The 72,089-nt window shown below is 41.7% G+C and overlaps 4 protein-coding genes, 1 long non-coding RNA gene and 1 pseudogene across 5 annotated transcripts; 4 read left to right on the forward strand and 2 right to left on the reverse strand.

Annotated features, from left to right (window-relative positions):
- Nucleotides 1–8,157: 8,157 nt before the first annotated feature.
- Nucleotides 8,158–8,781, forward strand: LOC139821397 (uncharacterized). Its single transcript, XM_071792400.1, has one exon. The coding sequence runs from the start codon at nt 8,158–8,160 to the stop codon at nt 8,779–8,781; it is 624 nt and encodes a 207-aa protein (XP_071648501.1).
- A 6,892-nt stretch (nt 8,782–15,673) lies between these two features.
- Nucleotides 15,674–18,420, forward strand: LOC139821398 (uncharacterized). The gene is made up of 3 exons (XM_071792401.1): nt 15,674–15,714; nt 15,852–16,523; nt 16,812–18,420. Exons 1-3 carry the CDS (start codon nt 15,674–15,676, stop codon nt 18,418–18,420), a joined length of 2,322 nt encoding a protein of 773 aa, XP_071648502.1.
- Nucleotides 18,421–24,981: 6,561 nt separating this feature from the next.
- LOC139821399 (uncharacterized) lies at nt 24,982–25,590 on the forward strand. Its single transcript, XM_071792403.1, has one exon. It carries the CDS (start codon nt 24,982–24,984, stop codon nt 25,588–25,590), a length of 609 nt encoding a protein of 202 aa, XP_071648504.1.
- A 1,276-nt stretch (nt 25,591–26,866) lies between these two features.
- Nucleotides 26,867–30,007, forward strand: LOC139821802 (uncharacterized). Its single transcript, XR_011734338.1, has 6 exons — nt 26,867–28,686; nt 28,796–28,891; nt 28,995–29,072; nt 29,163–29,377; nt 29,457–29,593; nt 29,757–30,007. It is a non-coding gene; the product is annotated as an uncharacterized lncRNA (long non-coding RNA).
- Nucleotides 30,008–30,552: 545 nt separating this feature from the next.
- Nucleotides 30,553–45,503, reverse strand: LOC139821801 (putative nuclease HARBI1; annotated as a pseudogene).
- Nucleotides 45,504–52,135: 6,632 nt separating this feature from the next.
- Nucleotides 52,136–70,826, reverse strand: LOC139821935 (very long chain fatty acid elongase 1-like). Its single transcript, XM_071793381.1, has 5 exons — nt 70,619–70,826; nt 54,504–54,686; nt 53,640–53,728; nt 52,942–53,244; nt 52,136–52,689 (listed from the first exon to the last, which is right to left on the reverse strand). Exons 1-5 carry the CDS (start codon nt 70,815–70,817, stop codon nt 52,519–52,521), a joined length of 945 nt encoding a protein of 314 aa, XP_071649482.1. The 5' UTR covers nt 70,818–70,826; the 3' UTR covers nt 52,136–52,518.
- Between the last annotated feature and the right edge of the window lie 1,263 nt (nt 70,827–72,089).

A 72,089-nucleotide genomic window follows, 5' to 3' on the forward strand; every position in this document is an offset into this window, starting at 1 on the left:
ACGTATGCTCCGAGACACCGCCCACTCAAAGTTCGGGCTAGACGTTGCCAGTGTATCTTCCCACTAGCAGGATATGAGGAAATAGTGATCAGCTAATCCTCCACACATGCGCCCGGGGGGGCCGACTTCAACTCCCGAATAGGCTCTGCCCGGACACGGACAGCGGTTCTCCCACATTAAACATGCGGTTTCACATGGACTTTACTGACGCTAGGCCAGAACTTACCATTTATTACGCCGCAGAGGTCAGGTACTAACATGACCGCATCCTACGGTCGTGGGTCTACTACTCCCCACTTGGTTAGTCTTCGAGAAATATCCATCGACACCCGACCGCATCTCTGGCTCCCGACGGTTACAACTACGGACACGCAAACACTCACACACCCCCCAGAACCCCCGCACCCCCTCCGGAATGAGCCGGTAGCAGCCCGAGGGCCCGCGGGCCGGGAGAAGCCCGCGTATCGCCTTAACTCCGTTAGCCTACGACGGCCAAGGCCAAGACTAGGCCAAGCCCGAGCCAAATCATAGTTTACGGTGGGAACCACGATGGAGGTGGAGTTCGGCTTGACTGTGATAGGCTAAGTGCTGCGGCACAGCATGTATTGCACTTCAACAGTCCTGTAGATCATGACTTTGTACGACCCAAAAAAGATCGCCGGCCTCAGAAGATCGGCGCCGCGTGTTGCTTTAGATGGTGTTCAGCAACCAAACTTAAAGTTTCCCGCGGCGTGTTGCCTCCGGCGACGAGTAGCTCAGCCGCGTATTGCTTTGTGGGCACTCACGCGGCGTGTTGCTTCCGCCGACGGCGTGTCGCTCAACGGCGTGTTGCTTTGCGAGCACTCACGCGGCGTGTTGCTTCCGCCGACGGCAGAGACGCCGCCGACGGCAACACCCACGAGAAAACCAAGCTCGCTTGAAACGCGTCACTCCGAGTCCGACGACTCACGTTGCCAAGTTCGAGACTCATACTAAGTTTCCCGCGGCGTGTTGCTTTTAAAAAACCCATCGGGGGTTTTCACCCACCGTTTAATTAACACCTAAAAGTGTTATGACGCCCTACTCCCCCGCCGTGCGTGGCACAACACAGCAGGAGAGCAGAACGCTCTTGGACCGCCTCTCACTCGCAACACTGTCGGGACGGGCCAGCTAGCTCTCCGGGTGTGCCACGTCTCAAAGAGAGACACCCAGAGGCTCCACTGAGCCCTTTTACCCCATTTCGGGATCACCAGACAGATATGCGAGCGCGCCTAGAGGACGGCCCGTGAATCACGAGCTGACCGGCATGATCGAATCACAGGCGAGTGACTCCGACCATAAACCGTCGCCCGAGAGTTATCCCTGTACTTAGCAGCAACACGCCGCATTTCTCTACTCCGCTCAGCACGTGAGCGCCGAAGCGCTTTGCCACTGTGAGCACTGTTCCCTGTAAGTGCTATTACCGTAAGTCATGTCTACTCCCACCAGTAGATAGGGACAGTGGGAATCTCGTTAATCCATTCATGCGCGTCACTAATTAGATGACGAGGCATTTGGCTACTATAAGGAGAGTCATAGTTACGACCTCACCGGGGGGTCTGGGGGGGCGGTTAGCCCCCCCAGAATCCTCCCCGTGGTCGGAGTGCGATCAACGTCAGCAGTACTTCCCTTCACGCTAGAATCAGAGCCGACACCGGGGATTTCCCCCTTACAGAGCCCATACCTGACGATTACGTTCTCCCGGACAAGCCGACCTTTCAAACGTAGGGGCACGGTTTCCCGTAACGCACTCATGACTCACTATTGTACCTGTGGTGTTCCCCAGGTAGCAGGGTTCCTGCAGCGGGCGTGATCCACTCGGATTAGATCAGCCCAACTGACAGGGTTGGGGTGCCATAACACCCCCATTATAGGTAATGCGCAACATAAGCTTCATAGCGTGACCCACACTAGGCCCCCTATGCCGCTCACTCGGCTATGCGAATCCTCTGCCCCTACGAGTCCGACACCATCTGGTAGGGCACCGGTAGCCTCCCGGCGGGGCTCCTTACCCCCGTAGTACTTGTGTCGAGCGATCTTAGCTCACGTTTGACGAGTCGCCGTCGCTGGTGCCATACCCCCAGCTACCACGTAATCGCACAAGTCGCCCTGTACTATTAACGCGTCGCTCATCGGTTGCCCGGAGATCCGGGATTCGGCAGCAGTCGACGCGCCTTAGGAATATACGGCACGTGGTGCGCCATATACCCCGCTCGTATTGGGTACCTCCCACGCACGAGCACGCCGCGCTCGCCTCGCAAAACGCTACCCTGTTCAGTACTACCGGCTGCATCCGTTACCCAGCTGATAGGACCTGGGATTGGGCAGCAGCCCAGCAGTTTTATGGGTAAAGGGCACAGGGTGCACCGTTTACCCGCGCTTGCTTGAATTTCTTCACGTTGACATTCAGAGCACTGGGCAGAAATCACATTGCGTCAACACCCGCGAGGGCCATCGCATTGTGAACGTGTCTAGTTTGGCCGCCAAAATGTGCACGAGCAAATCATCCCAATGGGACGTGGGACGCCTCAGTGCCTGATGAGCCTGTATGTGCCTAATGTCCCCGTCCGCGATTTTCTGTAACTCACACGAGTTTTCCTTGGCCATGGTTGGTAATTCTATGATTGTCTTGATATGCGTATTTACGATAACGCGCTTGTTTTCATAACGCTCTTTTAGGAGATTCCATGCAACTTCGTAATTTAGATCAGATATTTCTAAGAAGCTGATTATATTATTCGCATCGCCGGTCACGGAAGCTCTCAAATACTGAAGCTTCTGTATATTGCTAATTGACGTGTTTGAATGTATGACGGAATTAAACGAATCGAAGAACGGGAATTACTCGTCGTATTTCCCGGAGAAGGTCGGCAAATTTAACTTAGGCAGTCGCACGCGAAGCTGAGCTTCCGATTGGTCGGACGCGTTCGAGGTAGACGAAGGCCGTGCCGTTGCACCGCGCACGAAAAGCGTAGGGTTCAATAATTCACGTATCTTGGCCGACAACGCGTAATGTTTCTTCAAAATTCGCGCCATCATTTATCGTCGCGCAATTGCGATTACACTTTGTTATACTGAGACCAGTATTCCTCTAATCTACATTTACGCTCCTCGATTTGAGCCGCGATGGACAGTGTGACGGACAAAACTGATTCTACGAACGTATTTACTCGCGTGCACGATGCCTTAATGGCCGTGCGCCTTTTCTTGAGAGCAAGAATCTCTTGTTCGCACGCCATATTGAATAACCCTACGCGGAATATACACGGATTGGTTGGGCACTACTATGTCACTTTCACCTGACTGTACAATGCGTATTGAAGGTTTCTGATATCGCTGATGCAGTCGCCGAACTGCTTTTCTTTTCTCAATGTTGAAATACACCGGAGGAAGTCCTCTGTATGCGCTGCGGGAGCCCCTCTGTCGTCGCGCTCGAAGGCGCGCTGCTGGTTGCGAGATCCTCTGCCGTCGCGCTTGAAAGCGCGCTGCTGGTTGCGAGTGTTATATATGTATTCAAGTCTTTATTATATGTCCTTTATTATAAGCTTAGTACACGAGGCGTCTTTACTTGTCGACCATCTTGGCTACTCTCCCTACCACACGTATCTCTCCGCGCCCCCTATTCCCTAGTTCGCACGACAACAAGCCCGAAAATCCCTAACTAGACTATTATTACACAACATCCCCCTTTCTTTAAATAGACCGTTTATTTAGTCGTGCTTTTCTCTTTATAACTACTAAATCTGGGGTCAGAGTGGAAAAATTCGGGAGGTTTCCGATTCCGAGTTCCGCGACGCGGTGTTGCTTCCTGGTGAAGATTGGCATCTGATGTTGTCTTCAATGATTCTGGAATTACTTCCGCTGCTTCCTCTGAATCTTCCTTGATGACTAGAGGCTTTTCTTCTTCGGCCTCGCTGTCGTCGTTTTGTTCCTTACTTTCACAGGGTGACAGTTTAATCAGATGTGAGCGAGTACGACGGAAATCACCCTTGGCACAGTTCACTATAAACGAACGCGGCTCTGGGCATACTTCTTTTATGACTCCCTACATTCTAATGTCTTTAATCCAAACTTCATCCCCTACTCTGAGATGAACTGACTCTGTCGCATAGTGTTTTCTATCATGGTTGACTTTTTGCCGCTTGATTCGGGCACTTTCCCGTTGTAACAGCAACTCGCGGTCGATCAAAGCAGGTTTTAAGTTGTCCGGATGAATTGGCAATAGTGAACGAATCTTCCGTCCCATCAACAGTTCACTAGGGGTAAATCCGCATTCCAAAGGTGTCGACCGATACTCCATCAAAAATAACCACATGTCTCCCGTTTTTGCAAGACCAAGTTTTACTGTCTTTACCATAATCTCAATAAAGCCGTTGCTTTTCGGATAATGCGGAGACGAGGTGACGTGATTGAAACCAAATTTGTTCTTGAACTCAATAAATTCTCGAGTCTTCAAGGGGTCAAACTGCAGTCCGTTATCGCTGCGAAGCACCGATGAAATTCCACGCCTGGCAAAACAATCAGTCAAACATTGCACCACAGTTCTGGCAGTCATCGTTCGCACCTTATAAAGTTCCGGGTACCGAGAATAATAATCAGCTATTAAGAAGTATAAAGTACCAACAATCTTTAAATTTAAAAAAATTCCTGGCAACAACTTCCCACGGCCGGTCAGGAAACTTTGAAGACAACAACGGTTCGGGACGATTCTGTCTATGCTCGGCGCAAATACGGCATTGTTCGATTTTTTGCTTAATGTCACTTGAAATGCCTGGCCACCACAAGCTAGATTTCGCGCGTTCGCGGCACTTGACAATACCTTGGTGGCCCAAATAAAGCGCTTCCAAAGCCTCCTTTCTTAGATTAACCGGCACTAGCACTCGAGGTCCGAACATATTTAATCCCTCATTAATGGATAGATTATCTTGATACTGAAAATACGGTTTGATATTTGCCTCCAATTTCTCCTTAGTAGTTAGTATAAGCCGATTCCACCCTGGGGGCTCTGAGGGGGGGGGGGTGGGGGGGGGGATATCGGATTTCGCGGGGGGTAAGGGGGAGGGAAGTATTGGATTTTCAAGAATATCGGATTTCGCGGGGGGGTGAGGGGAAGGGGAGTATAGGATTTTCAAGAATATCGGATTTCGCGGGGGGAGGGAAAGGGGGGGATGAATTACCTGTTGAACAAAGTTAACGTATACATTCAAATTTATACTTATCTCAGGTTTACAGTTATAATAGCTTCACACAAAGTTACTAGGGTAAAGGTTTATTTCTATTGGTAGATTATCGACTCTGTTATTTTACTATGTTTCCGCTCTAGTGATATTATATATTCATAGATACTTTAGTTACTGAGACTCACCGCGCTACATTTTTCGCTTATCGCTTCTTGATAAAACACGTGTGTACTAGCGATCACAGTTGTAATAAAGATACAGTTTCATTTAATCTCATCGAGTTTGTCTTCGACTCATTGTATCAATCCAGCACATTCTGAAAGGTCATGGGCCCAGACCCATCGATAATATTGTTTCGAAGACTGAAGGAGTTTAAGTGAACATAACGTGAACTGTCTTAACCTCCAAAACGTACGCGATCGCATAAAGACAATGAGTTCGGAATCGAAGTACATCATAACAAAACTGAACAACGGAAATTACTTCAACTGGCGATATAAGATGAAAATGTTATTGATTGAAAAGGGCGTTTGGACAGCAGTTACGATGGATCCGCCAAATCCGATTACAGACGACTGGACACAAAAGGACGAAAAGGCACACACTGCAATTGCATTAAATATAGAAGACGACCAGATTCAACACATTAGGCATTGTGAGACAGCGAAAAGTGCATGGAATAACTTGAAAGATTTCCATGAAAAAGACACGCCAAACAACAAAGTGAGCATTTTGCGACAGCTCATGACAACACGATTAGAAGATGGCGGTAATGTCGAAGCGCACGTAACCAAAATGACGGAATTATTTCAACGTTTTATAGCTTATGGAGATGATTTAAAGCCGAAATTTATTTTATGTGTCACAATTCTCAGTTCACTACCTGAAAGCTATGACGTATTGGTTACAACGTTGGAGAATCGCAAAGATGAATTAACATCGAGTGTTGTTTGCTCGGCTGTGATTGCGGAATATCGAAAACGTCTCGAACGAAGTCGCGATAATACTGAAGCCGTATTAAGAATTAGCTCGTCAGCCAAAAGCGGGTCATCAAATGCAAAAGGAGAAGCAGTTGACATGAGTAAATCAAAATGTCTTTTCTGTAAGCGTAAAGGGCATTGGAAAAAGGATTGTCGTAAGTTACTTGCGCATAAAGAGAAGAAGAATCAAGATCAACAAGGTAAGACTCAACAGCAGGTAAATTCGGCTGAAGCTAGCGGTGCTGTTCAACATTTATTCGCTGCAATGATGCTAAATAACGACGGTTGGTTAGTCGATAGTGGAGCAACTAATCACATGGTGAGTAAGCGTGAGATTTTCACCGACATGAAGAAGCATATTGAAAGTATCTATGTAGCAAACGGTCATAAAGTAACTGCAATCGGTAAAGGAACAGTTAATGCGAAATTCATAAATAAATTAGGTGACATTACAGCAGTTTCGATTGCAAATGTTCTGTACGTGCCACAAATACAAGGAAATTTTATTTCTGTACGACGTTTGACCAAAATGGGATATACTGTGACTTTCGACAATGAAGAATGCAATATCGTTCGTGCATATGATGGAATGCAAGTTGCATTAAGCGAACCCTTTGGAAATCTGTACAAACTTAAGACACCAAATATGATATGTGCAATAGGAAATCCAGATCCGGAACCAATGAAGAATTGCGTTCATAAATGGCATAGTATTCTTGGCCATAGAGACATCCAGGTAGTGAAGACATTGCCATCAAGCGATCTCGTCGATGGTGTTCATTTTGAAGATTGCAGCAAGGATTGCAACAACATCTTAAACTGCGAAATATGTCTTCAAGGTAAGATGAGCAGGATGAAGTTTCCAAATTCGAATAATCGAGCAAAAGAAAAGCTGGACTTGATCCATTCGGATGTCTGCGGTCCGATGCAAACAGCGACACCATCTGGTAAAAGGTACGTTCTCACCTTTATAGATGACCACTCTAAGTTTACTGCCATTTACCTGATTAAAGAGAAATTAGAAGTTTTTGGTAAATTTAGAGAATTCGTGGAGATGTGCAAGACGATGTTCAATCGTAAACCGAAGATGATCCGCACAGATAGAGGAGGAGAATACATGAGTGTCGAATTCATCAAGTTTTTGGATCGAGAAGGCATTCGATATCAACGGACGGCGCCATATAGCCCACAACAAAATGGCGTTGCTGAGCGTAAAAATCGGACGCTCATCGAGATGGCAAGGTGCATGATATTGGAAGCTAAGCTGGAAAACAAGTTTTGGGGCGAAGCGGTCGTAATGGCGAACTATATACAAAACCGTTCGCCAGCTAAAGATATTGTACGAACACCGTTTGAAAATTGGTATGGCACCAAACCTAATTTAGATTTTTTCAAACGATTTGGATCAAAGTGTTACGTACACATACCTGACGAAAAGCGGAAGAAACTTGATTCGAAGGCAACTGAGGCAATTTTTGTTGGCTATGATGCAATCTCAAAAGCGTATAGGTGCTATGTTCCATCGAATGGAAAGGTAATTATAAGTCGAGATGCTAAATTTGTCTACAAGGACAGCGATTGGAAGATTCATCAAGATGAGTTTAAGGAGGAGAGCGAAGTCACAATTACGCATCTACCTGAAGATGAATTCTACAGCGCTGATGAAAAAAATTGGACAGAAGAAGACGATCCTGCAATGGATGAAGCATCAAGAAATAATCAGCAATCACCCATAGCTCAACGTGAAATAAATGAAGATGCTCCCGTTAACGATAAAGATAATATTCGTCGATCCACAAGATCGAATTTTGGCGTACCACCACTTCGTTACACTGAAGAAATCAACGTCATCAAGGAAGAATTAGTCGAGCCAAAGACATACAATCAAGCAATCCATTCCGAATACAAAAATGAATGGATTCAAGCAAATTAAACGCGATCTCAACGGAAACTTTGCACTTAACCAGAAACAGTACATCATGAAGATTATCAAGGATTTTGGTATGATGGAAGCGAAAACCTCGAATGTTCCAATCAACATGTCATATGGCAAAGGAAATTCCGAGTTGTTAATGGATAACGAAAACTATCGTAAATTAGTTGGTTGCTTACTTTACATCGCTGTGAATACAAGACCAGACATCTCAGCAAGTGTAACAATCTTGGCACAGAAGGTAACAAAACCAACACAAGAAGACTGGAATGAACTAAAACGTATCCTTCGATATCTCAAGGGCACAGCAGATCTGTCACTAATGCTTGGCGGCATCAACGGTAAAACTGGTCTCATCGGTTATGCTGATGCAAATTGGGCAGAAGACATCGCATTACATCAACGCAAGTCAACTACCGGCTACGTTTTTAAATATTTTGATAGTATAATCAGCTGGTGTAGCAAGAGGCAAACTTGCGTTGCTAAATCGTCTATGGAAGCTGAGTACATAGCACTATCTGAAGCAAGCAGTGAAGCACTATGGATTCGTCGTCTACTGAGGGACTTCAAACAGCCGGAAAAAGGACCCAACTACGATCTACGAGGACAATCAGAGCTGCTTGAAATTGATCAAAGAAGAGAAGTTGTCAAATCGTTCAAAGCACATTGATGTGCATGCTTATTTCGTTAAAAACCACGTTGACAAGGGGACGGTTAAATGTATCTATTGTCCAACAGAAGAAATGGTTGCTGATTTATTAACGAAACCATTACCAGCTAGTCGAATCATAAAATTACGAAAGTATTGCAATTTAATGGAAATTTGAATGAGGAGGAGTGTTGAACATTACCGGGGATGACTTACCCGCGCCGCGGATCCGCGGGTGGGGAAGTCCGCGTTCGCGGTCGCGGTTGCGGTCGCGCAGCGGAATTCGCGCGGGGGGGGGGTCCACGGGGGCCGCGCGAGGGTCCGCGGGGGCCGCGGGAGCCGCGCGAGGGTCCGCGGGGGCCGCGGGAGCCGCGTGGGGGTCCGCGGGAGCCGCGTCGCGCCGCGGGGTCCGCGCGGGGGGTCTGCGGGGGCTAGACGGCGCATCGAACCTGTCGGAACAGGTAGATTAAATGCGATTGGAAAGACAATTTATCCATAGCGGTGGTGATTATGCGAACGCCGGTACCAGTGGTGACACGCGCACGGCAGAACTCGTATGGCGAGAGATCGACGCCGCGTTCAAAAAGCGTATAATGACCGGTGCGGTAATTAATATAGACCATGTAAAACCGCGACAGTTTTTGGAAGACGCCTGCAGCGTAGTGTGCAAGCAAGTGCGAGACATTATAAAAACACATAACTGTGTCAAAGTGAACACCTTGTTCAATGGGGAGTTTGTGGCGGGTGATAAACGTGACAATAAGAGTTTTAATACAAATAACATAGAACTCTGTGGTACATCGCACTTGCGCGAGTGGTACGAGCTACATGTTATCGAGCCCACATTAGCAAAACTCGAGGAGTTCCAGGAACGCGACAGTGGGTGGGCGTTGACTCGAATCCTCAATTTGACGGTGAGCGTCAACAAGTACAATCCTTTGCGCGCGGGATGTCACATGAAATTGCCTGAATACATTAAATTGAAGAACGCCGTGATCAATGTGCTGTCTATGGACAATGCGTGTTTTGTATGGTCAGTGGTAGCCGCCTTGCATCCAACTGAAAGACATTCAGAACGGGAATCTTCATACCCGCATTATTCAACGGTACTGAATGTACGAGACATTGAGTTCCCAATGACGTTGAGTCAAATTAAAAAATTCGAACGACTCAACAATATATCCGTCAATGTCTATACCATCGAGGGAAAGAAGACTTCAAACGTTCTTCCAATACGGCTTACCGACCACACGAATGATAACCACGTGAATCTGCTGAACTCGGAGGGGAGGTTGATAAGAAAGAGTCATGTAAAGGATTTGAAGCCCTATTTCCCTCCCGAGTCGAAGTAACCTGGTATGATGACGTATTGGTTGAGTGGGTATAATGAGCGCGAGGGTGTTGAGTCAGGGAAAAGCGGAACCCATATAAGTGTCGGGATTGTGGGCCGTAGGTCGGTAAGACCGGTTCGGTCCTTCCCGGGAAGGGGGGAGTTGTGACGTTGCACCGGGTGCCCGTCACTTGGACCGGACGCGTACCCCCCTCGAACCTTTATACGGCGCGCGTACCTGCTTGTCGTCGAGTTATCATGTTTTTCGTCTAGCTATTAGTTACAGGAGAAACCGGTCGGGCGGCCCGATTAGGCCGGGTGGCGCCATCCGCCGGCGCGGCGAAGCGCCTCAAAATTGTAAGAGGCCGCGAAGCGGGCCCGCCACGATCGTCACTGTTGGGCCGATCTCTAGCGTGCGTGGACGTCCGGCGAGGAGTCCTGAGGGTGTATTAAGCGAGGGCGGCAGCCCTACAAGCCCGCCCATCAAGGAGGAAGGATCGAGGACCACGAGAGGGTTGTAAACGACCTGCAATCCCGAAAGTAAGGTAACGGGGGCCAGCGGGGCGGAACGTCGAGTACCGTTTCGCGTATCGTATTTCATATTTGGAGATGTGCGTAGGATCGCTTCCCGACCTACGCACTAATGTCGTGAATCCCTCGGGATTAGTTCTTCGGTCATTTTTACGGGTCTGACATATCCCGCCCGTTGCTACCCCGTGAATAGAGTAAAAGGGGGTCCTTTTCCGCCCGACTCGACAATCCGGTGTATGATTGCGTGTGATAACGTGTCGCGTACGACGTGGCGGCCTTGCCACGCGTTACGATCCTTGCGAGTGTTATGCGATTATGCGGAGCGGCTCAACAGTTACTCTAATATTCGTTTTCGCGCTTCCGTTAATCCGAGTGTTCGTTTTCGTGTTTCCGGTAGTCTTAGTGTTTCGTTAATCGTAAGTCTCGCGTCCACGGTGGCGTTAATCTCGTCCGTGCGTTCATTCTGGGGCGTATCGGCACATAGACCCGTTAATTACCGCGCCCGGTGCTTCGAGAGTGAGGCGGCGGAGTAACGAGTTGGGGGTGTGCAGTTCAGATTACTATTTTCGGTGTCGCGTTTCCGTTAGTCTTAGGATTGCGTTCCTCCGGGTGGAGATATCACGCGCCCCGGAGTGTATCGTGCGGGAGTATCACGCGCTTGCGGAGTGGGCCGAGGAGCGAGAAGAATCGTACCCATTATACTGCGTGTACTCTTTCGTTAGTTGCGATTGCGTGTATCCTTTCGTTTGCGTGTATTATTTCGTTCGTTGGCCTATATTATCGCAATCGTGTATGACTTAATATTATTTTGCGCTTCCGTTACGCTTGTTACCGCGTTTTGCGTAGTTTATTGCGTGTACTATTTTGTTCGTTGGCCTATATTATTGCATTTCGTGTATGATTTAATATTAGTTTTGGCGCTTCCGTTAAGCTTTATTACTGCGTTCTGCGTAGTTTATCGCGTGTATTATTTCGTCATCCCCTAGAGTGGATTATTGTGATTGCGTGTATTATTTCGTCCGCGTATCTTATTACGTTTCGCGCATTTCATCGCGTAGATTATTCCTTGCGTGTATTATTTTGTCGGTGTATATTATTGTGCCTCGCGTATTTCCTCGCGTAGATTATCCCTTATTGCGAGTACAAGTTACACGTCCGTTTTTCCGGGAATATTATTTTTGCGTCCGAGTTTATTTATAACGCGCAGACCCTTCGAAAGACTTTACGTGGTCGATGGATTGATCACGGCGAATACCTCGCCCGCGCCCTGAAAGTTGTAACGCAATTATCAAGCTTTCTCTTATAATATATTTTGATTTACATGCTACTTGAGTGATTTCTTTGGTGTTTGTTTTCGCCTCACCACGGTCAAACCCCTCCGCATTCGGCCTATGTAAGAACCACGACCCTCTACCGAAAATCCTGAGCAGTCTTTGCGATCGGCCAGTGAGGGTGTATCTTCACATATGAATTGGGAGTTATATCGATAACGAGAGTTTATTTCGGATCTATGTAGAGTTTATGTAGAGTACTTTTTGCGGGTAAGAGTAAACGGGTGTAACGATGCACCCCGTGCGCTAAGCATCGTTCCCGGCTAACAACCGCCGGATGCCGCCCGACCGACGACCAATCGGGCGAAGACCAGGGCGCGGTGCGCCCACTTTTTAAGCTTAATTCAAAACACACCGTGTGCGCGGGCCAAGCGCGGTACCGGTGCCTCCCGACGAGCGATGACGGAAGCAGAGCCGCACCGAGGACGAGCGCGGCGCCGCGCCGCCCCACCACAGCGCGACGATCGGCCGCTCCTAGCGAACCCGCCGCGCCGGGCGGGTATATAAACCGCCGCTCCGGCGAGAGACAGACACTTCGTCTAAAAGATCCAGCGTACCGCTATTTCCAGACGAAACCTATCCCGACTCTTAGGGAACACGCCAACGAGGTCCGGTGCTCCGAGCCTCGACTGAGGGCTCTCAGGTGTTCCCGCACTCCCCCAGAACTAACTCCGAAGGCACGGTTACGCGGGGTCGAGCGCGCTCGGCCTCGCAACGAGGGCTCTTGCTGCCGCCGCCCCGGGGCCCCGGAAATCCTCCAGCATACGCTACGCGTTCCCGCACGCATCCGACTATTATCGCAATACCGCGTCGTTCGCAAGTGCACAGGCACTACCGGTAATATACCGAGCCCGTCCAGTATCTTATCAATTGCACATGCACTACCTGTAATATACCGCGTCCGCCTATGTAATATGTAATATACCGAGTCCGTCGATGATCGTAATAACGCGCCGTTTGCCAGTGCGCACGCACTATCTGTAATATACCGAGTCCGGCTATGTAATATACCGAGCCCGTCGAATAGTGTGATACCGCGTTCGTTATATGTAATATACCAAGTCCGTCGATGATCGCAATACCGCGCCGTTTGCCAGTGCGCACGCACTACCTGTAATATACCGAGCCCGTCGAATAGTGTGATACCGCGTTCGTTATCAAGAGCACCCGCACTACCCCTTCGTTGTATATATCGCGTTCTGCCCGTCCCCGCGCTATCTCAAATACCGCGCTAACATTTCTCTTGTATATAATTCGTGTATATAATAAGCCGAATAAACCACTGCATGTACAACCTAAATTGATTATTGTCTCTGGGCCTTTCATCGAACTCCTGATCCAGCACGCAAGTCCGCGTTCGATACTAAAGTCAGGCCGTTACACGGTGGTGTGGCCGTCTCCACACCTGGCGCCCAAAGTATTTTCGTATCGCTTTCGAGATCCGCTCTGCCGTGATCAGAGATTTGCTACGCGATTCAGTCCCGCTTCACAGCCCAGGGAAAATAATACAGAGAAATAGCGTCGCAAGAACTGGGCTGTGAGGCGGGACTGAATCGCGTAGCAAATCTCTAATCGGGTGGCAGAGCGGATCTCGAAAGCGATACGAAAATACTTTGGGCGCCAGGTGTGGAGACGGCCACACCACCGTTTACTCTAACCCGCGAAAAGTACTCTATATAAACTCTACACAGATCCGAAATAAACTCTCGTCAGCGTTATAACTCTTAGTTCATATGTCAAGATACACCCGCTCTGGCCGATCGCAACGACTGCTCAGGATTTTCGGTAGAGGGTCGTGGTTCTTACATAGGCCGAATGCGGAGGGGTTTGACCGTGGTGAGGCGAAGACAAACACAAAAGAAATCACTCAAGTAGCATGTAAATCAAAATATAATATAAGAGAAAGCTTGATAATTGCGTACAACTTTCAGGACGCGGGCAAGGTATTCGCCGCTATCAATCCATCGACCACGTAAAGTCTTTCGAAGGGTCTGCGCGTTATAAATAAACTCGGACGCAAAAATAATATTCCCGGAAAGACGGACGTGTAACTTGTACTCGCAAGAAGGGATAATCTACGCGATGAAATACGCGAGGCGCAATAATATACACCGACGAAATAATACACGCAAGGAATAATCTACGCGATGAAATGCGCGAAACGTAATAATATACGCCGACGAAATAATACACGCAAGGAATAATCTACGCGATAAAATGCGCGAAACGTAATAATAGACACGGACGAAATAATACACGCAAGGAATAATCTGCGCGATAAAATACGCGAAAAGTAATAATATACGCCGACGAAACAATACACGCAATCACAATAATCCACTCTAGGGGATGACAAAATAATACACGCGATGAACTACGCAGAACGCAGTAACAAAGCTTAACGGAAGCGCGAAAACTAATATTAAATCATACACGAAATGCAATAATATAGGCCAACGAACGAAATAATACACGCAATGAACTACGCAGAACGCAGTAATAAAGCTTAACGGAAGCGCGAACTAATATTAAGTCATACACGAGTTGCGATAATATAGGCCAACGAACGAAATAATACACGCAAACGAAAGAATACACGCAATCGCAACTAACGAAAGAGTACACGCAGTATAATGGGTACGATTCTACTCGCTCCTCGGTCTACTCCGCGAGCGCGTGATACTTCCGCACGATACAATCCGGGGCGCGTGATATCTCCACCCGGAGGAACCCAACCCTAAGACTAACGGAAACGCGAAACTGAAAATGGAGTAATCTGAAATGCACACCCCCGACTCGTTACTCCGCCGCCTCACACTCGAAGCACCGAGCGCGGTAATTAACGGGTCTAAGTGCCGATACGCCCCAGAATGAACGCACGGACAAGATTCACGCCACCGTGGACGCGAGACTTACGATTAACGAAACACTAAGACTACCGGAAATGCGAAAATGAACACTCGGATTAACGGAAGCGCGAAAACTAATATTAGGGTGACTGTTGAGCCGATCCGCATAATCGCATAACACTCGCAAGGATCGTAACGCGGGGCAAAGCCGCCACGTCGTACGCAGACACGCTATCACACGCAACCATACACCGGATTGTCGAGTCGGGCGGAAAAGGACCCTCTTTTTACTCTACTCACGGGGTAGCAGCGGGCGGGATATGTCAGACCCGTAAAAATGACCGCAGCATTAATCCCGAGGGATTCACGACATTAGTGCGTAGGTCGGGAGGCGATCCTACGCACATCTCCAAATACGAAATACGATACACGAAACGGTACTCGACGTTCCGCCCCGCTGGCCCCCGTTACCTTACTTTCGGGATTGCAGGTCGTTTACAACACTCTCGTGGTCCTCGATCCTTCCTCCTTGATGGGCTTGTAAGGCCGCCGCCCTCGCTTAATACACCTTCAGGACTCCTCGCCGGACGTCCACGCACGCTCGAGATCGGCCCAACAGTGACGATCGTGGCGGGCCCGCTTCGCGGCCTCTTACCATTTTGAGGCGCTTTGCCGCGCCGGCGGATGGCGCCACCCGGCCTAATCGGGCCGCCCGACCGCTTTCTCCTGTAACTAATAGCTAGACGAAAAACATGATAACTCGACGACAAGCAGGTACGCGCGCCGTATAAAGGTTCGAGGGGGGTACGCGCCCGGTCCAAGTGACGGGCACCCGGTGCAACGTCACAACGTGCAGGATCCGCGAGACAACAATGTTGGACATTTTGCGTGGATTAAGCATCTATCCCGTCTTGTGAGCTCGCAAATTAATAAACATGGACATACAAAGTACATTTGTGATCGGTAAGTGTCTATACTTCTTTTAATAATGTATAAAATATTTTATATTCTGTATAAAAAATTTTATAAAATTTTGTTTCTTTTTTGCAGATGTCTTCACTATTTCAGTTCCAGCGATAAGTTGCAGTCTCACACTGTGGAATGTCGAAAGGTAAACAAATGCGCAATCCGACTACCGAGCGAGAACAACAAGTGGCTCAGCTTCAAGAACCACAGCAGGAAAGAGCGACTTTCCTTTGTGGTGTACGCCGATCTGGAGTGCGTGCTGCAGAAGACACAACCGGAGACGGAACACGCGTCATACGCCTATCAACATCATCGGGTATGTAGTATAGCATACTACGTACAGTGCTCGTACGACGAAACGTTATCGACGTATCGATTTCGTCGCGATAACGACTGCGTCGCGTGGTTCGTCGAGGAACTCAACGGATTGGCGCATCGCGTAAAGAACATCTTGTCCGACATTGTATGCATGGTAGACCTAACGCGAGACGAGTGGGAGACATTTCACAGCGCGACGAAATGTCACATATGCGAACAACAATATGCGCCTGATGATAATAAAGTGCGCGATCATTGCCACCTGACCGGGCGGTACAGAGGTCCAGCACACTCAACGTGCAATCTGAATTATAAGGATTCTCACTTCATCCCAGTAATATTCCACAATCTGTCGGGCTATGACGCGCACTTTATTATCAAGGAGATAGCTGCCGCGTTCGAAAGCTCAATCGATGTACTGCCTATAACAAAGGAAAAGTACATCTCTTTTACTAAACACGTGAAAGACACCGCGGAAAGATCTGATTCGCGAAGCGATATACAATTAAGATTCATCGACTCGTACAAATTTCTGAGCGCGAGTCTCGCAAAATTGGCATCCTTCCTAGATAATAATAAATTAAAAATTATACGATCAAAATTTTCCGCGTTATCCGACGACGATTTCAAATTATTGACGCGAAAAGGTGTCTTTCCATACGAATACGTGGACAGCGTCGAAAAGCTGGAGGATACGTGTTTACCACCGCGCGATTCATTTTACAGTTCCTTGACCGGTGACACCGTATCCAAAAGCGATTACGCGCACGCCGCGAACGTATGGCAGCGATTCTCCGTTCGAACTCTGGGCGAATACAGCGATTTGTACCTGAAAACCGATGTCTTGCTGTTGGCCGACGTGTTTGAAAATTTCCGCGACAACTGCGTCGCGAGTTACGGACTTGATCCCGCGTACTACTACACTTTACCAGGCTTTACGTGGGACGCCATGTTGAAACATACGTGTATCAATTTTGAACTGCTGACCGACATTGACATGGTCATGTTTATCGAACGTGGTATACGCGGCGGCCTGGGTCAATGTTCCGGCAGATACGCGAAGGCCAACAACAAGTATATGGAGTCGTACGATTCATTGAAACCGTCGTCGTACCTAATGTACTTCGATGTCAACAACTTATACGGCTGGGCGATGTGTAAGCCACTGCCCTACGCGGAGTTTCGATGGGTCGAAGACTCGTCAAATTTCGACGTTAACGCGATCGCTTTGGATTCGTCTACAGGCTATATTCTCGAGGTCGATCTCGAGTATCCGCAGGATAAACACGACGCGCACGCTGACCTACCGTTCTGTCCGATGCGCGATAAACCGCCCGGCAAACGGCAGGACAAACTTCTCGCCACGCTGCACGATAAGGAGCGTTATGTCATCCATTATCGCAATCTGCAACAGTGCATGCGCCATGGCATTCGCGTCACTAAAATACATCGCGTATTACAATTCGCTCAATCTGAGTGGCTCCGCTCTTACATCGAACTCAATACAAAATTCAGAACACAAGCCAAAAATGAGTTCAACAAAACATTATATAAATTAATGAATAACGCTGTTTTTGGGAAAACAATGGAGAATGCACAAAACCACGTCGATGTAAAATTAGTGACGAAGTGGAAGGGTAGATATGGCGCGGAGGCAATGATCGCGCGACCGAATTTCCACAGCAGTAGCATGTTTTCGGAAAATCTGGTAGCCATCGAACTTCGCAAATTCGAGGTGAAATTCGACAAACCGATCTACGTCGGCATGTGCATCCTCGACTTGACGAAGGTATGCCTATACGAATTTCACCACGATTACATGTTTCTCCTGTACCGCGACTCGTGTAGAATCATGTATACCGACACGGACAGTTTGATTTATCATATCAAGTGCGACGACGCGTACGAGAACATGAAACATGATATAGCTCGGTTCGACACAAGTGACTACGCGGTAGATAACGCTTATGATATGCCTCTCGTCAATAAAAAAGTGCCGGGCCTGATGAAGGATGAAAACAACGGGGCCATTATGACCGAATTCGTTGGACTTAGGACGAAAATGTACGCCTTGCGAGTCGATGGTAAGAAAGACACCAAAAAAGCGAAAGGTGTCAAAAGCAACTTCATCGCGCGCACCATCACATTCAACGACTACACGCGATGTCTGAACGATGAGATCGAAATGACTCGACCACAGTCGTGCATAAGATCGAAAATGCACAAAGTGTACACCATTAGCGAGACGAAAATCGCTCTGAGTCCGTATGACGATAAGCGATATATCGTGCCGGATTCGACCGATACGTTGCCGTGGGGACATTACCTAATATAACGTAATGTATATAATGTATATAATGTATATAATGTATGTATTGATGTATGTATATATATATACATTATATATATAATGTATGTATGTATGTATAACGTGGTCCCGGACTGAACAGTGCGTTTTCCGGGGCCCCCTCCCAGAGTGTTGTGACGACACCCCCCTATATATGGCCCCACGAAGCACGAAAGTCACAATAGTCCTCGAGTAAATATCGTATTATATATGAGAAGGGATATTAATAAAGATATCGCACATGTATTTAGTATTTAATATTTTTTATTACATACTTTATTAGTATTACATGTATCATTTTTATATTAAAAATAAAATACAGTTTGCACGAATTAAATCACTTTGTTCTTGTATATCCATGAGTTGTGTGATCCATCGAATCCCAGCCATTTCACGTAAACCTCGTCGCCCCTCCTGCGCAGTACTTTCTCCACGAGATACACGTCAGGATAAGTCGCGCGATGCAACTCGTACTCGTAGAACGCTCCAGCGACGGATTTTCCACGATAGTCCTCGAGTAGGTAGGTTACGGGATTGGTATGCTGCACTTTAACGATCTTAAACACCTCGGTGGTCCAATTCGGCGTGTAACCTTTCTCGAAAATTGTTTTGTATTTGCTGACGCGTACCAAGTCGCCCGTTTTGAACTTTGCCGGGCCCGCGATCTTTATCGCGCTGTACACCGTAGCCAACAGTCTTTTGGCGATCGCGGGGGTAACGTCGACGGGTCGCATGCCGATCGTTCGATGCTTGCGCGCGTTGTAATCCGACACGAGTCGCGATAACGCGTCGACCCACTTGTAAGCTCCATTGAGCGTAAACATCTTCCACATGTTGTTTTTTAACGTGCGATTGAATCGCTCGACGACCGACGCCTTCATCACCGAATACGTGGAATAATGATTGATGCCGTGTTTTCTCACGAGACGTTGCACGTCGGTGTTGTAAAATTCCTTCCCCATGTCGGTTTGTAGATTACTAGGGCACCTCCCGCTATCTCGAATTATCTCAGCGATAGCGTCAGCTGTCTCGCTGCCACCTTTACCCTTGAGCGGCACGGCCCACGCGTACTTGCTCAACACATCGATGACGGTGAGTATGTAGTGATAGCCTCCGTTGAAACGCGAGTACGGGCGCATCTCGACGATATCAGCCTGCCACAGGTTGTCGTACCCTCGCACTATGACGTGTCTGCGGGGAAAATTTCTTCTCGCCGGTGCGTGCAATTCGTCCACCAACTGTCGCTTTTCGATATTTTTATCCACATCTGTCGAGTTTAATGGTCTCATGTTCGGTTAACGTTCCGTTGACTGTCGGTCGTCGTTCTTCGGCTGTACGTAACCGTTTCTGTTTATGTTTCTGCGTCGTTCATCGCTGTTTCTGAACCGCTCAGAAACGATTTCGAGCCGTTCTCGAACCGTTCGTTGTCGTTCGTCATTGTCAGTTAACTGCTTCTTGTCACTCATCGTCGTCGTCGACGTTCTTTAGCCGTTTGTAGCCTTTCCTGTCTCCGCGTAGTTCACAGCTGTTTCTAAACCGCTCGTAATCGTTCCTAACCTGTTTTTGAACCGTTCGACAACCGTCCGACAACCGTTCTTGAACCGCTCGACAGCCGTCCGACAACTGTTCTCGAATCGTTCGTTGCTGTTCGTCATCGTCGTTAATTAACCGTTGCCTCTCTTCACTCGTCGCCGTTCGATAGTCGTTTCTGCTGAATTGTTTCTTCATCCTTCATTAGCCGTTTCCAATCTACCGATATTTGCACGTCGAAGCTCGTTCACCGCAGCCTGTAACGCTCGCACATCCTTCTCGAACGCGGTAAGCTTCTCGTCTGACTCTTTCCATTGATCTGTCAGACTTTTAAAGCACTGATCAACGTATATTTTGTTAACAGCGTCACCGTCAGTCTCAGGTTGCGCTACGCGACGAATCTTGCGCGATCTTGCATCAAAGTCCGTGGCGGCGCGACACAGAGCGTTGTCGCGCACGAAATTTCTTACTAATCCGCTCCACCGGTAATGATAGGAAATGGTATTCGTCGCGTCTTCGCGCTGCTCGAACAATCCAAATTTATTGATCGGCATTTTGACACCGATTGAACGGATCGCTGTCGCACCGTTTAATTTATAATAAGCCCAGCCTCGCAAAGTTCTTCGATGATCGACATGATCTCATTGTCGTAGGCATTGTTGCCAGCTTGACGCGAAGCGTCGAGCAATCGCAGACGATCCACCAGCTCGTTGGGGTCGTCCCAGTGCACGTAGTCAATCTTATTGTTGGTTAGCGTCACCGCGCGAGGTGCAAATAATCCCTTTCCGGATTTTTTCTTCTTGGATTCGGTTGACATCAACGGTGCGATTACGGTGTATACTTGTATCCCACGTTGCCCTTTCGTCGCTCGTGAGGATCGTGCTTGTATTTATGAGCACTCTTTGCCAACAGTATGCTCCTGTACTTTTGCATATCGTCCTCCGTGTAGATATCGTAATCGGGTATTTTCTTGAAGATCAACTCGTAAATACCGGGTGTGCCGGCGTATCGTACGCCGTCGATATAAATGTTATCCGCTTTATCCACGTCAAAACGTTTATTACCAAGCATCAATTCATTCTTGCCGAGATAAACGCCGTATGTGGTGTCTATCGTTGGATAGGCGCTCAAAGCAGACGCGATGTAAATTCGGCTCAGGGGACCCAAGTGATCTTGCAACGATTCTATAAACCATTCTCGACCCTTCGACGTTTGCAACAGCTTTTTAACGTCGTCCCGATCGAGTCGTCCGTGGTTTCAAAAACATCCACGATTTTGAGAAATTCGGGATTTGTACTTTGCACGGTTAGCGTCGGTGTAGAGGTTATCGGTGTAGAGGTTATCGGTGTAGAGGTTATCGGTAGTACAATCGATTGATTAGATTTACGCGGTGTCGATGACAGATCCGACCTGGAGTCTAATCGTTTCTTCTTTCTCTTCGGTGTAGCATCCTCCACCTCCTCCTCGCGCTGTTGAACGGATAGCGGTTCGATTTTCACATCAGCGTCGCTCTCCGTTGGCTCATTTTTTTTCACCGCGATCAAGCTCGAGTTGTCGACGATCTTTTTCAACGGCTCGATGAGAGGTTTAAAGTGCGTGTCCAACTCAATGTCCTTCTCGATCTTACCGGTCTTCAAAGCGCGAAGTTTCTTGCGAATCGAATTACTCGTTTTCGCAATATCTTTCACGATCTTCTCGCGTTCGCGAATCGTCTCGCTCCCGTCGATCGCAGCCATCGTGGGGGGGAAAAAATAAAGCAGAGTGTCGATCTCTTTCTCCGTAACACTAACGTTGTTTCACCTTCGACGACGTATCGATGACGACTGACCGCTTTTGCGGTATCGCGAACTCGTTAAATCCTTTTTTGTATCGACCGTTTGAAAGCGCGCTGTCCTTGTCTATCACTACGAATCCGTACTTGCATTGCCAACAATCTTGGCACAACGAGCAAAATTCATCGTACGACATGTCGGTATTTACATGATCGTTGTACACGTGTTTCAAATTAGTACCATCCTGTTTGAACAGGATCAGCAGATTCGCGTTGTCGCGTATCAGATGTTTCGGTATTCTCGCGTACGTCTGACAGAGATAAAAGCAGTCGACGTTCGAGTGCCTGCCCATCGAGAAATACTCTCTCACAGTGTCTTGCTTATCGCACGCCACGTCGTCAAAGACGAATATCGAGTTCGAACACGCGTCGCTCGGTGGAATGACGTCACTGTTATTGGAGAAGGTGTAGTAGCCGATTTCGTCGATCGATGTCAATAAATTCTCCAGATATCAGTATTTCGGTTGTTGCAGCAATTTCGAGTACACGTACACGTTCTCGAAACGTACACCGTGCGGACTTTCCAGCAAACTTATCCACTTCCAGAACGTTGGTTTTACCGTAATTCGAGGGACCGCAAATAATCGCGCATATAGTAGCCGGCAGCATCGTACCGTGTCTGCGCCTATCCGCGTTGCCCTCCATCGACCGTGATCTGTCGTCGCAATTCGTCACGCGAATTGCTAACGGTTGTCGCACGGCTCTCATTTTTTTTTTTACACTTTGTACGACTGAATCGAACTTTCTCGTTCGAACGTCTATTTATAAGTGCGCAGCACCGCGAATCGCTCAGTCGCAAAGATGTTCGTCCTGCTGTCGAGACCTTCGGACATTCGCGATTTTAGCGCCGAACAGCTGCAATTCGTACCGAAAGCTGTTCTATTGCAAGTGTGCGGTGATCACGTCTACTATGTGTGGGACAAGCTTCCGCAGCATATAAAGGCGGATTTGGAGGTTCAGACCTATCGTCGCTGTGACGCACATTACAATCAATCGTGGCAGCGAACGCACATCGACGGTCCCGCGCCAATGATAAAGGATTGCGGCGAATGTCAACAAGAAAAATAAAAACAGGTAGAGACCTGTTTAATCGCGCGATAGGTGCACTTCCGTTCGAACTGCACATTCCCGGCTATCAGTATTGCGGTCCGGGAACTCGTTTGCGAGAACGATTGGCTAGAGGTGATCCGGGTGTAAATCCATTGGACGCGGCGTGTCGCGAGCACGACATAGACTATTCGCGTAACAAAGGCCTCACCGAGAGACACGCGGCGGACGAGATACTCGCCGAGAGAGCGTTGGGACGCGTCATCGCGAGAGATTCGACTCTCGGAGAGAGAGTTGCCGCTACAGCCGTCTGGGCGGCCATGAAGGCTAAGACGAAGCTCGGAATGGGTTTGAAAATAAAGGCGAAGGCGAAGGCGAAGACCCAGACAAAGATAAAGATGAAGAAGAGAGCGGATTCGAAAAAACGGATACTTCCGGCAGCGAAACGAGGCGGCGTATTGCCGATTCTACCGTTGTTGGGAGTTCTCGGTTCTTTGGCCGGCTAGCAAAGCCGCGCGACGTCAGCTGGAAAAGACGCAACGTCACAATCGCGCCATAGAAGGTCGCGAACTTTATCTTGCTCCGTACAAATATGAACAAGGACTGTATCTCGGCCCGCACAAACGCGGGCGAGGAGTAGCGTTGAAGATTAAAAAAAAAACATCAAAGAAGACGTTAAATATGCCCACGGGTGTTACGACTAACGTACAATTGAGTCGACTGGCAAGGCGAATGCGCGTACCGTTCTTCAGAGGTGTTTTCATGCGTGATTCGTTACCGATCGTCGATGGCGTACGTCGAAACGAGAGCGGTATCGTGAATTTGGACGATGCAGCCGGCCCCGGTACTCATTGGGTAGCGTACGCCAAGAGGGGAGATTGAGTCGTATATTTCGACAGTTTCGGCAATCTTCGACCACCGAAAGAACTGGTGCGATATTTCGGACCGAGCGTGACGAAAATTGAGTACAATCACACGTTTTATCAGCGCTACGATCAGAGCATCTGTGGCCAATTGTGCTTGCAATTTCTCCGGACGATCGATGACGATCGGCGCTAATTTAAAACCTGACGACGCGCCGTGCGGAGACTCAGTGTTCGTCGACCAGCTTCCGCCGATATGTCTATAACGTTTACGCTGACCGGGAAGAGTAGCATCCTCGCGGAGCACTATTTTCCCGCTGTGGATCTGAACGACGGTGACTACGAGCTCGGCCTAACGTGTTTCGAGACTTATCACACGATTCCGAACGTGAATTCTTCGAATAATAAATTTTATTTCGACGAGGATGACACGAAAATTACGATTCCCGAGGGACCGTACAAGATACGAGCCATACACGAGTTTTTGAAACGTGAAATTTCACGTAAACGTCCGCGACGCGTGGTTCGTTCCAACGACGATCGTCGTACGTCGATCGCGGATATCGCGCGAGAGGAGACCGTTCGCGCGAACGGCTACGAAGACGATGTCGCGGAATACCCGATAGTGCTTCGTGCAAATTACAATACGATGAAGAGCGAGATCAAGTGTGCTTTCAGAGTGAATTTTAACAAACCGAACAACGTCGGATCGCTGCTGGGATTCTCGTCGACGCGTATATTGCAGCCGGGACAGTGGCACGAATCGGACGCACCGATTAATATTATCAACGTAAACATTATCCGCGTGGAGTGTAACGTGACCGCGGGTGCATACAGCAACGACAAACGCGTACGATACACGAATTTTCACCGAGCGTACCACCGGGATATAAGATATCGGAAACGCCGGCGCAGATCATTTATCTGCCGATCATCGCGCGGAGCGTTACAAATCTAACGATACGCGTCGCTGATCAAGACGGACGATTGCTCGATTTTCGCGGAGAAGAGATCACCGTCAGATTGCACGTACGATGGCGAGAGCGATAACGCGCCAGTGTATGCGTGAGCGTGAGTGTACGCGCGACACATGAGATGCTAGTGTTGAACGACTCGGAGCACGCGACAGATAACAGTAATTTCTTTACGGCTGCACCGATCGACGATATCGTTAAGTCGACATTCGGTGGCGTTAAACAAGCGACGAGAAAGAAGCTCAACGCGTCACACGTTAAGTTTTTACAATCTCTGGGATTTGCGGTGCGAAACATCTGAACGATGATTAAAATTCTCAACATCGAAAGCGAGCCGGTCTTTGACGATCGCATCGTCAAGATCGAGACTCACACGTACAACCCGTACGCCAACACAACGTTTGATTATAGCGACGAGATACGAATACTCATACAACAGCAGGATCTGTATACGTTGCCGTGCGAAAGTTTTCTCTACGTCGAAGGAACATTGACGGTGACCAGAGCAGCCGACCAAGTCGATAATGTGGTATTGGGTACTAATTGCGTCGCGTTTATGTTCGATGAGATTCGATACGAGCTCGACGGTATAGAGATTGATCGTTGCAGAAACGTAGGAATAACCAGCACGTTCAAGAACTACGTTACGGTATCGTCCGATAGAAGCGTGATCCTGCGAAACGCGGGCTGGGAACCACATAATAATCCGAACGGATATTTCAATTTCTGCGTACCGCTCAACTTGTTACTGGGATTTTGCAAGGATTACAAACGCGTGGTGATCAACGCTCGTCACGAATTGATCTTGATACGAGCGCGCAACGACAACAATTCCCTGGTGGGAAGTCTCGCGTTGGAGCCTGCTATCAAAATACTCAAGATACAATGGCATGCCTCACGTGGTATTGAATGAAATCAACAAGCTGTCGATGCTGCGCGCCTTGGAAGACGGACGATATCTAAGTATGGGTTTCCGTTCGTGGGACCTGTACGAGTATCCCCTGTTGCAGAACACGATCAAGCACTCGTGGGCCATTAAGGGGATCCTAAAGCCGTCTGTAATACCGGCTTTCTTTCTTAGCACTAATCTTTTAATTGGCTTTATAGAAATGCAAATTTCTTGTCTAGAATTAAAGTACGCATCAAAATCTACGTCATGGTGGTCGAATTTATATCGAAAACGAAAAAAAATTAATATTTTTGTTAATTTTTGGTATATGTAACGACAATATTTGCTTTGTATAAAAATTCCACAATAAGTATCCACAAAATTAGACCGGCATGACGTAGGGACAACATGTAAGAACAATATCGTGCAATTGAAACTAAGAATAAAAGCCTACAAAAAAAGATTATTGATAAGGAATGCAAATCCAGAAATTCTAGCCTAGAAAAGAGGTAAAGGAGCAGTATGGCATGTAAGAATAGTTACGCGATTTTGAAAGAGATGTCGCTGCCAAACATGTCGATGAAGACATTACATACTAGTGTCTTATCTGTCAGACTCAGAAGAGGTTAGAAACACGCGGCCGTCTCGACCGCGTGTTTATAACCTCTTATGACTCTTACTACGTTTACGCTCCGATGTGTCAATTACCCGGAGGTATAAGGCACCATAACAGTCCTCACCCGAGGACGCCCGAAAAATTCCCCAAACTACGTTTACGCGAGCGTTACTTCTGTAGTAAACGATAATTCACTCGTTTACGCGGAGTAAATTATCGTAAGTTACTACAAAAAATCCCGTTTACGCGAAGAAATTATCGTAAGTTACTACAGAAGTAACGCTCGCGTAAATGTAGTATCTAACAGATAGAGACTTGTGCAGAATATGCACCGCAATAAAAAATTTATTTTCTGACAATGTTACGTGACTTGTGATATGTTATCAAATAATGTGTCATGAAGAGCTCGAGATATGTGATTACATTCTGATAATGACCAACGTACAAATCTCTATCTCATTATTATTCTGCAGCATTTCTTATATGTCCAGCGTTTCTTATGCATTTTACATTATTTTGTATTGTTTATAATGTTTCAATAAGATACATTTCTGGTGTACATTGTACATACATTGGTTATTTACAAATTAGAATATAATAAGAATAACATCTTTTTCTTATTTTTTTATAATTTATACAATGTTACAATTTATGTTATCAAGTAATGATTTATGAATAGCTGGAGTAAGATATGTTATTTAGCAGTGTTATATCAGATAACAACCAATATACAATGTACAACAGAAATGTATCTTATTGAAACATTATAAACAATACAGAATAATGTAAAATGAGAAATGAGAATTGTACGTTGGTCATTATCTGAATGTAATCACATATCTCAAGTTCTTCATGACACATTATTTGATAACATCACAATATTAGTGAATGCAAAGTAATAGCAGCATAAATCATCCGCGTCCGGTCGTATCTCGATCTGGACCACGTAGTTGTTGCTACGGTTATCGCGCTGGCTGAAACTGGTAATAACGATGAAGGCGTATTGGCGTAATCGATGAGACTCGCTTCATTCGGCGAAGTGTCGCTCGATAATTTGGCCCTTGCACTGTCTCTGTTAGACGATTTCGGACGAGTCGATTTGTCAGTGTTTAGAAGTAAGATAAGCTCGCATCTAAGTTGTCTTCGTGTCTTTAGCTTTGTATTACGCACACATCCATAGAAAGCTACGAAGACGATACGTGCGTTGTGGATGACAATCATCCATACAAGTTAGTGAAAGGTGTACAATAATTTATTATTTACTACAAAAATGTATAATAATATAAAATAGGATGTTATTGACGTTTTTCAGTTGTAATTATTTAGGCAGTACCATTTTAACTACTAATATTTTCGAGAATATTTTAGTATAGTATAATATTTTAGTATATTATACAGTGCGCGACCAGTTCCAGGATGACTCGCAAGCACAAATCTCGTACGCGCGGCTGAAAGGTCTCTACCTCACACTTTTTCGCACACCGATACCGCATACTTGATCGATGGCATTCTTCATCGCCGCGCGCGGAATCGCTTAGGTCACCCGGAGCCGAGCAGGTGCCTCTCTCGACAAGCGTCCCGGGCTGTATCGCCTAACGGAGACAGCTGACTTTCCTTTCCTGTCGGCATGCGCGCAGAAACGAGCTATTATCGCTATTAGCGTAATAGATGCAGTCGGGTTCCACGGTTCTAGGGGAGCCGCCGCTGCCTGATGAATGCAGGTATCCGCGCTGGTCGTTTGCGCGCGTCCAGGATCCTCACCCGTAACGCTGGATTTTACCGTTTGCCACCGCGCAATGCTCGCGCGACGTTATCTAGGATAATTCTCAGCCGACGTAACGATATTCCGGTTTGTAATCCGGTATCGCGAGGATAAGAGCGTCCGCGCGGAGCGTGTGAGCGCGCCGATCGTTGTGTCCATCGATGTAAATTATAACGATATCAGATGACCCAATACCGCGACTACGCAAATTCCTGCTGGCCGTTTGATTATGAACACGTTTACTTATCGCCGATAACGCGAGTTATAGCGTTTTCGATTTGCTGACTCGACCCGACTCAGGGTCGGGTCGAGTCAGATCTCAAGTTTGATTTAAAACTTGATATCTTTAGGAACGCACTCAGTATCATGGCGGAAGGTGTGTCTCCTAACCTATTACTGACAGTTCACGAAAGCTCTAGCACTATTGGCACTATAGAGATATAAGAATAGAGTGCGCGAGTCATATGCTAGCACGTAAGAGGCTGCGATATAGGAATAGAAAAAGAACGCTGCATATAGGCCCTTTCTGTCTTTGTCTACGCGTGCATGCGAAACAAAGACAGAAGGGGCCCATGGGCAGCTTTCTCTTTCTATTCCTATATCGCTTTTTCAGCTCGCTCGCGCACTCTATTCTTATATCTCTATGATTGGCACATGCGGAACTTCATACTTCAAAAGATCTCGCGAAAGTTTTTCAGCTCGTATTAAGTAAATGTAATAAATATAACAATGAATGGATTAGGTAAGAAATTTGTACTATGTTAGTAATTACTGTTAATTATGAAAAAGAACAAATGTACATACAATATTAATTGATTGTAACAAAAAATCATAAATGATAATTTTTACAGGAAAGAAGAAGACAAGTGTGAAAATTTGTCGCGATAAAAATGGACAAATAATAAAAACAAATGAAGGGATTCTGTATGAATATGTGGATAACGACGGTAAACATTTTATTTAAAATATTGTAAAATTAATAATATGCTTTATCGCCAATGAATTTCCACTGCTGTAGCATCAAAAATATAAAATTATTTTTTTCCTCAGGAAATACCACATTAAAATTTCTACAGACAACACATCCGTCCTGTAGCGAATCATCATCATCAACATCAGTTGAAAGTGGTAAGTGATTTGTATGCGCATTGCTATGCGAAAAACTTTGAACAATAGAAATATTGCATTTGAGATAACGATGAACCAATTTCATTCCAGAGAGCATAATGCCATGCAGTACAACAGCAAGCACTACGCAAGAAAATAATTGTAATAAAAATGTGGAAAAATTGGTCATTGCACATGACTTTTTACTTTTTTCGTCAGATAGTTCTAATGAAGAATTACAATATACATGCCTAGTGCAGAAAAAAAGAATGCCGCGAGTGAAACATTATATTAAAAATATCGTTGATCAATATACTGATAAATAGGTAAATATAATATTTATTAAAAATATTTATTAAATCCAATGTGTTATGAGCTTATTTTTTATCTTATGATCTCTTTTAGTTTCAGAAACATTTTAGACTTGTAAGAAGAACTTGTGAGCATATTATTAATTTGTTCGAACAGAGCAAATATTGTCCTAAGGGCTTTCGAGGGAGAAAAAATAAAACAGCTAAAGAACATGTTTTAGTTTTCTTATGGTACATTATTTTTTATGGTACATTATTTTTTAAATCACTTATGGTACATTATTTTTTAAATCACTTATGGTACATTATTTTTTAAATCACTTATTTACAAATATATAAAACCGTTTTATTAAATATTACTTGTCGAGAAATATATGTTTTTTAACGCATACAGGTTTGCTGCAAATAAAACAGTAATAAGAAGTGTAGCAGAACGTTTTGACATGCAAATCGCTACAGTGCACCTTATTATCAAAAGAGTTACAAATTTCTTAGTAGATTTGGCTCCAACAATAATCCGATTTCCTGCAACGGAACAAGAACGTCAAGAAAAAGCTCAAGAATTTCAAAATATATGCGGGATTGATGGAATTGTTGGATGTATAGATGGTACATATATTCCGATTAGAACACCTGCGAAAAAAATTCGTCATACATATGTAAATAGACACGACGAAACTGCACTTACTTTACAAGGCATATGTGATGCGAAAAAAAGATTTATAGATTGCTTTACTGGAGTCTCTAGTAAACTACATGATGCTCGTGTGTATGATATATCTTTTGTTAAAGAAAAAGTGTCTGCAATGGGTGATTTTCATCATATTATTGGCGACGCAGCCTATCCAATATCTATAAATATTTTGACCCCATATAATGGGAAATTAACACCAGTGCAAGCAAATTTTAAGGTGGTATGTCTATTAACCTATGAAAACAGATCGATGCAGTTTTTTCAGTAAAAGTAATTAAGCAACTGACGAATCTTCATGCTAAATTTGAAATGGATTGACCGTGTAGTTTCCGAGATATTATTGTCTAAAAATATGCTTTTTTCCCTATCTTAAGCATTGCGTTTATGGCGGACGACGCGTGAGAGACCGTAATTTTGAGATAAATTGATGGTAGTAAATTATAGAAAAGACAGATCAGGTTGAAAATTAGAATAAAAACAGAGGAGTGTCTTCCGAATCATATGGTACCAAAGCCAACAATCTCAACCGTATAGAATGTTCACAAAATTAGTTAAAAGACATCGATTTCAGTCCATTCCTCACTGTGATCACAAACCTTCGGATATGTGGCAACGTCGCGCTTTGAATTCATAACGCGAGTTGCATAGGTTAAAACGCGGTTGTTCGTTCATGATATAAAAGTAAATGTTGCACTTAAATAAAATTAACCTCTAAGTTTATTGCTCCGAACGATACACGTGCAACCATTTGTTTACATGAATGTTGCGACGTTGCCACATCTGAAGCTCTTCTGTACTACGCTAAGAAAATTGGACTATTTTCACTCGCCTCTTTTTTATTATTGATTATTTATTCGATTTGTGATATACAATCATTTTGAGAAATTCATTAATGAATTTAGTCGACTATGAAAATGTATGAAATTAGAAGTTTTAAAATGAGGTTTATTTTGACTTACATAGTCGCGAATAAACCACCTTAATAATCTTTTTTGTAGAGCGCGAGTTAAAATTGAAAACGCGTTTGGATTATTAAAGTGCAGATTCCGACAATTGACAAAACTCGATATGTGGTCCGTAATGTCAATGTCCAAATTTATTATATCTTGCTGCGTATTACATAATTTATGCATAGACAAAAATGATACGTTTGAATATTTTGAATATGAAGAACTTTCATTTCCAATTCAGCAATCTATTTATAGTAATAATAGAATAAGAACGTTAAGACAGTTGAAACGTGATCGCATAGCGCTTGATTTGATTTAAATTTTGATTAAAATTTTGTTTATGGACCTATAATAGAATGTTATACTAATGTAAATTTTATTAAATAAATTTTTTTATTTAATAACATAATACAAATATAAAAGGCTTCAGTATTACAGTAAATCTTTTTTTTTTTAACTACAACGCTTATAAAATGATAGATTGATATCACATTATTTTGGCAAATCATACATTTAAATTCTTACAATGTAATATCACAATATTATGTTAAAGTATGACAATATTGGAAATAAAAAATGATAATAAACGGAACTTAATGCATATTTTTCTATTAACTAAAACATTTGTGACAAATTAATATCATTGCTTCTTCAAATCTTACATTTAATATCACAATGTTATATAAAGTATAACGATAACAAAAATAAAATAAAAAACTTATAATCTATATTATATATATATATATATATATATATATATATATATAATATTATATATATACAGGGTGTCCGAAAAATCGCCTACTCCACTTCGGGAGGTGATTCGGGACCCAAAAACAAGCAAAAAAGTTCATACAAACATAGGTCCGGAAATGAGCCGTTTCCGAGTTATAGCCACTTTTATATTCAAAAATCGTAATTTAGAATCTGCTTGGTATCCCTCTTTTTTAATTATTTCTTAAATTAAAACATTTTATTTTTAAATATTTTTAATTTTTTTCATTTTAATTTTTTTATTTTTTTTCAATATTTGTAAATACGATTACATTATTTTTAAAAGAAATCAGTTGTTTTCACGGCTACTTGAAATCAGTTGTTTTCACGCCTATTCAAAATCAGTAAGTAAATCACGGCTTTTCAACAAGTTTCAAATTATTATTTAACAACACCTTACTTTTAGGTTGTATCTAATCTTTCCGTATTCATCATTGGATCGTTTAAGTTTTAATGAATTAGCTGATATGCATCTTATGTATGGTCTTGCTCAAAGTAATGCTGCCGAGGCAAGAAGATTATACATCCAGTCTTTTCCAATCGAGATGTACCGGGAATAGCGTCTTTTCGAAATGTAGACAGAAACTTGAGAGAATTTGGTAATTGTAATTTTAAAAAATTGAAAATAAAAATTTACGATTTTTGAACATAAAAGTGGCTATAACTCGGAAACGGCTCATTTCCGGACCTATGTTTGTATGAACTTTTTTGCTTGTTTTTGGGTCCCGAATCACCTCCCGAAGTGGAGTAGGCGATTTTTCGGTCACCCTGTATATATATATATGTAGGTCTAGAGGTATGTTCCAGGACTGTTTACGTTTTTTGAAATGTACAGTCCTGGAATATAACGCATATATATGTAATCAGATTCAAAAAATTGTCCCGAAACGTGCCGTAGGACATGAATTTTTTCCAGGACAGTCCTGGAAACTGCCAAATGTCCTGGAATATACCGATGTAAAAAATAAAAGTCCCGGAACATACTTCTGGACCTACATATATATATATATATATATATATATATACTTATGGAAAAGCATACTGTTATAATATAAACTTTGGTTATTGCATATAAAAAGTATTACTTGAAATAATTTATTTTTTTATTTGTGGAAAATAATTCTCGAAGAACTTCTATCTTTTCTTTATGCCGACGCTCTTTCTGCTTTTTTTTCTCATTATTAATGTCTTATTGTAACAGTGCAAAAATGTTTGAAGGTTTCTGAATTTTCCTCTCAACTTCATCTTTGCTGCTCAAAGAGTCTATTTTTCTTTTTTTAATAGTACATTGGCCTATACCGAAACAAACGTCAGGTTCGATGCTATCGTCGATACTATTGATTAATTCAAATTCTTCTTCAAAGTCGATATTACATTTTTTATTCCCTGATTTTTTGTTATTTTTCTTTGCAGCATTTCTTCTTTTTAACATATTTTTATATCGGTATTCGCACTGCACGGACGAACGAAAAGTTCCAAATGTTTTCGTGATTTTATTACTTATAAATTCCCACATACATTTCTTGTTTTTGAATTTGGTAAATGGGCCTATTTGTTTAATATTTTCGAAATATAATTCTAGTAATTTTTTGCTTTCATTATCTGTCCATACAATTCCATGTGAATCATTTTCTTCTTTAACAGATTCTTCATTCCTAAATGATGCTGTACTGCATGGCATTATGCTCTCTGGAATGAAATTGCTTCATCGTTATCTCAAATGCAATATTTCTATTGTTCAAAGTTTTTCGTATAGCAATGCGCACACACACTTACCACTTTCAACTAATGTTGATATGATTCGCTACAGGACGGATGTGTTGTCCGTAGTTTCTGTTGCCACGCTATTTGGCAGCGACAGTTAAGGGTTGTGGAATTAAAGATTTTTTAATGTAAATTAGTTTAAGAAATAGAATTTAAATCACCTTTATTCAAGGAGAATTTCCTTACAATCTTGGTTTAAGATTCAAATTGCAGTTAAGATCTGTCTTAAGTCAGAATTTTTAAAGACTGTTAGCATTGACAACTCAATGACAACTACTGATTCCCAACAACAACTGATGATCGATAATTTTTCACTCTTATTTATATTCAAGTGGCAAGAACCCCCCCCCCCGCGCGAGCTTCTCACCACTTCTTTTGTCTTTATGTTTGAAGGAGGAGGAAGGTCTTATCACTAGGTGTAATTTTATCCCTTGTGAACCGCGGCCTGAGAACCGTCTCCTTATCAGAAATCGGATAATTAATCAATATCGATTCTTCGCTCTTAACAATCTTGGCTATTTTTAGATTGAATTTTGCTCGCACGTAACAATGGTAATAATATTTTGTTTCATTTAGAGAAAGTTGGGCAGCCACGTAAGAAAGTTCGACAGTTGCATAACGTTGAAAAATTAATAGAGGACATAAAAAGTGATAGGAAGATACCAGAGGAAGCCATGGAAAGAAGACATCAAGAAAACATAGATCTGCGCAAAAGACTTCTGGATTCTTTAGGAACAATGGTTGATATTCTACAAAAAAAGTAACCTTTTGTTATATGTATTCTGATTTTGAATGGGATGACGCAAAGTTAAGGATTAAATATCCATATGGATTAATAATCCGTTTAAAGAGTTTAAAATAAGAGTTTAAAAAGTTGAGTGAAGTATTAAGGATTCACTAACATTGTGTGATATAGCCCGTTACTCAGGCTACGAAATGTGATGTTTCTATATAAATATATATTTTTATAAATTATAATTAAGAAAAGTATATTTATTTTATTTAAAAAATTGCATTACCTATATGTTATATAAAAGAAAGAATGGTTAATATTTTATGAAAAAAGCAATCTTGTTATATGTATTATGAGAGATTATCTTTTTTTCATTTTAATTGAAAATTTTTTTTATAAATAATGTTTACAACTGTATACTCACAGTTTATTTAAATCTATTCAGGATATGAAATGGGATATATGTTTATGATGTGATATATGAAATGTGAAATAGAATTAAGAAAGATATTTTTTATAAAAGAAGTTGCGTTACCCATATGTCATGTGATAGTTATAAGATATGACGTGTTACCTATGTATTATTAGACAATATGTTATATGCAAATATGTTTAATGTAAACGCTATGAATTACTTTAAATAAAGTGTGTATACAAAGTTATTTTATTTACATTAGTGCTAAAGTTATTTTATTACATTAGTGCTGTTCGAGATTCCGTTCATGTTGCGCCGTCCGATCAGATGGCAGCATCGATCGGATATCGACGAGCCGGATCGACGCGGCAACTTGCGCAAGCACGAGCGCGCTCATCGCCAACTTCTTCCTCGCGACACACAGAGTCGTACAAATGGCCGCGCAGTGACCAGACGTGCGACGTGTGCTCTGTGCATTTCGATTTGTGACGACGCATTGAAGTGCCCACCGCAGTAACAGTAGCTGCCGAGATACTGTATTAACGTGCAAATAGACCGCTCGACCAGCTCAGGTGCATCGACACGACGAATCAGGCTCACACGTGCGCGAGTGCCGACCGCCACGTGTCTCACCGGCTCACGGGCAAATCACCACAAAGAGGGCAATTAATACAATTGTCCCTTGCATTCACGGACAATCTAAAGACTTCTCACTCATACACCGCTTATCGATTTCTCAGGTCAGACTGTGTAATTTTTGACGAATTAAGGACTGTGTTCTGAGCTACACATAAATAAAGGAAATAATTTGTTAACACCTTCCACGCGCGTCCTTCTCATCCCGCTTCCATCGCCGGGATTAATCAGCGATTTCGCGAACAAGTGCTTTATTAAAGTATATATAAGTATTAATATAAGTAAATGTAGTATATGTATTTCACGCATTTCGCATAATTAAATTATTACAAATTAGATCTTGTTTTACATGGCCTGCATTGTTACCTTTTCTTTGATGGATTAATTGTTCACTAGCATCAGTTTCTAAAACATCTGGTTCTATAATAGGAAAGTCATCATTTTGCAGGAAACAGATGTTGTGCATAACACAACATGCAATAATAAATTCTGAGATTAAGTCGACACGTTCCATATCAAGAAGCGATAATAAACTTCGAAATCTCCCTTTTAGTAATCCAAATGATCGTTCAATCGACATTCTAGCTGATGAATGGCAAAAATTATAATTCTTTTGTCTATCTGTAAGATGTCCGTTATCACGAAATGGTGTCATTAAATGTTCATGAATAGTATATGCTGCATCTCCCAGTAGATGGCTATTATTAGGAAATTTTTTTGGATCTTCCAAATAATCATTAACTTCGGATAAGCGAAACACTCTTTGGTCATGTACTGAACCAACATGTCCAGTATAACAGTGAGTAAAATGTCCCTTATGATCACAAACAGCCTGTTAAAAATATATAAAGAATTGTAATTACTTACACAGTTATATTATAAAAATGTCATAATAATGTAAATTACCTGTAAATGTACACTATGATGTTTTTTTCTATTAACATAACATTCAAGATTGACATGTGGTGCTCTTATATTTATGTGTGTGCCATCAATTTCTCCTATTACTCCAGGAAAAGCGCTAGTTGCAGCAAATCCCCTCATAACTCCTTCTACTCTATTACCTTCCGGCCATGTAATAAAAAAAGGAGCCAATTTAACTAACGCCTTTGTCACTTTTCTTACAGCATTTAACGCAGTGGCTCTTCCTACATTGAATTTCTCACAAATGGATCTGTACATAATTTAAATTAAGCAAGGAAAAATTATATGCATACACAAAAATAAATTGAAAATTGAAACAACATAATGTGTAATAATAATATTAATAACATACCGATATGAATCTGGGATGGCCATTTTCCATATAGCGATAAATAATTGTTTTTCAGGTGATTGTTTTACGTCCTGATTTTGATCTTACTAATATAGGTTTTTAAAATTTGTAGAATAAAATTAAATGTTGCTCGCTTTATTCTAAAAAAAAGTTTATTTTAAAAATTAAATACAAAAAAATTATTTGTTTTATATAATTTAAATATTTTAAATATATCAAATATTTATAATTCTTTTTATCGTTATAAATAAAATTAATATTTGCAATAATATACATATGTATTGCACAAACCTGAAATGTGATTTAAATTGTTCATTATTATAACCTGGTATGACGTTTTCCACATATCCTTGTAATCGTTGTATGGGCCTTTCAATAGATCGTTTGCTTAGAAACATTACAATATTCTCCAACTCTTTATCATATGGATTTTCATATTCTTCTTCATCGAATAATATTTCTAACAATGTTTTTATTTGCGCAAATATAACACACAATAACTTATCGTATGCCATTTTGACGTACTCATAGTCGCTTACATTGCCAAAACGAACGACATTTCTTACTATTGTGTAAGCGCTCAGATACCAAATCGAACGATTGAAAACAGCGCTTATAAGCGTGAGCGCTTACAGAGCGTGAGCCAACAATAGCAAATAACAAAAAATATTTGCAGATGTAAATAAAATCTTATATCCATTATTCAGTTTCGATTTGCAATAACTTTCTTTTTTTTTCATTTTACTTTTTATCTTATATTAGGAGAGCTCAGTGAATAGGAAGTATAAACAATTGTTTGTTTAATATATTGTATTATATTGTAATATGTTGTGTTGTATTGTATATATTGTATTAATATTATGTTTGAATATATTTGTGTGCATTACAATTATAAAATTTTCTAATTAAATTTTTTATTAATTAATAACAATTGTTTAAACTTTATGACGGAAGAGACCACCACCTTCTCGCGGTTTCCGTCGAGCAACAACATGTACGTTGTATACATGTAATATAAATACGAGATATAAATACCGATCTTAATTTTAAAAAAAGTTATTCTACTTATTAAAAAATTGTTACTTTATTTTCATTAAGAAATGTTTTCAAAATTTTTATAAAAAAATGTTTTTAAAATATATTTAATATGGCATTAAACAAAACGTACACGTTGGCCAAGAGTAGCATTTCATTATTTTTTGTTTTAGGATTTTTATAATTGTATATCGCGCCTCTTCCTCGAGATCAAATTGTAGTACCTTCTACTATATACCGATGTCGCCACAATATTCCATAATACTTTATGTATAAAACTTTTGTACGTTGTCTATCCTGGTAGGCGTGTCGCTCATTCTTCTTCTTTGTGCCGAACACGTCACACGAGAAAAAATTATCAGCAAGAGAATAATGTCGAACAAAAGGAAGAGACATTCAGTAAGAGATGAAGACAAGGAGAATGAGTTGAGGGAAGACTTTAAGCGATTAAAGAAAAGAATTGATCGTCAAAAGAAAAATAAATCAAGTTGTTGTGGTAAGTTAAAAACACATTTAACCTAATTTTAGGGCGATGTCGCCGACCGGCTCGCAAGCCGTGGCGGCAATAACGACACCTCAGCGGGCCGAGTTTTTCACTCGCTCGTTTTTCACACACGCGGAAACGAGACGGACACGTGCCTCGCTCTCTCGTAATTGCTCTCCTAATCGGAAGCACACGAGACCGGCTCGCAAGCCGGCGATCGAGCGTACACAGCGGAAGAGCTGTTGCATATTATTACGCCGAACAAATGTTGTCAAAATTATGTGCCAAGTTGCGGTCAGGTCGGTCCAACCGACATCTGACAATGCTAACGTTACACATAACCTTACCATGTCGGTCCAACCGACATCGGTATAGAAATCCACGTACGGTCCGACCGTATTTGACAACTGTCGACATGCATAACCTATCAAGTCGGTCCAACTGACATTGATAGAAATAACAATTCGTTCACAGTCCAACTGTGCAAAAGTCTGACATATCTAAGTGTATTTACGATCTGATTTTGATATAACAGGTTATCAAAGAGGCGATAAACACGGACATCGATCGTATCCGGATTATCATGATAGGCGCTATCGTGAGGAACGTTCTAGCAGACATGGCGATAGAAGAGTCCATTATAATACCTATGGTTATTATTATGACCGACGGGGACGATATTCAAGTCGCAGCGCCAGTCGTGAACGACGTTCAAGTCAAGAACGTACTAGAAGCCCTAATCAGACGCAAAATGATAATTGTAGTGATTCACACCATGATCGTGGATCACGAGGAAGCTCGGTCTCGAATAACAGTCCCATTGTATCTTCAAGACACAGAGGAAGATCTCAGAGTTCAGAAGACGTTGATCCAAAAGATACAACGCCAATCAGCGACGCTGGCGAACAGAACCAAGTGGCCTTGACAGATCAGGTTGTTCAATCTGGCCAGGTCGCTCAGAGATCTACGCCTGTTCAAGGACTGAATCAATCTGAGGAGAAATCCTCATCAGCAGGTATACAGAAAGAACCAGACCTTGCCCCCGAGATCCTTGAGGCTATAGGAGAAAGGGTTCATCCGGATAGGAAGCTAGCGCCTGCCATACACACAAAGTTCGTGGCCGGAATAGAGGAAGTAATCAAAAAAGGTCTTCCTGTGGACAAAAAGAAAGGGTTGCTCGAAAAATTTCCATCACCCGAGAATTGTCTAATGATGGATCCTCTCAAATTGAATCCAGAATTAAAAGCTTGCCTTCAGGAAACCATAACAAAGAGAGACGGTCGAATCGTTGAGAAGCAGGCGAGAATAACGACTAGTCTAGCGGGTCTGTTGGACGTACTCGTTAAAATCACGAGTCTTGAAAGCAAAGAGAAGCTGCCAACCAAGGAATTGACAGAATCCTTGTGGGGAGTTTTGCAACTCATGGCAGATTTTCAGCATGTAGAATCCAGCGTTCGTCGGAGTCTTATTGTAAAGAACATCAATGCATCGATGAGAGAGACGCTTAACGCAACCACCGTCGGTGAATGGCTCTTCGGAGAGAAGTTGGAAGAAAAAGTAAAAGCCGCAAAAACTCTTGAATATTCAAGCAAGAGTTTGAAGTCTAACACTCAACAGAACCAGACGGGTCAATCAAAAAACTCGAAACGCCCGCTCCGTCGTCAACCGTCCAAATGGACGCGCAACTCGGCGTCGAGCGGGCGGAGGCCTTACCAGTCGTACCAGAAGCAGAAACAGCCCAGCCGTCAATCAACACAACTGAAGGACAATCAGTCAGTAGCGAAGAAGCAAGAGTAACGACTGTAAGTGGGTTAGCAGGTAGACTCAGGCATTTTCAGTCACACTGGTCGGACATCACGTCTGATAAGCTAATCCTGAGCTGGATTAAAGGGTATAAAATACCATTTGTATCCAAGGTATCACAAACTGTTCCACCTGTAGAACCTAAGTGGTCACTGCAGGAAAGTACTGCAATTCGTGAACAGTTAAATGAGCTGCTTAAAAAAGGTGCTATTTGTCAAGTAACTCCAACTAAAGGACAATTTATTTCAAAAATCTTCTTAGTTACGAAACCAGATGGGTCGTATCGGTTAATTTTAAATTTGAAAAATCTCAACAAATTCATTGATACGGAACATTTTAAATTAGAGGATGATAAAGTTGTTAGACGGTTATTAACTCCCAACTGTTACATGGCATCAATCGACCTTCAAGACGCCTATTATCTCATTTCAATTAGAAAGTCAGATCGAAAATTCTTAAGATTTAGATTTCAAAAAAAATAGTTTGAATTTACTTGTTTGCCATTTGGATTAAGTACGGCTCCATATACATTCACTAAGGTCATGAAACCAGTTATCTCATATTTAAGGAGCTTGGGTTATACATTAGTCATATACTTGGACGATATTTTGTTTATTGAGAATTCTAAAATCAAATGTCTGGAAAGCGTACAGGTTACTGTTAGGTTACTCAAAAAATTAGGATTTTTAATTAATGAACGAAAAAGCTACAAGGTTCCTTCAACTAGGCGCAAATTCCTTGGAAACATTTACGATTCAGAAGAAATGGTTGTAGAGCTTCCATTGGAAAAACAAGAGAAAGTAAAATCTAAAATTGATAATTTCAGAGTCATGAAACAATGTAAAATAAGAGACTTTGCATCTTTTGTTGGAACCTTGGTCTCGTGTTGTATAACTTTAAAGTACGGGAGAGTCTACATGAGAGCCTTCGAACGAGAACGATTCTTGGCGCTTGAACGTAACAATGATGATTTTGAGGCTATCATGAGATTATCGTCTGAATTGGAGGAGGATTTTGATTGGTGGAGTAAACATATAAGTCAGGCAAAGAATCATATAAGAAGATTCGACCCAGCAGTTGAAATCTTTTCGGATGCGTCCTCTTCAGGCTGGAGAGCATATTGTAACGAACATAGAGTCAATGGTTACTGGAATGAGGAGGAACGATATCAGCATATTAATTATCTGGAATTATTGGCCGCGTGGTTCGGTTTAAAATGCTTCGCTAAAGAGTTAAGAGATTGTGATGTCTTATTGAGAATAGACAACACCACAGCCATAGCTTATATTAACAAAAAAGGGGGTGTTAGATTTCCAAAATTAGCAAAAATTGCAAAGAAAATCTGGCAGTGGTGCGAAAATAGAAATTTATGGATATTCGCTAGCTACATAGCCTCTAAAGATAACGTTGAGGCAAATTTTGAGTCTCGAAGACTAGAGCCCGAGACAGAATTTGCGTTAGCACAATCAGCTTTCCGTCAAATAGTCTCAAAGTTTGGAAATCCAGAAATTGATATTTTCGCTACTAGAACGAACACGAAATGTAAGCAATACATCTCATGGAAAAAGGATCCTGGGTCAATCGTAATTGACGCCTTTAGGGTGCCGTCCCATGGCGCGTATCGAGATACGCGCGTATCGGGCGTATCGACTCTGCGACCAATCACAGACGATCCGCCGATTTTGGTACGCCGAAATTTGCTCCTAAATGTCCCATGGAGCGGATTTCAGCAGATTAAGCGTAAGCGGACCAGCGGATCGCCAATCACAGAATCTTTCCGATAGAGCCCTTTCAAAGATTCCGTTGAAACGGATCCGTGATTGACGATCCGCTGGTTACGCTTCCGCTTTATCCGCTCCATGGGACAGTAGGACCGTTTGGAGACGCGTACTGAACACACGCACACAAACACGCTTGTGACGCATGCACCTAAAAGGGCAAACGTCATAACCTCCAAAGTGAAGCCAGTTGTATGGCAAAAAATCTATGTTGAGATCGAGATCGCCAAGGTATTCGCCACCGCTTAATCTAGATCCAAATCACCTAGATTACCCCGAGAACAGTGTCACCACGTCGATTTACATTTCAGATCCAGATCGCCCTCGTTTTCTTCTCGAAGAGGATCATTTCGCTTGCGTTCGCCGAAGAATTTTTGTGATTTTTGCGTGACATCGGTGTACGGCAGTGTCGAGATCAAGATCGCCAAGGTCATCGCCAAGGTATTCGCCACCGCTTAATCTAGATCCAAATCACCTACGTTACTCCGAGAACAGTGTCACCATGTCAATTTATTTTTCAGATCCAGATCGCCCTCGTTTTCTCCTCGAAGAGGATCACCTCGCTTGCGTCCGTCGAAGAATTTTTGTGACTTTTGCGTGACATCGGTGTACGGCAGTGTCGAGATCAAGATCCCTACTCCGAGTCAAATACGCCGGTGATCTTTGAGCTTTGCCCTCTTCCCCCCATTCGAGGAGTATAATCATTTATACTCTCGTGTCTAAAACTTGTTTTCACAATTAATTATTAATTAAATTTATAATAATATATTATCTTAGTATTATGTTAGCCTTTTTTTCAACAACGTTATTTCAAAATATATTTTTATCTTCTACTGTAATTCATTTTCTACTTTGTTCTAGATTTTTATATTAGCATCACATTACTTTTAATGTCATTATTTTCTCTTATTTTCTATGCCTGCGCACAAATTGAGTTGTATTAAATATATTTATTCAAAATTGTGTTATAATTAATGCTTACCTGATATGGCGTTTAATTAACAAAGAAGCCAGTATAGTCTAGAATAACAAATATGTAGATAGTAACAAATAAGATAGCAGTAATAAATTTGCGAAGAGTGAATCAGTGACAATAACTCAGTTAATCAGATTTATTTTGGATTTATTTTTATTACAAGTAATCATTACAATATATATCACTGATTGAGAATACGTTTTACAGCGAATAGTATCACAACACGAAATATACAGAGAAAGTGCGGACGAGCGTTCATTTACAGCGCCGAGAAAGAAATCAATCTCACTCACACCTTTATGAACCAAATTACTTTCATTAATCGATATTATGCTAGCGACGGCGACATAAAACATCATGGACATTCCTGTAATGGCCATAATAGCAGAGCGCAAATCATCTGATACATTGGACGTGACAGCGGAGCTAATAAGTTGTGTATCTTCTGGAAAAAAAGGATAATGAAATCAAAATGATAGATTTCGATGCCTTAATGATGCGTTATATCTGATTAAAAGCGTGAAACGTACCGCTCAATCTCCCGACTAGTTCTCCCGTACTTTCTCTGTCAAACATTGCCGTTTCCTGTTGAAGGATAGCGGCGTACGCCTGTTTCCTAAGGGACTGCGTGATTCTGTGCCCCGCCGTCGACATTAGACAAACTCTGCCAAAGTTGCTCACACCGCCTATGAGAAATATCACAAAGAGAGCAAGCGGGGGCAGCCAGCAAAAGTAAAGTCTTCAATTCCGAGCGTCTCTTCGCCTTAACCGCATGTACTACGGGCATAGATGCGTCGGACCGGATAGCGTTGGTCGTATAGTGTCTCAGTCCGATGAACACGCGGCCCTTCCTCGAGAATTTGACAATCCTGCTTGTGTCGGCCTTCGATTCGGGTTAACCTAAACACAAAACAATGTCACTCAGGATTTCATTGGAACATCGTGACTACGCATATGTACGATCGAATACGTACGATCAGCTTTGCGGAAAACTGTCCAAATTCTCCTGAGTATTCTGTTGTGTATTAGATCGCAATAATTCCTAATTGCACGCACCTCGTATGTAAATACTCCGTTTCTTCTCTTTTCTCTACTGCTCTAGTGCCACTAGTGCACTTTCTACACTCAATATGGCACCTGAACCCAAGAAGGAGGGCTCGACCCACACGTACGTTACGATGGAACTGTGTGAGTGTGCGATCCGCTCAAACAATGTTCAAAAGATTGTTAAGCGTATCAAAAACGGCGGATCGTCTGTGATTGGTCGCAGAGTCGATACGCCCGATACGCGCGTATCTCGATACGCGCCATGGGACGGCACCCTACTGTGAGCTGGAAAAAATATTTTTTCTATGCCTTTCCCCCTTTTTCAATTGTTTTGCGTACTCTTGAAAAAATTAGATTCGAAAGAAGTAGAGGGATTCTGGTAGTCCCGCGTTGGCCAGTTCAGGCTTGGTTCCCAGTGTACATGTCCATGCTTGAGTCATCACCAATTTATTTCAAACCTGATATTAATTTGTTACAATTCTCGAACAGGGAACCTCACCCCCTTTGGTCGAGGATTACCCTGGTTGCAGGAATTATATCAGGAGAGCACTCCAATTGAACGAGACACCGACAGAATCTACAGATATTATTATAGCGTCACTTAGTGAATCATCGTTGAAGCAATACAATACTGGATTGAAGAAGTGGTGGAGATTCTGCGGCGTCAATCAGTCTGACCCTTATCAGAATACAGTGCCCATGGTCTTGAGGTTTTTGACCATACAATATAAAAATGGTGCTTCATACGGAACCTTAAATTGTTTCCGATCTGCTATCGAGAAGATCCAAGGGTCCAGTCTTGCAGATGATTCCAGAATCAAAGGTTTTTTCAAAGGTGTAGCTAAGTTGAAGCCTCCTAGGGCCAAATACGATTGTACCTGGGATCCGAAGATAGTCTTAGAGTATCTAGGTAAACTAAACTCAAATGATGATCTTACACTTGATGAATTGTCAAAAAAGTTAGTCACCTTGCTGGCTCTGGTCACAGGCCATCGTATGCAAACGTTGACCTTGATAGATATAAGGAATATTATGCAAAATGAGGATAAATACGAAATTAAGATCTCAGAAAATATAAAGACTTCAAAACCCGGAAAAGTTCAACCAAACCTGATAATACCGGTTTTTGAAAGTAACTCGTCAGTATGTCCAGCGACTGCATTGACTACTTATTTGAAAAGAACTAAAGCTCTTCGAGGTGGAGAGAATAAACTCTTTGTTGCAATAAAGAAGCCTCACAAAGCGGTAGGAAGTCAAACTCTAAGTCGATGGATAAAATCTGTCTTAAATAATAGCGGGTTAGATACTTCTAAGTTCAGTGCTTATAGCACAAGGCATGCATCAACGTCTGCTGCTGAGCGCAGTGGCATCAATGTAGATTTAATTCTTAAAGCCGCCGGATGGACTAAAAAATCTAAGACTTTTGCCAGGTTTTATAACCGTCCAGTTATTCCAGATAATAAGTCATATGCGTTGGCAATTTTGAACCAAAGTAAAAAAAAAAAAAAAAACAAGTTAGATAAGTAAATATTAATACTAATGTTACTAATAGCAATATCATAATACTAATAAGATAATATGTACGTGTATCTATAAATAGACGAATGTTGCTGATAAATATTTTGGGCGTGAAATCAGTGCTGTAAAAGACTTTGAACAGCTACAATTTGATCTCGAGGAAGAGGCGCGAAATACAATTGTATGATTAAACGAACTTACCTGTAAGTGAAGTTCTATCATAATTGTATGAAGCGCCTCTTCCGAAGAGATCAATCCCTCCCAGTATATAAATATTCCCTAATTCTCAATACATAAATCCGAGAATTTTTCCCCAAGAAGCACTTTAAATACGAATGAGCAACACGCCAACCATGATGGACAACGTACGAAAGTTTTATACTTGGAATATTGTGGCGACATCGGTAGATAGTAGAAGGTACTACAATTTGATCTCTTCGGAAGAGGCGCTTCATACAATTATGATAGAACTTCACTTACAGGTAAGTTCGTTTAATCATACAATTTTATTATATACATATAAAAAATATATTGTGTACAAAGAATATGTATATCTAAATATTTTTACTGTTCAAAACAAATTACTTATAATGTAGATTTTGTTAACTCTTTCTTTATTAAACGTATCGTCAGCGCCGCGCTCGAGCGGCCCGGTAGAGAGATGTTACTCGACGTTGCCCGAAGCCGCGAGCGCACACGTACGACGGTACGGCTTGTTGCGGTACATAACGTCACGGGCAGTCACGAGGGCCATCCCCACTCCATCCCCTCCATATGCGACCGAATGCTACCAGGCTCAGGAAATGGCAACTCTGCGTGAGCGTCCAAACCGAACGCACCCTCAGTGGCCGCACGCGCATGCAAAAGTGCGCGAATTTGAAACGTATGTATACTTATATAATGCATATCACTTATTGTTAGCTTTCAATGATGAATATATCTTATATAATATATCAAAGTACATGCGTGGACGGGAGGGCTTTGCTCCTCTGCACTCCCCCTTCCCCTCATGCGTGTACTTTATAACTTTGTTTTACAACTTAGCATGTACTTTAAGTTCTAAAGCGAGGTCCACGCTGCCTACCGGCGGAGGTGGGTGCGGGAGGGAGGGCCGAAGGCCCCCCTTGCACCCCCCGCGCGCGCGCGTGTGTGTGTGTGTATATGTGTGTGTGTATGCATAACATTTACAATTTAATATAGTCAAGATAGTCAGGATAAATTAATAGATTTTATTAGTTTATTATAACTATATTTTGCTTTTTTAAAAGCGAAACCGTGATCTAACAAACGTTTTAATTAGTATATTTGGAACTAACAAACGATTCCGCATCGATTTGAACCTCGGTTTTAACCTCGGTTTGAACCAAAAATTGTAAAGAATTCTATATTTACCGGCTAAATTAACACTAAAAATTATTTTCGTGATTACGTAAAAACTATTAACTAACAAACGTTTTAATTAGTCTAACAATCAATAACAAACGACTAAGGGCCCGGACACACACTTCTGCACAATGCATAATGCGTAAGCATAAGTAAATTGATTGGTCTATTTCCTTATGCACATGTGTATGGACCAATCAATTTTTTTATGCTTACGCATTATGCGTTATTGTGCAGAAGTGTGTGCTCCCCGCTTTAACAATCAATTCGTAAAAAAAAATGTCATAAGTCGAAGTTGTCCGACTAACTTCTATGAGGTTCCCGCGCGCCACGTTCCGCCGTCCCGCAGTTAAGGAGTAACGCCACTGTAGCGCCCCCCTAATTTTGACAATTTTTTATGGAAATATAGTGAATGGAATACAAAATCTGTTTAAAGGCCTTTATTGTACATACTTTAAAGTGTGTTCACAATTTTTTTCAATTTTTTTTTTTACAAAATGACGGCGCCAGAGCTCAGCAAAGGAAGCCGGAAGTTTTCTGCGGCCGGAAAGATTTCTCCTCCAATTTTTGACCTAGAACAAAAAAAAACAAAAATTTTTTAGTTTTATATAAGATTAGCTCGGGAAAGACGTATGAAAATTAAAAAATATTATTTTTTGTAAAAATGGTGCACGTTTGAACAAAACGTTTCATTGTTTAAAAATAAAACGTTTTGTTCAAACGTGCACCATTTTTACAAAAAATGATATTTTTTAATTTCCGTACGTCTTTCCCGAGCTAATCTTATATAAAACTAAAAAATTTTTGGTTTTTTGTTCTAGATCAAAAATTGGAGGAGAAATCTTTCCGGCCGCAGAAAACTTCCGGCTTCCTTTGCTGAGCTCTGGCGCCGTCATTTTGTAAAAAAAAAAAATTGTGAACACACTTTAAAGTATGTACAATAAAGGCCTTTAAACAGATTTTGTATTCCATTCACTATATTTCTATAAAAAATTGTCAAAATTAGGGGGGCGCTACAGTGGCGTTACCCCTTAAGCCAACATGCTCTTTCGGAACAGTCGACCCCCCCGCGCCGGCTCGGTCCGTTACCTCCACCGTGCCTCCTTTTCGCCTACAACCAACCAGCGGGCTCCACGCCTCTGATTCCGCCTGCCAGACCCTGCTCAGGCCATCGCTCCCCCTCATGTTAACGGAATATTTTTTCCGTCAAAGAAAGAACGGCCTCTACCGCATATTTTAACGTAGCGAAAGGGTTAGCGTGCGCCAATGTTTCTATGATGGTATTACAACTTATAAAGGAATTATAATCGACTTGACGTGCAGGTTAAATTGTTTTATTTGAGGAATCGTCAGAAAAGCAAAGAGTGAAATTGCTTAGTTCGGACGTATCGGTTATATTTTGTTGTTTGTCTTCTGCAATCTCGCCAACGTTTGGAGTGAAAATTTGTCTAGGTGTAGGTTTAATGGTTGGAAAGGGAGTGGATGTGTATGGTGTAGAACTACTAGATTTAATTTTGCCTTGATTCTCTATGGCTTGTTTATACAGTTCGTCAATTTCAGCTTTATCAGATTTAGACCTCGTACTCATTACCACTCTCGAAAAATCGCACTTTTAATCCCGGACGAGCCCCCAATTTTTAAGTTCTGTTACGTCCAACCCTAGGATTAAGATAAGAAAAACTAGGAAGCGAAGAAAAGGCTAACCAGAGGGGTAAGGGTAAGAAAGAACGCAACCAGATACTTGCAAATATCGCCCGCAGGTACACGCTATGAGGCGCGTGGCGCGAGCCGAACGCACTTTCAGTGGCTCAGGAAGGGTCAACGTCCGTAGGGACGGTAGGACGCCTTCCGTGAGCGGTGCGATCGTCGGTCCTTTTTCGAGTCAAGGAATTTAATCCCTTTAACTCAGGATCGGACCTCGTGCGATTCCGAGAGGTGAATGAGTAAGGTTAAAGGTTTTAAGTTATAAATAAATGCAGATTGAAATTAATATTTAACATAAGATAAACATTTAGGTAATTCTACAGAATAGGGCCTTTTCCGAATTTTGATATTTTCTTCCTTTTTTTTGGTAAAAACTTTTGTTGTGACTCCGACAGTGATAATCAATCGGGGGAGCCCGAAAAATGTGCACCCTACCTATTTTTTTTTACCTATTTTTACTTTATTTTTGATAAATGTCTAGATTAAGGGCGACCTTACCGATTTCAATGACCTTGATATATGTTGTCAAGGTCATAACCCCGAGTGACCTTCAGAAGGTTTTAGCCGTCGCTCGTTATTCGTTAAAAAGTTATTAACAAAAAAAGTTTGGAAAATACGTAGCAGGTTACATGACGCGCTTCAAAAGTATTTAACTGTTTAAAGCGCGTCACTACCTACGTAGATTAGTGACGCGTCTTAAATAGTAAAATACTTTTAAAGCGCGTCATCTAACCTATGTAGATTAGTGACGCGCTTTAAACAGTTAAATATTTTTAAGGTTATTCTACAGAGAAGTCGTAGTCGTGAGTTGTAAGAAATTGACCAATCACATTCGAAGTTGAGGAGAATATTTAACCTGTGATTGATCAATTTTTTACAACTCACGACTACGACTTCTATGTAGAATAACCTTTAAAGCGCGTCATCTAACCTATGTAAATTAGTGACGCGCTTTAAACAGTTAAATACTTTTAAAGCGCGCCACGAACCCATGTGGCATCTCGTTTCGCGCGGAAAGTGTATGCGTGAACTATTTTGACATATATATTAGTTATTTATGCCTTCTAATACTCAAAATAGCTGCTATATTTTCTAAACTTTTTTTTGTTAATAACTTTTTAACGAATAACGAGCGACGGCTAAAACCTTCTGAAGGTCACTTGGGGTCATGACATATATCAAGGTCATTGAAATCAGTGAGGTCGCTCTTAATCTAGACATTTATTAAAAATAAAGTAAAAATAGGTAAAAAAATAGGTAGGGTGCATATGTTTCGGACTCCCCCGATTGATTATCACTTTCGGTGTCACAATAAAGGTTTTTACCAAGAAAACCGCAAGAAAATATCAAAATTCGGAAAAGGCCCTATTCTGTAGAATTACCAACATTTATTACAATAATATAAGCTAAGTAAACAATACATGAGATTTAGGGCAAAATAAAATTGAATACATTTATAAGTGTGAATGTCGGATATTGTGTAACGTGTGTGTATTCTTCGCGGGTGGTACATTAGTGCGGGGTGATCGGGCAAGATTTTTGAAGGGGAAACCTATTTGGAAATGGACATCTTGCCCGCTATTATTACAATTATTTAAGGAATGAAGTTACATAAATTTAGCTATGGGTGGATGTGGTGTATGTGTGTATGTTAATTAAATTAAAACATATAAAAATAGAAATAAATAAAATTTATACTATAGGATGAGATAATAACTAATTTAACGTGATCACCTCGGGGTCGATTATCTTCTCGAGGGTGACTGTGAAACGGTGGAATATATCTTTCAGAAGGTAAACGGGAACTGCATATGGGAATTCATGGTTGGGGATAAAAATGGGAATGAAATGGCGAGGATTGGCCCTGAGGATGACCGAGCAGAGTTTGTCTATGTCAAACTCCTCAGGACCAATGGTAGGAGTCCCTTCAGGAATGTGTTTAGTGTAAGGGGGAAAATACGCAGGTATATTAGGAAATGTGGGTGTTAAGGACTTTCTTCGAGAATTTCAGCGTTCGAGGTGGTCGACAGCGCTGGAGATGGTCCTCTGGAAACTTCCTCGAAAGAAACAGGGGAATATGATCTCTCCTGTATGGGACTTGGATGGGAGGAAGGCGCGGAGCAAATCGGAGAATAGGAGGGTTCAAGCAGGAGAGAAAAATCAGGGGTGTCGGGGAGCACGCGATAACTAAGGGGGCAAGAAGGAGGCGAACTAGAGGGTGATTGGCGCGGCGGCGAAGGCGCTTCCTCCGGCAGAGATGGTGGAGGCGGTGGAGTGGCGAATCGCGGAGGACTGGCGTTCTCCCGTTCGTGTCGGAGGAACTCTAATGTTATTTTCTTTAGTCTCCTTTGCGCCTGCTTGTTCCGACGATTCCGTCCGTGTCTCGCGGCGTTTTGGGACTTCGCAAGGGTTTTAGCGGGACCACACGAATCTAACCTAACCTAGCGGGGGTTAATTACCGTAGTACGCTAATCGCGGGGAAGTCGATTCGGGTCTGAAGAATTTAAATTAAAGGGAATTAGAGGATCTGGTGACCTTGCCAACAGTAATAGAGAAGGAGATTACTCCGACTCCGCCGATAAATCAGCTAATTTGGGAGTAATAGGGAAAGGAGATTACTCCGAGTCCGCCGATAAATTAGCTAATTCAGAAGTGATAGAGAAATCAAAAGGAGCTAGATGGTTTGAAGGAACATGTACCCGAGAGACTTTCCGAACACAAGAAAATAAGGGTAAATAAAAGAAGTGTATATACGACTTACTACTTTGCGTTGATCAAATTGAAGTAGAATGGCTGGATCTGATGATTTTTGGCTCCTCGGTGAGCACTCGTAATTTCAACGCGCACAACTTAATTTGGAACTGCAGAGACTAAGGCTTACGGTCGAAGAGACCGAAGTTCAAAAGACTGAAGATCGAGAAGAGAGGCTGAGTGCTCCAATGTTGGGATTTATACAGGGAAGTTCAAGGAATGGAAGGGGTGGATTTTGTTGTGGAAAATGTCTGGTTTTCATTTTGGGAACTTCTGGTTGGCGGGATGTTTCCAATTTTTGTTTAAAGGATTTCTTATTGTGCGAGATGTTTCTCACCCAAAAGATAGATTTTTAAGTTTTCGCTTATTCTGCAGAGCTAGAGACGGTTATCGATTTTTATGGCTGCTTATTGGTGAGTCTTCTTGTAAGGCCCCCACTGTCTTATGGGGGGTGCAACCTATCGCTTCTTCCAGTGACTCATTCTGTTTCGACTATCGCCGATTTCTCTTTTATTAGGGTCCTTTATTTATCTCGCGACCCTGTTTCTATGTTGACAGACGATGCATACCCTTCTAATCTTTATTGCAGTTTTATTGCAAACAGAAACCTCCGCCACGTTCCCTTACAAGATTTTTAAAAACACGTTTTAGACCTCGTTTTTGTTTGTCGGAACATTGCGCGGGCAATTTTGAGCTGGTCGCGCGATGCAATAAAGATCCTCATCAAACCCTGTCTGGAATTAAGTCCCCTTTGGCGCGTCGTATCGCCGGGTTTATAGTTATGGGCCCGACAAGGTTGATGAAAATCTCGTCACGTATGCCCCGTCTGTCAGTAATTCGTCATATGGAAGGTTGCGTTTAGTCGCTTAGGCAAATAGATAGTTTAGTTATAAAAAAAGGAATGTGCAAGGATCAAGGTTCACTCGCCGATCGATAACCGTCCGTGTTCAGTTTACTTATCCTAATCTCAAGAGCTATCCCGGGCGCATAGGAATTTCCGCGAAAAAGGGAAATCGAGGAGTTCGCAGGACGTAACATAATTAAAACTTGGATAAAACGTCAGATATAATATTTTTAACAATTTCACAATATTTACAACAACGCTTCTAGCCGTAGCTTTGTTAAACATAACGAGTAGCGTATTCCCCACACCGGCATATTTTTCTCAGTTACCCTATTAATATATTCGATCTGTTTCATTAAACTTGTGATTTATATTGGCTATTACTGATCTCCCAAGTATTTTTTAATTATATTATTTAAAATCTACGGAAACGATTATCTTTGGCTTGTACTCGAAAAAAATTATTTTTTGTTGGACCATGTGATATGTAGAAGAGTGAGAAAACAACTTATAATAGACAGACATTGATATCAATAATTTTATCGGATATTTTGTTGTATAGAAATACTCTTGCAATTTATATTTTACAATTTACTGAGTTTTTTTAACTTCCTTGTATGTCTTCTGATAAAAATTATAGAACATGAAGAAATTTATTACTACATTTCCAATGTACGACACGATAATATAATTACTTACGATTGCGCAATCTTTTAGCACGAATTTTTGCGATGCGTACAAGATTATTATGACGAATTGTATCTGAAAATAAAGCGATTCAGTTAATTTATCATTTAATTTTGATATCCTCGACAGATATTTGTGTGATGCGATTTACATGATGCATATTTAAACTTAATAGTATATATGACGAAACGAATTAATCAATGATCAAATTAATCAAAAGAAATATTTTTGAGTGTCGAGAATTATTAGATTAAACATATGAAACAATTTAAAGAGAAAACGAATTGCGCGATATGAAAAATGTAGAGGAAAGTTCAAATAATTTACCATTTGCGCTATAGTTATCCATCGTTTCAAAGGTGCGACAACCTTTTGAACATTCGATCCCCAGGCCGCTAGGAAGTAATATGTGTACATGATCGTGTGTATAAAGCAGTTAATTACGCACGTCAGTGCTATGGGAGCAACGGCGTAAAATCTTATACCTGCCCATGACAAAAGTAAGGTAGACACATGATGATACAAATGCAAAGCGGATATCTGATTATCCTTTTTCCTTAATACAAATACGATTGTCTCGACATAGTCAAATATTTTTAAAAGAAAGAAATACCATGTGCACCTAGTTAACTGCAATAAAATTCAGACATTATCAATTTGCGGTGTATTATTTTATGAAACAAATTTTGAATAACAGTATATGAGCGATTTGTAGCATTATTAACTACATTGACATATGTAAATATTTGATACTTTAAGCTTACATAACAATACAATGCTTACATAAAACTTAAATGAAAATATATGCTATTAACAGAAACTTTTTTTTTTGTTCAATTCATTCTTTGTTCTCTCGACAAAATTTAGTTAAAGATTTCATTACTGCATTACTTTGACAAAAATGTAATATAAATTGATACGGAGAATTATAGAGAAGTACTTTTTTTCTCAGTAATACACTTATAAATAGATACCTGCTGATGGCATACATTTTCCCAAAAAATGGCTTATTTAAAAATTATTACCCTCATTGGAGTATAATTGTAGGAATAATCAAATTTAGGACACACAAGTAAATGGGTTGAGAATAAACCAGCGTCAATAATGTCATATATTAAGGAGGTTCTACAGATAATGGATGTATCTAAAAATTGGAAAAAACTTTATGGACGTATAAATTAAGATGCGAGAAAAGTGCTCGAAAACTTTTAGCATCGGTTACCGTGTAAAAATTTGCAAAAATGAATTTTGAAATCACAGTTTTTAACATAAGCTACATATGGCAGAGGGGCTCTTGGAGACAGGAAACGAGATATTAATTATATAAAGGCAACCTACCAGAGATTCAAAAAACGGAGCTCTTATAGATCTTAATCTAAGCTTTTCAGAAATATCGAGAAAAACAAGGGTTATCGCGTAAAATTTTGTGATATTGGCTATTGAAACAGGCCATATCACAGTTCACGTAGCGTGCTTCGAATAACAAGGGAGATTTGGCAATGTCGCAGCGACTGCACCCGCGCGAAAAGTGTACAGCCAGTACAGCACCACAGTATGACAGCACCTCAAACTTAAGCACCTAACGTTTACGAGCGCTTACGGAGAAGTACTCGCTCTAGAATTATGTGAAATTGTGAAATAACCACGGTCATATGAGCAGAACTGTCAAGTTCGCGACGTTACCACATTTTCTTCCATTATAAGCCGCCAGAGTCAAAGGAGCACTTACACGATATTTTTAATTATTCCTCGCTTCGACTAATATGGGTATGATATAAGCTCTAACATCATCAAAATTCACGAAAATATTTTATGAATACTTAGAATCGATGAATTTGAAGATTTTCTCTTCATCTCTCAACTGACTAGAGAGTACCTGTAGAACCTCCTTAACCACACATTTGCTAATATTTGGCCGATATTGTACAACTTTATGAACGACGTTAATGAGTATGGCGGCCTGTTCTTCATGAACTGAGGCCCATAGCCAAGCACGAAGTACAAATATGCAAATATTATAAGTGGTATTTGATAGGAAGAACTGACTAGCGGTAGATCGGCTGCTCGTGGATCTGAAAATCAAATTAGTATATAAAAATATATTTAAGCGCGCGCGCACACGCGCGCGCACACGCGCACGCACGCACGCACGCACGCACGCACGCACATATATATATATATATATATATATACATCAGTATTTGAAATACATTTTATTAAATGAAACAAAACAGAAATATTGTTAAACCGAAAGTACACATTCATAATTTGCCAACGATATAATAAACATTAGACGTTCATTTCATTGACTACAATTGGCAAATAATCATCGTGCACTGAGCAAAAAAAATTTGTTTATCCCAAAAAATATTTAGTCTGATACGAGCAACTAAACATTTTAGTTAACTAACTAACATGTTTAGTTGCTCGTATTGAACTAAATATTTTGTGGGATTAACAAATTCTTTTTCTTAGTGTGACGATTCGACCATTGGTTTTGGTCCGATTGACCGTCCAGACCGCCCGTTAAGACGTTAATAATCTTTGATACTTATATATATATATATATATATATATATATATATATATATATTGTATTATATATACAATGTGATTTCTGCCCAGTGCTCTGAATGTCAACGTGAAGAAATTCAAGCAAGCGCGGGTAAACGACGAGTAACTATGACCCTCTTAAGGGCCGCCTACCTTAAGTGGGGTGGGGGAGGCTGCTACCCTCAGTCATTTCCTGCCCCGTGGAGTTGTAGTTGCTCGTTTGCAAGGAGACGTAAGATCTTACGGCCTCAAGTCTGCCACCTCCAAGTTGGTGCTCGCCGGGTACCCGGTTTGCCAGGTAGCGGACGGGGTTCAGGTGATACGAGTGCACACCCTGGGCATTCGGCTGATCAACGTGATCAGTGCTATCGGGTAAATTCCCGTCAGGGTAACAAATAGGTATCTTGGGCCACCATGTACCGAATACCTATCAAACGATCAGGTGATGCGACACATGGTAGTGAGTGGCGACACTCACGACGGCGACTCGTCACACGTGAGCAGGGAGGCGCTCAACACGAGTACTGAGGGCGGCAAGGGGTGCCCACACCGGAGTATTTGCTCCGGTGCCCTGCCGAAGAGGTGTTGGACTCTCAGGGGCTGTAATTAACTAGATGAGTGGAAATATGGGCTCTTGACGAAAGTTATGCTGGATCTCATATCCTTGTTGTTTAGGTAACCTGTTGCGCAGAGGAGCGATCCAATAGCAATCTGCAGGATTGCTCAGCCAGGCCCCGTTGTTGTCAGGAACCGCACTGACTTGAAGCGGTAAGCGCGCCAGAGGGCGCGATGTAAATAGCCAAATGCCTCGTCATCTAATTAGTGACGCGCATGAATGGATTAACGAGATTCCCACTGTCCCTATCTACTATCTAGCGAAACCACTGCCAAAGGAACGGGCTTGGAAAAATTAGCGGGGAAAGAAGACCCTGTCGAGCTTGACTCTAGTCTGGCATATATTGTATTATATATTATATACATCAAAACCCATGGTCGAAATTAATAATGTCTCGATGATTAATCCGAAAAAGTGCTGTGTGAATCCGACAAAGCAGGTTGGCTCACAGTTTTTCAATGTTCACATTGAAAAGACGTTATACTACCTTGATCAAAAATGTTAGAAAGTACGTGCGAGAATTCGGAGCGCGACACATGTGCGACAGGTGGCACGCGCGGAATTTCGGAGCGCGAAGCGTAAACAAGGAGTGGGGGGCGCGAAAGCCTCGACCGCGACGCGCGACCGAATAGACGAGTCAGTCGTTCGCAATATCCGAAACGTGTGGACACATTACGGAGTAAGCGTGTTAGAAACGGGCAATAAGAATCGTGAAGAGATTGTGTATAGGAACATTGTTGATGTAAGTGGCAATTCGATAGAATGCTCACAGATGGCGTCGGTGTTACAGTTCTCCAGTTATCTTTAGCGTTCAGTGTTTTGCGAGCGCTGCGACGACCACATTGCGCCCCAGCGCCGGAAAAAGGCACGGACTGACGATACTGCGCAAGCGTGAGTGTGTCGGGACGGGCGTGAAACCCGCCGAACAAGCAATCGTCTTCCGGCTAGCGAGGCGTAGAGTCGCGTTCCTTTACACGGCGTCGTATATTTGTTCAATTGCTACGCGATTGTAATTCGCCAGACTATTGAGTCTGAGACAGAGCACGACTATCACGAGGACGTCTCCGTAACATCAGAGGAGGCATTGCAACCCGGCTCAGAGGCGATTGAAAACACCTCGCTCGATATATACGACTGAAGGAAGGACGAACTTAGCCATTGCGACGAGGCCTCGGAAAAACGGAAAGAAGCGGCCATCTTAGCCCATTGCACAGGCCCTCACGGTTTTGGTCAATGACCATCCTATCCATAGATAACTACGGCGGATGCTTTCAGGTAACATATCGAACTCGTGGAAATCAGAGATCACTTATGAGATTGATCGGCAATCCTCAAGCGGATTATGATGAACGCAACGTTCTATCATAAACAACGATCTTCTGATTACACAGTTCGAGAAAGCACGGAGCGATGGATAGCATCATCGCATAACACGGAGCGACGGATTACATCCTCGCAGAAAGGCTATATCGCTACTTAAATATTCCGGAATTAATTATCAGTCTGAGCTCAGTCGAACTTAAAGTCATTTTGAATGGTTGCAACCCGCGAATAAAGTCATTGATTCTCGATGTGTAGTAATTTAACTTACGTTATTGATGCAAGCATGATTCGGATAATCACGCATGGTAGATATTATCTTAACGAATATTGCGATTCAACCCGTGGCTATTTGCCAGCGATTAACGTTTACGAAACACCGTATTACTCATGAAAAGTTAATTATCATTTAATTGAGTTCGCTCTTCAATTGTCGACTTATATATACTATTACTCGAAATACTTATATAACTTGTAGTCGGAGAGCTGACGACGAATTTAGGGAATGTATTTTAGGCAAGTTAAAATAAAAAAATAATATTTTATTAATTAGTGAATCTAGAATCCTGAGTCAGGCAGAGGGTTTGCGGTTATTTCGCTACTGCGCAACCTATGACATTTGCAAAAAAATAAATCAAAAAAATATCTTTTAGGCAACTTGAAATTTGTTTAATCTTTAATTTTAGCATCTATTTAACTCAGAAATAAAAATCCCAGACTATTTTTTGGGTTTTAAAGTATAACCTGACCCTCCCGAATATATTTAATAATTATACCTCAAAAATATACTTTAGGCATTCTGAAATTTTTATAGCATGTTTATTAAATAATATTAAAAATACGTGTAAATTGCCAGACGAATTAAACGGTTTTTAATAATTCCCTGACGCGAATAAAGATTTAAAATGAATGCGACAAAAAAGTCTTATGCGTAGCCATAAGTGCGAGAGAGATAGTTAAGGACCTAAGATTTATGCATTTAAAAATGCCTGATTATGCGTGAAATTTTATTGAAATTATCCAAAATTGTGCGGTCTAAAATAAGCTGAATTTTAGTGTGTCTTGTTTCTTATAGTGCGCGAGCCCACCGCAAAAATTTGGGTCCATCGCTTTTATGGATAAATTTACTTGCAAAAGGTAGTTTATAAGTCGTATTATCATAAACGATTGTCAGCCAAACTCGTACCCCCTGCGTTATGAGCAATAAAAATTTATTAACAATTGGATTTCTAAGCGATTTGGGTCCATCGCTTTTATGGACGAAACTTGTTTCATTCGAAAAGGCATCAAATTCCCTTTCAGAAAATACCCGGCTGATTTGCCCTGGCCCCTGCAAAACCCAGGCTGATCATGATTTTTGACTCAACGCGCGAGTCAGATCGAGCGTGGCGTTTGAAATGCGCGCCGTAAACAAGGACAGAGCGTCACGCTTTTATTTATACTTTGGATACTATCTAATATTATAAATTTTTAAAGATCATAATTGTTGTTATTGTTATTATTTAATGTTTATGATATTATAATATTGTGTAGGGATTATGAATATTTTTGATTTTTTTATCATTCATATTATTATATTTTATATGTTAATTATATACTTTTATCATTTATTATGATCTTAATTTATTATGATCTTAATTTTTTTATTTTTTATGATCTTAATTTTGATATCGATTCATCAGAAGACGAGTCTTCAGATGAGTTTTCCGATGAATGAATCATTAGCATTTCCTTTAATCTTACTTTATTTGTAACTTTCTTACTGTATAATTTTATTTTTGAAACATCTCATTCCGAATTTTTTTATACTGTTTCAATAAATGTAACTGTACCGTGTGAGAAATGTTCATTTAATCTAACCTTAATTAAAAATTCCTATTACAAACTGTACAATTAAAAATAAACAATTAATAAACAAAAATAAACAATTAAATTAACAATTAACACGTACTAGGATTTTTTTTATTATAAATTGATGTATGAACATCTAATCTTACTGTTTGAATATATATTAATATTATTATACACTGTAAAAAGCATTGATGTGCATATCAAAAATTCATTTGACGTGTTAGTAGTATCTCATTTATTTCATTGAAAAATTACGAGTTTATCATTACCCGTGGCCGAGTTACATAATAAACTGTAAATAGTCATCAGATTTCTGACGATTTTTTACAGTTTATTTTTTTCCGTGTAGTATTTGCTATGATTTTGTTAAAATTCAATTAATTATAAAAAAAATGTAAAAAACTTGGAAATATTCGACAAAATTCCAATTTACATTACGTTCTCTGACAGTTCCATACTTTTTATCTGGAAATATGATATTTTTAACTATGATAAATGATAAAAGTATATAATTAACATATAAAATATAATAATATAAATGATAAAAAAATCAAAAATATTCATAATCCCTACACAATATTATAATATCATAAACGTTAAATAATAACAATAACAACAATTATGATCTTTAAAAATTTATAATATTAGATAGTATCCAAAGTATAAATAAAAGCGTGACGCTCTGTCCTTGTTTACGGCGCGCATTTCAAACGCCACGCTCGATCTGACTCGCGCGTTGAGTCGAAAATCATGATCAGCCTGGGTTTTGCAGGGGCCAGGGCAAATCAGCCGGGTATTTTCTGAAAGGGAATTTGATGCCCTTTCGAATGAAACAAGTTTCGTCCATAAAAGCGATGGACCCAAATCGCTTAGAAATCCAATCGTTAATAAATTTTTATTGCTCATAACGCAGGGGGTACGAGTTTGGCTGACAATCGTTTATGATAATACGACTTATAAACTACCTTTTGCAAGTAAATTTATCCATAAAAGCGATGGACCCAAATTTTTGCGGTGGGCTCTCGGACTATTAGTATGTACTTTAAATACCATTATTGCTTTGGGACAAACCACAGTCTAGCAGTAGAGATGAAGTTTAATGAGTACACTGAGAGTCAAGGGAAATAAGAAATCAAAATACAGATACAATAATCCATCTATAGAGGCAGTTTATTAAATAAAAAAAATTAAATTTAAGTATGAAATATGCATGGAACAGTTTTCTAACTTGAGTTATAATTGTTATAAAATTTAATTAATGAAATGAAGAACATAAAATAAACTAAAAGTATCTCTTGAGATACAACACAAGCAATACCTTTAATAGTAACTTAACTAAAAAAAATAAAGGTACAGAAGTGTTGACCAGAATTCACTAGATTCAAATTTGAATATATATCGATTAACTGTGATTAAACTACCTCTATTAAGTTAGCCCCCCCACCATCGCAAAAAAAATCCGCACCTATTAAAAAATTTAGTGCTATTTATGTACTAATTTGTTGCTCTAGTTTGGATCTATTTGCTTTAATCCGAGTTTTTTTGTTATTTAAATATTCTATAAACCGTGTCCTACCAGAATATGCAACGTATGATTTTGTTGCTCGTCCCTAACTGCAAATAAACAAATTATTTATCTCCGCGTCGACCGTTACCTACGACTTCGATGGCTAAAAACTAACTAAAAGAATTTGTTGCTCGAGTCTTTTTGTTATTTAAATATTCTGTGGACCGTGCCCTACCAGAATATGCAACTTACGATTTTGTTGCTCGCCCCTAACTGCAAATAACAAATTATTTATCTCCTCGTCGTAGATAACGGTCGACGCGGAGATAAATAATTTGTTTATTTGCAGTTAAAGACGAGCAACAATATCATACGATGCATATTCTGGTAGGACACGGTCTATAGAATATTTAAATAACAAAAAGACCCGGATTAGAGCAAATAGATCCAAACTAGAGCAACAAATTAGCACATAAATAGCACTAAATTTTTTAATAAGTGCGGATTTTTTTTGCGATGGTGGGGGGGCTAACTTAATAGAGGTAGTTTAATCACAGTTAATCGATATATATTCAAATTTGAATCTAGTAAATTCTGGTCAACACTTCTGTACCTTTATTTTTTTTTAGTTAAGTTACTATTAGAGGTATTGCTTGTGTTGTATCTCAAGAGATACTTTTAGTTTATTTTATGTTCTTTATTTCATTAATTAAATTTTATAACAATTATAACTCAAGTTAGAAAACTGTTCCATGCATATTTCATACTTAAATTTAATTTTTTTTATTTAATAAACTGCCTCTATAGATGGATTATTATGCCTCTATATCTGTATTTTGATTTCTTATTTCCCTTGACTCTCAGTGTACTTATTAAACTCCATCTCTACTGCTAGACAGTGGTTTGTCCCAAAGCAATAATGGTATTTAAAGTACATACTAAGAAACAAGATCGTACACACTAAAATTCAGCTTATTTTAGACCGCACAATTTTGGATAATTTCAATAAAATTTCACGCATAATCAGGCATTTTTAAATGCATAAATCTTAGGTCTTTAACTATCTCTCTCGCACTTATGGCTACGCATAAGACTTTTTTGTCGCATTTATTTTAAATCTTTATTCGCGTCAGGGAATTATTAAAAACCGTTTAATTCGTCTGGCGATTTACACGTATTTTTAATATTATTTAATAAACATGCTATAAAAATTTCAGAATGCCTAAAGTATATTTTTGAGGTATAATTATTAAATATATTCGGGGAGGTCAGGTTATACTTTAAAACCCAAAAAATAGTCTGGGATTTTTATTTCTGGGTTAAATAGATGCTAAAATTAAAGATTAAACAAATTTCAAGTTGTCTAAAGTATATTTTTTTGATTTATTTTTTTGCAAATGTCATAGGTTGCGCAGTAGCGAAATAACCGCAAACCCTCTGCCTGACTCAAGATTCTAGATTCATCAATTAATAAAATATTATTTTTTTGTTATTTTAACTTGCCTAAAATACATTCCCTAAATTCGTCGTCAGCTCTTGGACTATTGAATTACCACGTGAGTTACTGTGTCAATTGATAGAAAGAAAGAGCAATATATTGAAGTTACAGAATCTCACACAATATTTATATAAGCCTAAACATTCTCTCGAATGCTTTACTTTGCATATGTTCATTTACTTAAATGAGATATCCCACACAGCAAAACTTGTTTCAGAAAGCTTTCCGAAAGATAACTTGAAAATTAATATTGAAATGTGTGGCGGTCCACGCCACCAATAATACATCCCTACCGCGATGCCTGCAACACCGGCAGTGCGCAGCAACGCCGCTAGGCGTCGCACTGCCGGGGCAGCTTCGCGAGTTCTAATTTCTGCACCGACGAGTATAAAGGGGGACCCCCTACGGGCTCGAGCAGATCTTCCCGGCGCTAGTCGCCGAGCTAGCAATAGCGCTAGACGCTAGGCTGGCATACGGCGCGAGTCGCCCGGTCCACAGCGCAAGACGCTGACCGAAACTTCACGGCGCGAGTCGCCCGGTGGTAGCGCTAGACGCTCACCGAAATTCTTCGGCGCGAGTCGCCCGGTCACAGCGCTAGTCGCTCACCGAAATTCTGACGGCGCGAGTCGCCCGGCTATAGCGCAAGGCGCTTGCCGAAAACTTCACGGCGCGAATCGCCCGGCTACAGCGCAAGACGCTTGCCGAATTCACGGCGCGAGTCGCCCAGCCATAGCGCGAGACGCTTACCGATACTCACGGCGCCTGGTCGCCTGGCACAGGCGCAAGACGCCCGCCAACCACGGCGCTTGGTCGCCCGGCTCTTTGTTTCAGGTCTCACACGGACTGCTACACACGACCAACCACGTGTGACCACCCGATCCTGGCGTCCCTCGTCGCGGTACAGATTACGGTAGAACAAGTCCAATTAGCCAAAAACACTTACACACAAACACTTGTAAATAGTCTGTAAATATAACGTCCTAAACATATATTGGAAAGTGTCGCCTACATTTCTAGCCTCCTTTGCGATTCACAAACCTTGGGCCAACTCCTACTCACGCACCAGTAGCAGACTAAGTTAGAATAAGCATAGCTGATTAAGGTAGATTACCGCTCTGGAAGTAGTACGAGCCCATGAAATTGGTGACCCCGACGTGATCGCAAAGAGAGGTAGCAACATGAACGATCCCAACGCATCAATACAGATCGTCGAGGAAAGCGTCAACAGACTCGCTATACGCATACCTCCGTTTTGGGGAGATGAACCTGAGCTATGGTTCGCACAGCTGGAAACGCAGTTCACAATCAGTGGCATCACCCAAGACTCGACGAAATACTCCTACGCTCTGTCTCAATTAGACTCCCGTCAAATCAAGGAGATTAAAGACGTGGTCACACAGCCCCCAGAGGTTAACAAATACGAGACAGTAAAAAGAGCGCTCATACAGCGCATGTCCGTCTCACAGCAGCAGCGGACACGACAACTCTTGGAGCTCGAGGAATTAGGAGATCGCAAGCCATCTCAATTCTTACGACATCTCCGAACTTTAGCGGGTGAGAATGTACCCGACTCTCTTCTACGGACACTATGGCTAGGACGACTTCCTACACAAATGCAGATGGTTCTCGCTACCCGGACGGAAGATCCGCTCAACAGCGTAGCCGAACAGGCCGATCGCATCCACGAGATGACGAGCAAGGCTGTGGTAGTTGCAACAGCTACGCCAGCGAATAAAGAGTCATTGGAAGCAAGAATCCAGACTCTGACCAAGCAAGTGCCCACACTTACTACACGCCTCTCGAGAGACAACTCGAGGCAACGTAACAATTGGAAAGGCCGTAATCGAAGTCGAAGCCGTAGTCAGAGCCGCAACCGCGGTAAAAACACAGAGGATAAGGACGATAAGAATGATAAGCACTGCTATTACCACAATCGATTTGGTGAGAAAGCAAGAAAGTGCACACAACCATGTACATATAAATCGGAAAAAGACCAGGGCAGTCACTGATGGCGGCCAGTAGACCCGCCCCAAGCCCTCGCCGCCTAATCATTACGTGCCAAGACACTAAGAGACGGTTCCTGATAGACACAGGATCGGATGTGAGTGTATACCCTCGCTCCATGGTAGCAGGACACACCACACCAACATCTTATGAACTCTACGCAGCAAACGGCTCAACAATCACTACGTACGGCACAATTACACTACAGCCGGAAATTGGGTTACGACGCGCATTCCCATGGCGTTTCATTATCGCCAACGTAACGCAGCCCATCATCGGAGCCGACTTCCTTGCTTATTACCATATCCTGCCAGACCTACAGAAAGGCACTCTGCTCGATGGTAAAACATACTTGCGCAAACGCGGCACATCAGAAAAAGGGGCAGTGGAGTCTATCAGAGTATTGGCTATCGAAGACGAATACCACAGAATCTTGGCAGAATTTCCTGATATCTTAAAGGCTACTGCTAAGAGGCATACGGTAAAACATAGCACGCTCCACCACATCAAAACCACGGATGGCCCACCAGTTGCAAGCCGTCCTCGCCGGTTAGCCCCCGACAAACTCAAGGCGGCTAAGGCTGAATTCGATCTCTTACTCCAAGAAGGGATCATTCGAGTATCGAAAAGCCCATGGTCATCACCATTACATATGGTACCGAAGAAAGGCGACTCCTGGAGATCTTGCGGAGATTACAGGGGAGTTAACGCTAGAACAGAGCCAGATCAGTACCCGATCCCGCATATCGAAGACTTCTCGCAGAACTTGCACGGAAAGAAGATCTTCTCGACAATTGATTTAGTGCGAGCATACAATCAAATACCCGTCAACCCGGAGGATATTCCAAAAACGGCTATAACAACTCCTTTCGGACTCTTCGAATACCTGTACATGCCGTTCGGGTTACGCAATGCCGCACAAACCTTCCAACGCTTCATTCACGAAATTACAAGCGACTTGGATTTTGCCTATGCGTATATCGACGACATCCTCATCGCATCAGAAAACGAGGAACAACACAAGAAGCATTTACGCATACTCTTCGAACGACTCCAGAAATACGGCATTCTACTCAACCCTTCCAAATGCGTTTTCGGAAGGCCAAAGGTTCTTTTCCTTGGTTACGAGGTTTCAAAGAACGGTACTCAACCTCCGCCAGAAAGAATAGCAGCAATCAAGGAGTTTCCCAAACCTGAGAACATTCAACAGCTTCGACGGTTCCTGGGGACTCTCAATTTTTATCGCAGATTCATTCCAAAGGCCGCTAAGGACCAATCGATTTTAAACGGCTTACTCAGCGGTACCAAAACCAAAAAAAAGGCTCCCATAGCATGGAATGCAGAACTGGAAACAGCCTTCGCAAACTGTAAGAACAGTCTGTCTCGCGCAACTCAGCTGGCACACCCAAAGCCAGAGGCAGACATCACTCTTACAACCGACGCTTCCGATACAGCTATCGGAGCAGTCATTCAACAACGGGACGGAACAGAATGGCAGCCATTAGCCTTCTTCAGTAAGAAGCTGAATCCGGCCCAGCAAAAGTATAGCCCCTACGATAGAGAGCTTCTAGCAATCTACGCCGCTATTAAGCACTACCGGCACATGCTAGAAGGAAGGATCTTCACGGTGTTCACCGATCACAAGCCGATCACATACGCCTTTCGACAAGATCCACTCCACAGCTCTCCCAGGCAGGCACGACATTTACAATACATCGGGCAGTTTACTACCGATATACGTCATATCGCGGGTAAAGACAACATAGTCGCTGATACCCTCTCACGAGTAGAGGAGATTCAGTCCGCAATCAACCTAGAGAAACTATCACAAGCTCAAGAGGAGGATACCGAGGTGGAAGACATCTTAAAAGGGAACTCTTCACTGAGATTGACAAAGGTATCAATCCCTGGAACGAGTGCAGCATTGTATTGTGACACATCAACCGCAATAGCACGTCCCTTCGTTACAAAAGAGTACAGGAGACAAGTGTTTCAATCACTGCACAGTCTGTCGCATCCAGGAACCAGAGCGACGGCAAAGATAGTCGCACAGAGGTATGTCTGGCCACGCATTAAGGCCGACTGCCAAGAATGGGCTAGAGCATGTCTCACGTGCCAAAAAGCAAAAGTCCACAGGCACAACAAATCGCCTTTAGGACAATTCATTGGCCCTACCAAACGGTTCGAACATATACACATGGACCTCGTTGGGCCTTTACCTATCTCGAAAGGTTTCAGATACTGCCTCACAATCATTGACCGGTTTACCAAATGGCCTGAAGCTATACCGGTGGCAGATATATCCGCAGAGACGGTAGCCCAGAATCTCTTCAATCACTGGATCGCAAGATTTGGTACACCTACGCAGGTCACTACGGATCAGGGAAGGCAATTTGAGGCCGACCTGTTTCGTCAGCTTACTAGGCTAACAGGCACCACGCACATACATACAACAGCCTATCACCCCGCAGCTAACGGCATGGTCGAACGTTTGCACCGTCAAATTAAAACGGCCATCAAATGCCACGAAACCGAAGCTTGGACGGAAGTATTACCCGTTGTCATGATGGGCATCCGAGCAGCAGTTAAGGAAGATCTCCACGCAACTCCGGCAGAACTTGTATACGGAGAAACTATGAGACTTCCGGGACAATTTCTACAAGAAACTACTCAATCAAACGAAACGAGCGACTTCTTACTAAGGCTCAGAAAGACGATGGAAAGTCTACGGCCACAGCCAATCAAAAGACACGGTTCGCCTGCTATTTTCCAGCACAAAGACCTGACAGACGCAACACACGTGTTCCTCAGGCACGACGCACCAACGCGGGCGCTGCAACCCACTTTTGACGGCCCTTACGAAGTCCTCAGCAAAGGCGAGAAGGTTTACAAGTTACGGATTAACGGCAAAACCGTCCACGTAACTATCGACCGCCTTAAGCCTGCCTACATATTGGCAGATCAAGAATCAAGCGACAAACCTCGGGAGACACATCAGCCAGCACAGGATACTCCAACAGACATTCCACCTAAAGAAACTACAACGCGGAGTGGCAGAGTGTCACGGAAAACAGTACGTTTTCAAATCCCGACTTCAAAACAACGAAGGGGGTGATGTGGCGGTCCACGCCACCAATAATACATCCCTACCGCGATGCCTGCAACACCGGCAGTGCGCAGCAACGCCGCTAGGCGTCGCACTGCCGGGGCAGCTTCGCAAGTTCTAATTTCTGCACCGACGAGTATAAAGGGGGACCCCCTACGGGCTCGAGCAGATCTTCCCGGCGCTAGTCGCCGAGCTAGCAATAGCGCTAGACGCTAGGCTGGCATACGGCGCGAGTCGCCCGGTCCACAGCGCAAGACGCTGACCGAAACTTCACGGCGCGAGTCGCCCGGTGGTAGCGCTAGACGCTCACCGAAATTCTTCGGCGCGAGTCGCCCGGTCACAGCGCTAGTCGCTCACCGAAATTCTGACGGCGCGAGTCGCCCGGCTATAGCGCAAGGCGCTTGCCGAAAACTTCACGGCGCGAATCGCCCGGCTACAGCGCAAGACGCTTGCCGAATTCACGGCGCGAGTCGCCCAGCCATAGCGCGAGACGCTTACCGATACTCACGGCGCCTGGTCGCCTGGCACAGGCGCAAGACGCCCGCCAACCACGGCGCTCGGTCGCCAGCCAACCACGGCGCTTGGTCGCCCGGCTCTTTGTTTCAGGTCTCACACGGACTGCTACACACGACCAACCACGTGTGACCACCCGATCCTGGCGTCCCTCGTCGCGGTACAGATTACGGTAGAACAAGTCTAATTAGCCAAAAACACTTACACACAAACACTTGTAAATAGTCTGTAAATATAACGTTCTAAACATATATTGGAAAGTGTCGCCTACATTTCTAGCCTCCTTTGCGATTCACAAACCTTGGGCCAACTCCTACTCACGCACCAGTAGCAGACTAAGTTAGAATAAGCATAGCTGATTAAGGTAGATTACCGCTCTGGAAGTAGTACGAGCCCATAAAATGTATAATTGAAATCATTCAGAAATATTTCTGAAACGTTTTATGAAAATCATATATCACTGAAAGCTTTCCAAAAGATAACTTGGCAATTAATATTAAAATGTAACATTAAAATCATTCAGAAGTATTTCTGAAACGTTTCATCGAAATCATTTATGACCCTTTTCACTGAAATATTTCTGAAATATTACGAAACATTTTAGAAAAATATTTCGTACGTAATGTCTAAAATACATATCATTGAAAGCTTTCCGAAAGATAACTCGGACAATAATATTGAAACGTAACATTGAAATTATTCAGAAGTATTTCTGAAACGTTTCATCGAAATCATTTATAACCCTTTTCACTGAAATATTACGAAGCATTTCAGAGAAATATGCAACGACGCCGCTAGGCGGCGCATAATAGTAAGACTAACTCGCAAGTAAATTTTAGTTGGGATCTAATATAAGCAAGCCTTCGACGAAGCAAAATCATGACTATGATCAAGAATATGTTTTACGAAGGACAGGAAATTGTTCCGGATGATCCTATACAGAGTGATCCGAAACAATTTGATATGAGAAAAAGTATCTGAAATATTTCCCGTATATTTTTGAAACATTTCAAAGATATTTTCGAAGCATTTCAGAGATATTTCTGAAGCATTTCAGAGATATTTATTAGGCATTTCAGAGGTATTTCTTAAGCATTTCAGAGATATTTCTGAAGCATTTCAGAGATATTTATTAGGCATTTCAGAGGTATTTCTTAAGCATTTCAGAGATATTTCTTAAGCATTTCAGAAATATTTTTAAAGCATTTCAGAAATATTTCTGAGATTTCAGAAACATTTCTGAAATCTCAGCTTGGCGGACATTTTAGCTTTCTGAAACATATCTGAAACATGTCTAAAATGTTTTTTTGAAAGGTTTCATATTTCATTGACAATTTTTTGAAAGCTTTCTGAAATATTTCGATGCTGTGTGGGATATATATATATATATATATATGAATTATTATCGACGAATTCTCAATTGACACATTACTTCAATTTATGTATGCTTTGTATAATATTGCTGTGTTTATGTAACATGCGTTTTGAATCATACGTTTAACTTACATGATCCTTTCTTGAAACAGAAACAAAGATTGAAATCACTTGGTTGTTTTCTCTGGTTGAGATGCAAAATAACGGACTTCTGTTCTCTTAAACTTAATCTTGATGAGAGATTAACTTCTTGTCGTGAAACATGAGAAAGGATTATGCAAGGATAATTCAACATTATCTGATTTTGTGTTTATGCTATGTGTTCTTTGTAAAACATTTTATTCCGATAAATTCGCTGATTATAACATAACTGCCACGAAAATACACGATCTCTTTACCGACATAACAACAAGAAAAGTATTGTTCCCCTTTCTATAATTCTTGAGCTCAGGTTCCTGCGCGAACTTGTACGTTTCAAACAAAAAAGTTCACGGAATTTATTTAGAAAATGCAAAATACAAGTTTATTCATCAATATTAATATTGTCCCCTTCAAAGTACTCCCCATCGACTGCAACGCACTTATGCCAGCGCTTGATCCAATCCTCGAAACATTTTTTATACTCGGTGTTTGGTATGGCGATCAGAGCCGTCTTCGATTTTTCCATTATCTCCTCTCGGCTGCTAAAACGCGTTCCCCGTAGTGGTTTTTTGATTCGATTGAACAGAAAGAAGTCGCAGGGAGCCAAATCAGGTGAATCCGATGGCTGTTGGATGGTATTCGTTCCGTTCTTGGTCAAAAAGTTGCGGATAATGATGGCATTAACGCACCGTCGCACAATGCCATCATTATCCGCAACTTTTTGACCAAGAACGGAACAAATATCATCCAACAGCCATCGAATTCACCTGATTTGGCTCCCTGTGACTTCTTTCTGTTCAATCGAATCAAAAAACCACTACGGGGAACGCGTTTTAGCAGCCGAGAGGAGATAATGGAAAAATCGAAGACGGCTCTGATGGCCATACCAAACACCGAGTATAAAAAATGTTTTGAGGATTGGATCAAGCGCTGGCATAAGTGCGTTGCAGTCGATGGGAAGTACTTTGAAGGGGACAATATTAATATTGATGAATAAACTTGTATTTTGTTTTTTCTAAATAAATTCCGGAAACTTTTTGATCAAGGTAGTATATTGCCAGTCACAATCGATTTAAATTACTTTAATTGTTATATATATATTTATTATATATATGTATATATATATATATATATATATATATATATAATATAAGTATCAAAGATTATATTAACGTCTTGACGATCAATCGAACCAAAACCAATAGTCGAATCGTCACGATAATTAATTATTTGCCAATTGTAATCAATGAAATGAAGGTCTAAAGAAATATTGTTATTGCAATAAAAAACAATTGATTATGAAAAAACGTTGCTTTTGATCAATACTTAAGGTTTTTTTTGTAATTATATGACAAGTTTGACATTTGATAATATTAATGCAAAATTTTTTCGCAACGTCTTCTTCGGGAGTAAGATTTTTCTCAAGAATTCTAAATTGTTACTAAAGTTCGAATGATTGCACTATAATTATTAATATAATTTGGCGAGCTTTTGCTAAACAATAATGTCAACGGTACTTACCGAGCTGTTTCGTCCAGTAATGTGGTATGTCATGTAAAAGATCCATGATGGACAATTGTACTGTGTCGATCTTATAAATCGCTACTTTTGTTATACAACAAAATATCCGTTTAACTACTATTTGTTTCCTTATATTGCAGAGCTGCCGCAAATGACGATCGGAACCGATTGTGCGGAATCGTCTAGCACGCACAGTCATCTCACGCGTTTTCATTGTATTTATATCGTGAGCTACCTTGTATTTTGCACTTTGGCATATAAGAGTTTTTCCTATAACGTGACCTCATGACCTCGATACACGTGACATTATACAGGGTAATCCAGAGGGCACCCATATGCTAGCTATTTTCTAAAAAATATGACGTTACAGTAAATTAGAAAAAATTTTTATTACTAATGAGCGCAAAGTAATCATTGGTAATGGTTCTATTTTTTGGGACAAACCAGAAGTAAGTGTAACTTACTTAACTGGGATCAGTTTTGAAATATCAAATAGAAACATGGATCGAGTAGGGTATCGTTGAATAGAACTTTGAGAAAGAAACAACTTCTATTAAAACTCAATTCAATTATCTCTTACAGATTTCGAGAAAAACGTTTGATTATGTGGACGCCTGCAATAATTTACAAGAAATTTCAAAACTGGTCCTAGTTACATCTACTTACGGTTTGTCTCGAAAAATAAAACCATTATTAACTGATTACTTTAGGTGTTCATTAGTAATAAAAATTTGAATTCTTTTTCCTTACTTCCTGTGCCGTCACATTTTTGAGAAAAACGGCTGGCCCGGGTGCTTTGAATCATACTGTATAACACGATGACAGGCGTGTTAATTACAATCAACCGCAACATTACAATATTAATTTTAATTAGCATGATAATTTATTAAAAACGACACTCAGTGGAATAATGAAAAAATGGCATTCATTTTATCTGTAACTTAAGATGTATCTTTTTGCGACTAGAATTTTTTTTTTCGAAAATTGTAAATTGCTGTTTAAGTTTAAATTATTGCACTATAATAATTATTTAATTTTAACAAGTAAAGTAAAAGGTGGGCCTTGAGAGTACAACGCAGTTAATATGTTAACGTTGATTATCATATTATAAGTTAACGTTATAACAATCAAGAAACGCAGTAGCGTCTCACGCCAAGTATATAATAATTTATTAACAAGATTATTTTTTAACAAGATATTTTTTAATACGATACAAGAGAGATACATCCTTTCGTAAGCGATTTACAAGATACAGGAAACGATAAATCCTTCTTTCATATCCTCCTTTCATAATATAACATATATAATAATATTATTAATTAATTATTTTAATTTTAAGTGAAACGCTACAGCGTACCTTTTACAGGAAGGAGAACGCTTCTTCAGAAATAAATCACTGAATTCTTTTAATAAGTCAATATTATCGAAAGATTTAAATACTGGAGAAGAAAATAGATTTTTCTGATTATAA

This window comes from Temnothorax longispinosus, chromosome 11 (genome assembly GCF_030848805.1).
Source record: "Temnothorax longispinosus isolate EJ_2023e chromosome 11, Tlon_JGU_v1, whole genome shotgun sequence".
Lineage (NCBI taxonomy): Eukaryota > Metazoa > Arthropoda > Insecta > Hymenoptera > Formicidae > Temnothorax > Temnothorax longispinosus.

Excerpts from the sequence above, each read along its gene's own strand:
- LOC139821397 (XM_071792400.1), top strand. The coding sequence starts at position 8,158 with ATGAAGATTATCAAGGATTTTGGTATGATGGAAGCGAAAACCTCGAAT.
- LOC139821398 (XM_071792401.1), top strand. The coding sequence starts at position 15,674 with ATGTTGGACATTTTGCGTGGATTAAGCATCTATCCCGTCTT. Across the intron at positions 15,715-15,851 it reads TTAAGCATCTATCCCGTCTT|ATGTCTTCACTATTTCAGTT; the intron begins GTGAGCTCGCAA and ends TCTTTTTTGCAG. Across the intron at positions 16,524-16,811 it reads CTGCCTATAACAAAGGAAAA|TTCCTTGACCGGTGACACCG; the intron begins GTACATCTCTTT and ends TTCATTTTACAG.
- LOC139821399 (XM_071792403.1), top strand. The coding sequence starts at position 24,982 with ATGATTAAAATTCTCAACATCGAAAGCGAGCCGGTCTTTGACGATCGC.
- LOC139821935 (XM_071793381.1), bottom strand. The coding sequence starts at position 70,817 with ATGACTGTGCGTGCTAGACGATTCCGCACAATCGGTTCCGATCGTCAT. Across the intron at positions 53,729-54,503 it reads ATTAGCAAATGTGTGGTTAA|TATATGACATTATTGACGCT; the intron begins GGAGGTTCTACA and ends GAACCTCCTTAA. Across the intron at positions 53,245-53,639 it reads ACAATTATACTCCAATGAGG|TTAACTAGGTGCACATGGTA; the intron begins GTAATAATTTTT and ends ATTTTATTGCAG.